Source organism: Symphalangus syndactylus, chromosome 21, assembly GCF_028878055.3.
Source record: "Symphalangus syndactylus isolate Jambi chromosome 21, NHGRI_mSymSyn1-v2.1_pri, whole genome shotgun sequence".
Lineage (NCBI taxonomy): Eukaryota > Metazoa > Chordata > Mammalia > Primates > Hylobatidae > Symphalangus > Symphalangus syndactylus.
In genome coordinates this window covers 59,097,319-59,169,407 of record NC_072443.2, presented here as the reverse complement: position 1 = coordinate 59,169,407, position 72,089 = coordinate 59,097,319, and the positions used below count along the sequence as shown (strand labels likewise).

Sequence of the window (72,089 nt, the reverse complement as noted above, 5' to 3'; positions counted from 1 at the left end):
GTAGGCGGCTTCAGCGCCCCTCTACAGAAATCAGCATGGGGCACTCCTTCTCTGAGCAGAGGCCTGGGTTCTTCTCTGGGAGGGGAGCCCGGGTTCTGATAACCAGACTTCAGCTTCTCAGTGCCTGGAGCCTCATCTTGGCAAATTCCCAGCACATTTGAACTCCAGACCAGCCTTGGCATGACCAGTGTTATCAAAAAGTCTTTTCCATTGAAAGTAACAGGAAACCCAACTAAACTGGCATAAGCACTATGAAGATTTATTGGCTCAAAAAACTATACTGGTCAGGCTGGTCTGGTAGGGCTGGCCTCACACCAGGGTTCAAATGACATCATCGGGACTATGCTTCCACCTCTCCAGTCTATCTTCAGCTGGCTTGGCTTCATTTAGCCCCAGGCTCTTCCAAGGCTCCTAACCTCTGCCAGCAGCTTAAGGCTTTCAACTGGGCTGCTGCACCTCCCACCCAACCTTTTCCCAGATCGAAGCTTGGGTGGAAAGAGGGCCCCTGCCTCTCTCCCACCAATCCCAGAAAAGTCCCACTGCATTTCGCAGGCTATGGCTGGACCACAACCCCCTCCTTAAACCAATCACTGTAGCCTCCCTTCCCCATCCTGGGAAGAGGATTTGATCATTTGATTGGCCAGGTGAGGGTCATGTCTTCCAGTCCTGGAGCTGTGAGTAGAACCTCACAGAGAGCACGTGGACTGAGACAAGGAGAAAACACAAATATGGGCTTGAAACGAAAGGAAGGGTAATGGCTGCTGGGGATGGGAGACAATAACCTCTTATGTGAAGTTTATAGTTCTAAAGAAAGGCCTTGAGTAACTCAGCCAAAGAGTTCAATAATAGTCCTTGATGGAAGAATGTTTTCTATCTTCTGCCACACTGTACAAAATTCAAATACATGTAGTGAAATCACATCTTTTACAGTGAAATATTAAAGATGTACAAAATATCCTTAAACCATTGAAAATGTGAGCGCCTAAATGATGATAATGATTTTTCTACAAAATTTGCTTTCAAGATTAAAAAAAAGAATGCAATGCTATTAACACACACCTTTAAAAGAAACTGCAGCATAAAATTAGGGAAGGGAAAACAGAGATGAATTACTTAAACTATATTTATTATAAAAACCCATTTCAATAGACCACAAAGGCCGAATTCCTCTTTGGCAATGTAATTTTGCTCTGTCAAATACTTCATGAAAGTGGATCACAGGCTAGAGTCAAACAGTGCTTGGTTTTGTTGAGTATTTTAATATTTTATTGTATTTATTTATTTTTTTGAGACAGAGTGTCCCTCTGTCACCCAGGCTGGAGTGCAGTGGCACAATCTCAGCTCATTGCAACCTCCGCCTCTTGGATTCAAGAGGTTCTTATGCCTCAGCCATCCAAGTTGCTGGGATGACAGGCACACACCACCACACCTGGCTAATTTTTGTATTTTCAGTGAAGACTGGGTTTTACCGTGTTGTCCAGGCTGGTCTTGAACTCCTGGCCTCAAGAGATCCACCTGCCTTGGCCTCCCAAAGTGCTGGGATTACAGGTGTGAGCCACCACACTCAGCCTTCTTGGTTTAAAAAATAAATAATAGGCCAGGCGCGGTGGCTCACGCCTGTAATCCCAGCACTTTGGGAGGCCAAGGTGGGTGGATCCCGAGGTCAGGAGATTGAGACCATCCTGGCCAACATGGTGAAACTCCGTCTCTACTAAAAATACAAAAAAATTAGCTGGGCGTGGTGGCGCACACCTTGCAGTCCCAGCTACTTGGGAGGCTGAGGCAGGAGAATGGCTTGAACCCAGGAGGCGGAGGTTGCAGTGAGCTGAGATCGCGCCACTGCACTCCAGCCTGGTGATAGAGTGAGACTCCATCTCAAAAACAAAAAAAAATTGATATAGCAATCTCATATAATTTTTTAAGCTGGATTTTTAAGTTAAGCCAACATTTTTGTCCATCTGAAGGAATGCATCACATATATTGTTTAGAAATCAACTATCCAAGCAATTTCTAACATTAAAGAAATACTTGATTTAATCATCGTTCTGCCCCCTTAACTACTCCCTGCTAAGCATCTGAAGGCGGGAGAGGAGGTTGGAGGAAGGTCTGAGTTTTTTTAAAGCCTGAGAAACTGGGACTTCCCTGCATTTCAAAGCACAAAGGCCTATTATTCAAGGAAAGGGGCCAGGGAGGCAGAGCAATTCAATTTTGTAGGCCACCGTGTACTTCTTCCTTTCTCCTGCCAAATCAAGGCTCACACCAATCCCAAGTGGACCGCAACAGGGCAGCCTTCTGAAAAGTGAAAGCAGTCGAGGAAAAAGAAAAAGGGGCCAGCCAGCAGCCGCGTTCTTCCGAGAGCCTGGGGAGCACTCATTATATGTGAATAGAGCCAGTGAAAAGGGCCTTTGCTCTGCAGCCTTGGAGGGGCCACCGGCTAACGTAGACTCCATTCACACTCCCATTGTAAATTCCATCTGTGTGCTATCACTTCCTGACCCAGAAACAGGGAAATGTTTCGGCCATAAATTTCCCTAGGAGCTGGCCTGGCTACAAAATCATTCCCTGTGAAGTTCACCGGCTCCATGAAGATTTGGTAAAGGTTTTTAAGATCATGTTTGCCTGCAATTCCTTCTCATTTACTAAAGGGTCTTCTCCCCATCTCACTGTTTTCCTTCCAGAAACTAGATCCTCAATGAAACTGGGATAGCTATGCCGAAAGCTCTGGGTAAAATCAGAAGCTCTCTGCTGTCTTCATAGTAAAAGCTTGAAATGTGTGGCTGGCCCAAGGCCAAAGCTGGTCAAGTGTCAATCAGTAAGTTGGCTATTTAAATCTAAGAATAAGTCTGAGAAACTGAGAGTGTAAGAAGACAAAACAGAAGTGATGTAGAAGGGAGGTTCACAAACTCTAGTATGCATCAGAAAGACCTGAGAGACTTTCCAATTCAGTCACTCCAGGACAAGGCCTGAGAATGTGCATTTCTAACAAGTGCCCTCTGATGCTGATGCTGCTGGTCCAGGGACCACACTTGAAAACCACTGATATAGGGAGTGACTCTATCAGGCCTCACACATCAAGCAAGACACTGGACATATTCAAAGGCTCAACAACATCTGGATTCAGACTCAGCAAACATATTGTGGTACCCACCTATGGATACAGGCTACATGCTTTCTACAGGTGCTGGTTATGGTTCTCAATCTACTGCACAGTTGTACAAAAAATATAATATTTCAATTTCATTTTTAGCCCCTATCCGACCAGAGTGGCAAATACATAACCTCAGCTAATTTGAAATCTTCTTCCCACTTTCAGGGAATGCCTCCAGGTTCTGGGTGTTTATGGAGAATCATGGGAGGGAGAGGGGTGCATTCTGGTCCTTGCTGTTGTCTATCCATGCAGTTGTCTGTTGAAATTGTCAGACAATTTCATCACCTTGTCTGGCCCATAGGCACCAGTCCTCACTCATCACCACTGATATGTCCCCCATCTCCAGCCCAGCACCCTTTCTGGGCCACACTGGGAACCCAGAATCTACTGGCTTACTACCCAGCCATGTCCTTTCTGCTCCCCAGGGCTCCGCCCAGAAAGCAGGGCACAGGGCCCCTCTCTCTGGGGCTGGCTGTGTATCTGCTTTCATCACACCTCCTCTTTCCTCCTTCCCCCTGCTACCTACCCCCTTTCTCTGTCCAGAGCAGTGGAATCTTTGCTAGTCTGAGGGAGACTCTCTCTCTTCAACTCCCTTGCCCTCACTTATTTTGGCCACGTGCAGGTGCCCTCAATAGTCCCCTGAAGACTTAAAGCTTTTGAAAATCAAGCCAGGGCCAGGTGCCGTGGCTCATACCTGTAATCCCAGCACTTTGAGAGGCTGAAGCAGAGGATCACTTGAGCCCAGGACTTTAAGACAAGCCTCAGTAACATAGCAAGACCCCATCTGTACCAAAAAAAAAAAAAATTAAATAGCCAGGCATAGCAGCATGTGCCTGTAGTCATAGCTACTTGGGAGGCTGTGATGGGAGGATCGCTTGAGCCTGGGAGGTCGAGGCTGCAGTGAGCTGTGATCACACACCTGCACTCCAGCCTGGGCGACAGACTGAGACCCCATCTCAAGAAAAAAAAGAAAGAAAGAAAATCAAAGGCAGGAAGATCCTATTTTGTTTTTTCTGATCTGCCATTTTCTTCCCTGAGTCAATAAGCACAGAATGGCTTGCCTGCTTGAGGGGACAAAACTGAATAAAGGGAGATGCTTAGAAGGGGACAAAATACATTCATCTGAAATACATACACACACATATTAGTATTATAGAATTATCTTGCAATGCCTGCATTCTCCTGTTTAATCTTCAAGGCAATCCTGTGAAGTAGATGTCATTCACTCCATTTTACAAATAAGAAAACGGGCTCAGAGAGATTAAAAAGCCTTGCCTAAAGTCACATAATGCCAAACCCAGCGATGCTGGTTCTGAATTCAAGGCTCATTCCTTTGTACCTCAGCTTGTCCTCCAAAAGCGAAAGGGACAGAGGGAGGCCTGTCAGTGCAGAAGGTATGACCCAGAATACTCATCAGGGAATGTATGTTAGGAAATCATTTGGGCCAAGAGATACTATTAATTCAAGATGTGGACACAAGGCATAGAAATCAGTCCTCAACTGACAACTGCACAGCAGACGACAGCAAGGGCCAGAATGGGTGGTAACAGGCAGAGGAAAAAAAACCAAGAGACAGGATTCAAGGAAAGTAAAAGTTAACAGGTATGTAAACACCAGGGACTAAGAAGTCAAGAGGCTCAAAGTCAAGGTCGCAGGTCAAGGAGTAATCATTTCCTGACTAAGAGAGACAAGTAAGGAGTGCAGAAAATTAACTCCAAAACCAAAGCGATCTGAATCCCTCAAATTCTCACCAGACTAGGAGTCAGGAATCCAAGGAGTTATGGAAGTAAATCAAAGTATCAGCAGTCAAGAGCTAGACCTTATACTAGAAAGGGTGTGTTTGCCCTTTAGTTCTCCTCCTGGGGGAGAGACTCAGAGTGTCTGCGGTTGAGCAGGAACATGACTGTGAGAGTGAGGAGTGCGAAGCCAGGACAGGCTCAGGGGAGCAGGGAGCGGAGAAAGCTCCGAGTCAAAAGTGTGTCACCATGCACAGGGAACATCTTTTGTTTTTGTCTAGCAGCCTTCTTCTGAGAACAAAGCCGGTCTCATCCTTTTGAGGAACAAATTCCCCCAACCTAGTTCATGCCAACTGGCTGGGTCTGGATTCCCTGTCACAGGGATTGGCTCAGGGGTGAGTGTGTGACCCAATGCAGGCTAATCAGTGCCAATCTTGGTGCTTTCCTGGAGCTATGGAAAAAGAGGAGACATGGCCCTCTGGGCTTGTTAACCTGGTAGGTAAACAGAGCTGGCATGTCCATCGGGACCGTCTCCCAGGTAGAGCTTCCCCGAGAATAAAGCCAACAGAGAAGGAAGTAGGGCTAAAATATAGAGGAAAACTGATATGGTTTGGATCTGTGTTCCCCACCAAATCTCATGTCAAACTGCAGTACCCAATGTTGGAGGTGGGGCCTGGTGGGAGGTGGTTGGATCATGGAGGTGGATTTCTCATGAATGGTTTAACACCATCCCCTTGGTGCTGTTCTTGTGATAGTGAGTAAGTTATTGTGAGATCTGGCTGTTTAAAAGTGTGCAGCACCTCCCCCACCTCTCTCTCTTGCTCCTGCTCCTGCCACGTGAGACGACTCGCTCCCCCTTTGCTTTCCGCCACGATTAGAAGCTTCCTGAGGTCTCCTCAGAAGCAGAAGCTGCTATGCTTCCTGTACAGCCTGCAGAACCACAAGCCAATTAAACCTCTTTTCTTTACAAATTACAGTCTTAGGTATTTCTTTATAGCAGTGCAAGAACAGACTAATACAGAGACCGAGAGCGAGAGACTGCATCCTAAGAACACTCCTTGAGGCCCTGGATCCAGTCATGACAAATTGATCACCTTGAACTTCTCAGTAAAGTAAACCAATAAATTCCCTTTTTGAGTATCTGTCACTTTCTGAAAGAGACCTTGCTAATGCACTATACACAAAAATTTACTCTGAATAATGAAAATATGTTCACATTATATATATATAGTGTGTATATATAGAGAGTATATGTAATATATACATTTTTTAAAGTAGAATCTAATTACTGCCCTTTGAAAATGAGCCAGACTTAGTGACTTACTTCTAAAACATAGAATGTGGTGGAAGTAATGCTTTGTTACTTCCACTTGCCTCTCACTCTCTTGAGATGCTAGCTTTTGGAACCAAGGTGTCATATGACAAGGAAGCCCAAGTCACATGGAGAAAACACATGTGGGTGTTCAGACAGTAGCCCCAGCTAGCCCTCAGCCAACAGTCAGAATCAGCCACCAGACAAGAGAGTGGACAAGCCTTCAGAGAACTTCAGCCCCAGCCTTCAAGTCTTCCAGTGAACATAACCCCAGGCATGGTGGAAGAGGGGTGGCCATTCTGCTCGGCTGTCTGAATTCCTGACCCATAGAAATCATGAGTGATCATAAGTGATTTTACTATTTTTAAGCCACTGTGTTTTGAGGTAGTTTGTTATATAGCAATAGGTAACTAATACAAGGACAAAACAGCGAATGGTAATTAGCTCAAGTGCTAACTCTGACCAACCGATAATTGTCTGGAGAAGGTTGCATCAGGGTTGAGTGAAAAAGAGAAGATGAAATTCAGTTAATGATGTCTGCCATGAGCATAGAAGTGGGAAGTGACAGCAGTTGGGTTTGTCATTTGTTGGCGCTGGTCTACAACCAACCACAAACCCAGATAAAAATGTTCAAAGATACTATGCAGCCATGAAAAAGAATCAGATCATGTCTTTTGTGGGAACACGGATGGAGCTGGCGGCCATTATCCTCAGCAAACTTACACAGGAACAGAAAACCCAATACCGCACATTCTCACTTATAAGTGGGAGCTAAATGAGGAGACCACATGGACACACAGAGGGGAACAACACCCACTGGGGCCTATCAGAGGGTGGAGGGCGGGAGGAGGGAGAAGATCAGAAAAAATAACTTTTGGGTACTAGGCTTAGTACCTAGGTGACAAAATAATCTGCACAACAAACCTCCGTAACACAAGCTTATCTATGTAACAAACCTGCACGCATACCCCTGAATCTGAAATAAAACTTAAAAAATAATAATAATAATAATAAATGTTTAAAGAAGGAAAGGAAGAAAAAGGCAGGTAAATAGGGTAGGAGAGGAAGCACTGATCTTGGAGATAAGATACCAGAGTTCAAATCTTAGCTACTTACCAGCTATGGAAACTTAGGCTACTCATTTAGCCTCTCTGGGCCTCAGTTTCCTCAGCTGTAAAATCATAGATTGTGTTGTGAGTTCAATTAAATGAGATAATGATACCAATGTCTGGCAGTAGGCACTCAACAAAGGGGAGTGTGGTGGGAGTTGTGGGCGAACCTCAGCAAGCTTTGGGTACGTGAGATGGATTTGAGGTGGATTGGACTTTCCAAGTGCATTAAGTGGCAGCACACAAGGCCTTCCCAAAGTGGGTTCCATGAAAGACTAGGTCTGTAGGATGTTAATAGCATGTTCTATGAAACCCTGGTGATGTGGGATCTTAATACAGGGGTCCCCAACCCCTGGGCCGTGGACTGGTACCGGTCCCCGTGGCCTATTAGGAACAGGGCTGCGCAGCAGGAGGTGAGTGGTGGGCAAGGGAGCATTACCACCTGAGCTCCACCTCCTGTCGCATCGGCATAGCATTAGATTCTCACAGGACTGTGAACCCTATTGTGAACTGCACATGCAAGGGATGTAGGTTGCATGCTCCTTATGAGAATCCAATGCCTGATGATCTGGGGTAGAACAGCTTCATCCTGAGACCATCCCCCCGTCACCCCCCACTGTCCATGGAAAAATTGTCTTCCACAAAACCAGTCCCTGGTACCAAAAAGGTTGGGGACTGCCGTCTTAATAGATTAAAACAAGTAAAAAATTGTTTGTTTACATACACTTACCATACGGCCCAGCAATCCCATTCCTCAAAAAAGTGAAAATTTAAGTTCACACAAACACCTGTACGTGAATGTTTCTAGCAGCTCTATTCATACTCACCAAAGCCTAGAAATATCCTTCAATAGGATAAGCAAATTTTGGTATATTCACACTATGGAATATGACTCAGCAACAAAAAAGACCTAACTATTCATACATATAACACAGATATGTCCCAGAGGCATTCCCTGAGTGAAAAAAGACGGTTACAAAGGCTACATAGTGTATGATTCCATCTATGTGTCCAAAATATGACATTCTTGGAAAAAAAGAAAACTACTGTGGTGGAAAACAGATTTACAGTTGCCAGAGGTGGACAGGGAGGGGTGCTGACTATAAAAGGACAGCACAGGGAGTTTTGGGGTGGGATGAAACTGATCTGTATCTTGACTGTGGTGATGATTACATGAATCTATGTATGTGTGCAATTTTACGGAACTATATACCAAAAAAGCTAATTTTACTGTGTATTGTTTTTCAAAATAAAATTAAAGGAAGACTTCACTTAAATTTGGAAAATACTGTGTTAAAGTGAAACAAGATTCTTCATCCTAGGACATATCAGAGCCTTGAATATACCAATTGGTATCTGTGATTCTCAAAGACTGGCAGGGAATATGCAGCGTTTCTCTAATTTATTTGACAAGCAACTCTTCTTTCTCAGAACCTCTCAAAGGCCTAGAGTTTTCTAAACTCACTCTGGAAGATTCAGGTCTAGTAGCAGGTATGAGCTGGTGTCTTGATCTCTGGGATCCAAGGAAAACTAAAATGGTAGGCTGTGAATCAGATACTACTTAACAATGCAGTCTCTGTGCCCTAAACAAATCCTGGGATGAGAAGGTACAGATAATAAAAAGTAATGACCAGTTCTGGTTTTCTTCTTTATTAAATTTTATAAATAATATATCTAACTATAAATACACACAAATGTCTCTCTCCCTGTATCTAACACACACACACACACACACACACACTTATTCATATATGCATACGCACTGAAAAAAGGTTTAAATTATGATAAAAGAAAAACTTCAGCGGAATTAAATTTAAAAGAGTTTGAGCAATGAACAATTTGCGAATTGGGCAGCCCCCAGAATCACAGCAGATTCACAGAGACTCCAGGGGTGCCTCATGGTCAGAATAAATTTATAGACAAAAAAGTTAAAGTGACATACAGGAATCGGAAGTGAGGTACTGAAACAGTGAGATTGGTTACAGCTCAGAGTTTGCCTTATTTGAATGGAGTTTGAACATTCAGCAGTCTATGAGTGGTTGAAGTATGGTCACTGGGATTGGCCAATACTCAGCTATTGTTACAGGTGCATACTGCTAAGTTAGGTTTTTAATTTTGTCTGACTATTAAGCTAGGTTACAGTTCATCCACAAGGACTCAAACATAGAAATACAGAGTCCTTCTAAGGCCATATTTAGTTTGCTTTAACAATCCCCCCTTTTGGTCATTTTCTCAATTTTGAGAGATTGACCAAAACCTCATTAATTGATACTACTATCACTATTGTAAATGTACTTATACGGTTTTGAAACCCACTAGGAAACAGAAGAGCAGTGGGTTTTCCAAGGAAAGAATAAAGACTGAGTAGAAGGTAACTCCCTATACTGGAACATCCTGTTTACAGGACAAAAACAAAACCTGATCTGTTCTAGGATCTATGTTTCTTTAAAGCCTTAGTTTGATTATGTCACATTTAGCATGAGTGATTCCATTTTAGTTTGGTTTGGTTTGTCGGGGCCTAGTGCATGAGCTCAGTGCAAAATAATGGCCTCTCATAATTTTGTTTAAAAAAATTCCCCCTTTTGGGCCGGGTGCAGTGGCTCACACCTGTAATCTCCAGCACTTTGGGAGGCCAAGGTGGGCAGATCACGAGGTCAGGAGACCGAGACCATCCTGGCTAACACGGTGAAACTCCGTGTCTACTAAAAATACAAAAAATTAACCGGGCGAGGTGGCAGGTGCCTGTAGTCCCAGCTACTTGGGAGGCTGAGGCAGGAGAATGGCATGAACCCAGGAGGCAGAGCTTGCATCGGGCCAAGATCGCGCTACTGCACTCCAGCCTGGGCGACAGAGCCAGACTCCATCTCAAAAAAAAAAAAAAAAAATTCCCCCTTTTTGGCCAGGTTCTCACCTAGGTGAGAATGTAAAAAAAAACTTAGGGCCTTAGCACCACTCTCAGTTACCATCATTTTGGGTTTCCGGTCCCAGCATGTCATTCATAGGGTACAATGTCCTCATGGTCACGCATTTCTTTCAGCTTTTGTCATTCCAGTTGAAGAGAGACTACTTGACATTCTAGAGATGGCTGCATGCAAACATTTAAAACCTTTTAGAGAACAGAGAGCACTAAGGAGGCTATTATTATGACTATCAGGAGGATAATACCAAGAGTTTGGAGTATGCTCCTTACCCAGGGTCCCCAAAAACCAAACCACATAAAGTTAAATAGATTAAAGAATGAGCTAGATAAAGAGTCTACTCACTTGACTGAGTGGTCTTTTCATTAATCCCATAAAACTGAATTTTTATAATCTACATTTGATGTATTTCTCCATAGGCCACAAGTGTCAGCAGCTACACAGGTACTTTTCTGTTTAGCCAATTCTATTATTTAGCATAACTTTCACATAAGAATTTAAAGTCTGTTATGTATGATGGCCTTTAAAGTGGAATTTGCTGTAGAGCCTATTATGAAGGAGACATTTCTAATTATTGCCTCTTTCATTCTAAATCCTGGGAAAAGGGCCTAACAAATGATGTACTTCTAGAAGAGTGAAGGCCTCCTGGCAATATTCTCTTTAATCCATGATGTGGGTTAAGAGGTGCTTTGACTGATTATGAGGCAACGTATGTACCACTGTTTCTCACCTATATTAGGCCTTCATCTTTTATCTATTAAAGTATAAAGTTATTCATGTATAAGGCTGGCTGCAAAATCATTCACAAATAAAACTATACCCTATAAGTGTACATAATAGACCCCTTTTTCATTTCTATTGTTCATAGAGGCATAAACAAAGAAAAAATATTCAAGGATAAGAATCTCATGATAGTAGAAGTCTTGATCTGTTCTTGTGGGGAAAAGCTGTTCACAACAAGGATGCCATCTCCTTCTGGGGAGAAACTTTTCTGGTTAGTTTTACCTTAAGGGTTCCAATAGGTGTACAGTTCCAGGAGTGTGGAGGGACCTTTCTCAGCTGTGAGATTATGAACCCAAGGTTCAAGGCTCCAAAGTTTTGCTGTGGTGTGGATGGCAAGGACAGTCTTTCTCTGATGTTCTCAGAAGATCCAATCTTTGGGTTCTAGATTATGAAGGGATTATTATCAGTGAACCATAAAAAAGCTTTCTTTACCTGGTGAAAATACACTATAGCATAATAATCTACTGTTATAACATCAGCCCTCTTGCATGGGAAAGCTTTTATACAACCAGAAAACATGCATTGAAAATGACAATTGAATGAAATCCCGTTATAAATGTGTAAATGGACCATCAGGTACTCAAACGTACCTAAAGTTTTGACTGTCTTCCCAGGTATATGGAACCAAACATTGGTTTTAAACTATTTCCACAATGTATAAGTCACTACATCAATATATTCAGTTTGGATTATTTTATCTTTTCCATGGTGAGTCATGGAATGCAGAACCTTTAATAACAAAAGCTTTAAGGACTTGGGAAGGACAAGGTGGCCATCCTGGTTCTTCATGAGTCCATGCTTAACATTGAACTTATGTCCTCTTGAATGCCAGTTGTTTCTCCAATTTAGGTGCACAGCAGTGATAACTACTGAGTTATCACAGGTAATTTGACTTAAGACCATGGAGTTCATTTAAATTGTATATTTAAACAATTTTAGTATTGGCTGGTTTAGCATGATAATCTAGAGCTTGATTTTGAAAAATCTGTTAAATACTGAAGGTTCAAAACATTGGATATTACAAAATAGAATCTCAGGTTACCATAAGTCATTCATTTAGCCAAAAAGATAACTCAAAAAATTTCTAAAGGAAGAAACATTAGTCTGATACAGAGGAGACTCAGCTCTCCAAACAAGACCCAATAAAGATAGCATGAGGCCAACTGACTCTGTCTCCTTTCGTTCCCTTCCCCCCTTTTTCTTTTGTAGTTTACTTAAAAGGTAAACAAAAACCTTTCATTATCATTTAATATTACATAAAAATCATTTTTAAAAGAGAAAACCAAATTTTACGTTTCCATTAGTGTATTTTTAATGTTAAAGCTAGTTTTTAATAACATTTTATAATCTATTCAGTTTTAATTAGTTTGACCATAAGGTAAGATTTTTATAAACCTCTTATAACCCTTTACAATTTTTTTCTCCGAGTAGAACAATGTTCTAAGAAAACTCTGTTGTACTTTTATTCCAATGTGCAATTTATGGAAAAAACTGAATAACACCATTTTAACTTTAGCCAACATGTTCACACACAGAATCTCTTACAATTAATGTTTTATAAACCTTCCACAACTTGTTCAAATCTTTAGCTTTATTCTATTTAACAATCCTTTAACCCTCTAACCTAGGCAAACATTTACATTTCCACACCTTCTTATAATCCCTTACAAAAAACACATTTCATTCTCCTTACACACCTTGCATGTAAACCTATTTTTTCAGTAGTCTCAATTACATATTACAATGTTAACTCTTAGGAACTTTTACTTTTGGTGAAAATCTTGGTAAGTAAAGGATTTTAATTATGCACTAGGTGTGAAGCCTAGGACCCAGACAGAAATGCAGATAAGGTCTGACTCTTTCCAGCATCTAACTCCACATGTCCCAGGCCTTACCTAGCTGTAAAGCAGGAAAGCTGTACAGTTAAATGTCATAGTAGCATTTTATGAAGCATTTAGGAGGCCTAATCACCTTTCAATTGTATATTTCTGGCATAAATTCCATTTCATAAATTCTTTCACAACTTACACAGACCATGTATGACATGTTTAGACTTTCTGACTTGCCCTAAATTCAAACAACCAGTCATTTTACTTCAGGACAGGAATTTACCATACAACATCCTTTTTATATAAGATCTCTTTTCTTTATAACTTTCTTTGCATAGTGAGGGGGTATGGTTAATTCCATATATCCCCAGACCTTATTTAGAATTTAAGGTCTCCAAAATAAATCGAACAGTTTTCAAAAGTCAAAGCAGTTTATGACCTTAAAGCTTTTAAAAAACCTAATATCTGACCTGCATAATTTAGATAAAATGTCTTTATTTTATCAATAATCTTTAAAGCTGTTTTTATTTCCCAAAAGTTACTAAAGTTACGTGAACTAAAGGCATTACAGTTTTTATTTTGCTTTCAAAATACTTGATTTAAGCACTTACGTTTAAGCCAGTTAATTAGAGCTCTTTTATATAAACATTACACACAACACATATATAATTACACAGACAGACAGAAGAAGATTACTACAGTAGTTGTAAGATTTTTCATTTGCCACATTTTAAGTTTCTTAATTGGTTATTGGCTTTATGGTGGAGTCCTTGGAAGAGCAGGACCAGGAAAGGGGTCTGTAGTGCCTCCTGTTTTTCCCAAGGAGTCCAGGCTGTTGGAGCTTGAATATCCACTTTTAATTAAGCTGACTTTTAACCATAGCACTCTTTAATAAAGTCCTGTTAAAACTTCTTATTATCCAATTTTAGCCAGGCCAAACGGCTGATATTTCTCGCTTCTGAACTTTACCAAAGGTAACCTCCCAGGTGCTCAGAGACAGGAAAATTTAAAATAGTTGCTCAGAGAAAGGAAAATTTAAAATAGTCTGTGGAAGAGAAGAGAATAGACAAGGTCATGCAGATGTTAAACCAGAAAGGACTTACTTCCCAACCAGGGACTCCAACCCCAACCACCAGTGTGAAAGGGCAGAACCTTAGCTACTGAGCTACAGCATGCGGTAGTCTCCACTGCTCTTCCAGAAGGAATCTAGAGTAGTTAATTTTGAACTTGCAAAGGCTTTTAACTACTCAAGATAATTTGTAGAGCTAGCTATGACATAAACCCTAAAATTCCTGTTCTCTGGAAGGCGGAGACCAAGAGAAAGTACTGCCACATGCTTACAAGGTCAAGCTCCCAAGGACATAAAACAAGATGGAGACCCCATCCAGTTTTTTTGTTTGTTTCAGGGACCTGCAGCAAAGTTTGTTATGGACCAGCTTGTTGGGCCATCTTGAGCATGAGCTTATGGGGTCCTAAGCCCACATTTTATCCTAAGGTACTCCACGACACAGAAAAATGAATTCATAGCACAAAATACATCAGCTTAAGACTAGCCTCAGAATTCTTTTTCACATAATCAAAACTTTACAGAGGAGAAAAACAGTGATTTTTACCATTCATTCAACCATTCGCACAGAGAGAGAGAAGCCAGAAATCGGACTGGTAAGAAATTCTTACTCTTTTGCCGGCATGCCAGGCTTCTGGGTTCCCTTTCCCTGAGGGGCCCCAGTGACCCAGCTTGCTGTACCATCACACTGGGGGGCCAAGCTGCATCATAAAGGAAAATGATCTTTTTTTGTTCTGTCCATAGCAACATACGTGTGATAAAACACAGACATTAGCTACTCTGCTTAGCACCCAATATCAAACCAGCAAGGCTTAAATTTGCCCTCAGAGGGGCCCCTCATCTTTAATTCAACCTCCGACTAGAAATTTCAACACATGGTGTCTGGGTAAGATGGTCACCCTGAATAACAGAAAAGATAGGAAAGGAAAAGAAGAAAAGAGCAAGTATTGCCTATGGCAGGGTGCGGAAAGTGAAGAGCAAGACCCATTCATTTCAGCAACACTGAAAAGTTCAGGTGGCCACTTGTTAGCAGCAAAGGGATCTTTTCCAGCAGTCCCATCAGCTCTCAAGTTTCCCCTTTTTTGGGTGGGAGGAAAAAGCTCCCCATGTCCCACGATCCTGTACATGCCTAATCCTGTCACCCACAGCCATCAGCAAAGAGTGCAAGGCAGATTATTCCAAAGAGAAGAGCTGTTGACATCCCACAGTACCAAACCCGTTCTTAGCCAAAAGGGACTTTACCAAGAGCCCTCATTTTTAAATGTACTTCAATGCATTATTGTTCATTTGGAATGTTCCACTGCAAGTTATCTTTAGTAAGATTTTGCCATTTCTATAAGACTTCGCTGCCTCCCAGGCCTAATGCATAAGCCAGAAGGAACTCAGTTTTCCAGAAACTAAGGATCCCATTTCTACGTAATATATTGACTTTACTCAGGTTTTCCTGAATAACTTGGCCAGTGATTTTTCCTACCTAAGTGTGCAAGAAAAATGAAACAAAGAGGCAGAACACAATAATCCCTGTGAATTTCCAAAAGCCATATTTTATAACCCCTGCAATATTACTGCTTACTACCAGTTCCTTTACGACCCAGTCAGATATGAGAGTCCTCTAACTGGATCCAAGCCAGTTAATTCCCAGATCAAATCCGTTCCTGGACCCAGTCCAGTTTCTGTTGTGACTCCAAACCCAGTTTGGATCAGAAATTTGCTCAAAGAAACTTGGAGAGCTTAAAACACAAATCTGTGGGGCTCCAAAATCCGAGAGGGAGCTTAGCACCCACGATCCCCAGCCACTCTGAGAGATCAATGGACACAAATGGGTCCTGCAGGTACCTTGTGTGTTCACTCAGTGCTCCTGCGGGTCACTAGAAGCTCCACTTCGGATCCCACTTCTGACATCATCTGATAAAAGAAAAACTTCAGTCAAATTAAACTTAAAGGAGTTTAATTGAGCAATGAATGATTTGTGAATTAGGCAGCCCCCAGAATCACAGCAGACTCACAGAGACTCCACAGGTAGCTTGTGGTCAGAAGAAATTTATAGACAAAAAAGGTAAAGTGACGTACAGGAATCAGAAGTGAGGTACAGAAACCGTGAGATTGATTACAGCTCAGCATTTGCCTTATTTGAATGGAGTTTGAAGATTCAGCAGTCAATGAGTGGTTAAATTATGGCTGCTGGGATTGGCCAACACTCAGCTATTATTACAGGTGCATACTACTAAGTTACGTTTTCAATTTTGTCTGACTATTAAACTAGGCTACAGTTCATCCAAAAGGACTCAAATATGGAAGTACAGAGTCCTTCTCAGACCATATTTAGTTTGCTTTAACAACTATAAACAGATTTCACCAAAAGATTGATAGTAACTAAATCTGGGCAATAAGATATTGAGTAACTTGAAATTAGCTTTTTTTCTCTTTTTGCTTTTTCCATATTTTCCAATTTTTCTGCAAAGAATGTGGATTGCTTATAAAACAAACACACACAAATAGCTAAGAATTTAAAATAAGAAAATTTAAAAGTAAAATTAGCTATCATTCCTTTGAATACCTACCATGTGCCAGGAACTGCAAAGCGCTTTCCACACATTCTCTCTCTCATTTAATCCTCACAATTTATGTAAGAGGCACTATTATTATTCCTACTTTAAAGATGAAGAGATGAAGCTTGGGGCCATATGATGCAGACTGACTTTGGAATGCAATTATATATGCATGCATGCACAGAACCAGCTATCTTCATAAATACTAGACTCAGCTGAGCTGGCTGGCTCAGATGGCAACTATGTGAGACTCAAAACCCAGATATGACCACCCACCCCAGCCCCATATGTCCTAATAATTCTCTCCTAGATAACTAGCCATATGGTAGACTAAAAAGACTTGGCCACAAGGTTTTGGAGCTCCTTCTTTCAAGAGGTATATTCCCCATTCCTCAAATCTGAGTTGGCCTTGAGACTTGCTTTGACTGACTGACAGAATACGGCAGAAATGACATTGCATAAGTTGCAGAGGACTTGCAGATTTCACTCTCATATTCTCAGAACCTCCGTCCAAGACCACCATGGTGTGAACAAGCACAAAATGAAATACCACATGGAGAGAGGCCTAGACATTCCTGTTATACCAAATGAACCCAGCCTCCAGCCAACAACCTTCCAAATGAATGAACCCATATAAGTGAGCCCAGACAAAATTAGCAGAAAAACTACCCAGAAAACCCATAAAATAGTGAAAAGTAATATACTGTTGTTAATTAAGCCACTAAGTTGTGGGATTATTTGTTATACAGCAATAGCTAACTGATACAATTTGAATTTACAAAGTGAAAGAAGATCTCAAGTCATTGAGGTGCCTATGCTGGGCCAACCTATGAAGACATATTAAAGTTATTCAATGTGGCACAAGCCCTTTCATTGAGGTTATTATTATTATTATTATTATTATTTTGAGATGGAGTCTCACTCTGTCACACAGGCTGGAGTGCAGTGGTGCCATCTTGGCTCACTGCAAACTCGCCCCCCAGGTTCAAACAGTTTTCATGCCTCAGCCTCCGAGTAGCTGGGATTACAGGTGTGCACCACCACACCCAACTAATTTTTGTATTTTTAGTAGGGACGGGGTTTCACCATGTTGGCCAGGCTGATCTTGAACTCCCAACCTCAAGTGATCCACCTGCCTTGGCCTTCCAAAGTGCTGGGGTTACAGGCATGAGCCACCGCACCCAGCCCCAGTGAGGTTATCTTGTATCTCCTCTCCTAGTACACAGATCAAGCCCAAATTCCATGGTCAGAGAGTGATTACAGGTCTCACACTCCCTTCCAAATAGACCAAAGGTTTCTTCTTTTCAAAACACAACTATGTGCAACTGAACAGATACTGATGAGACAGTGCAGAAGATTATGCAAAAAAAAGAATGTCAAGAGAGTTTTTTTCTATATAAAAGCAAGGAATTGTTTGCATAGGAAAACGTGTGCTGAAACCAATTAATTTTTTTCCTTTGCTTTTAAAAACACATTAGGATTTTCTTCCAAGCTTTACTGACTCATGAAACATATTAACTGTGGCAGGCTGAGTTTCAATTAAAGACAGAAGGCAAGGGTCATTTACCTACAACTAAATGCTTCTTCAATAATAATAGACTCGTGAGCAAACGGAACTTGCTGCAAGGAGAATATGACAATTTGTTCCCATAGCTGTCATTTTTATTCAGACTCAAGTGGCTCCACACTAGAAAATCACATTAGCTCAAAGCATGATATGGAACCCACTATACCAAGAGATGTTTCTTGCATACAGGTAATTCCTTATCAACATTCGCAACCACAATGGCAGGGGGAAAAAAATACGCTAGCTTCTTGACAGAATGACTTAGCATATTTTAGTTTTATAAAAACCAGAATATTATCACAGATTAATCAAATTATTAAATTAAAATTACAGTCTACTTTTTAAAGCTTGTTATTACTCTTTGAAAGGAAGAACGCAAACAATAATAAAGCCATCAGACTCCCTGGTATAAAGCTGTGTAACTTGTTAAAAGCAACTACACCCAAAAAATACTGTAGTGGTGTTTAGGGTTGGATGACAAGAATTCTTTTCAAGAGAAAGTATCTCACAGGAAAAATAATTCAGATAGTATCTTAGGGCTCCTTCACAGCAGGTCACTTTGCATTCCCTACTCCCTTTTAAATGCTATCAACATTACACCCTCTCAGCCTTTCCTTCCTCTCCATTTCTCATATTTCTTGGTCTGTTCCCTTTGTTGATTTCAATCACTTGGCCCCTTCTAATTCCTCCTTGCCTTGAACCTTACTCCTCTCCTTTCTGCCTTACCTGATACACAAAAAGCAAAACTGCTCCTCACATAACAGTCCTGCATTTCTCCGGTGGTGGCACAAAGAAACAATTATTTCTTCAGACAGGGTTGGGTTACCCAGCAATTTCCCATGTCTTTCTTTTCTCAAAGATATCTGTCTTTCCCTTTCTTTCTGTCTCCCACTCTCTCTCCCTCTCTCTCTCTCTCTCTCTCTCTCTCAAGCATCTGATCTGCGATAAAAGAATGAGGGTACAATTTGGTAGACTAAATCATAAGCAATTTTTAAACATTTCCCTAGAGTGATACTAGACATAACTTCTAACATATATAAGTGAAAATTAAATTCAAATCAACAATTACTGAGTGTCTCCCACCTGCTATGCCTCATGCTGGGAATAGAGGTCAACATAAGACTTGGGCTCTGCCATCAAGAAGAAAACATGGCAGAAATAGTAAAGAAATGCAAGGAATAGCAATCACCTCACAAACATCCCTTTAGCATCACCAACTGAAAAGAAATTTTCAGGATACTGAGCCTCTGTTTCCTCATATTTTAATATTTTAATATTAATATTAATATCATTTAACATGATATTAACAATAATACTTCACAGGATGATTGCTGTAAGAGTCAAACTAGAATGTGTGTGTGAATGTTGATTTATTTTGTTTTTGCAACATCCTGTGAATCTATATTTCAAAATAAAGTTTTTTTTAAAAAATTTAAACAAGAATGTGATTGAACGTATCTTGCAACTGTGTAATTCAATTTCAATTCTATTCAATCATCATTTATTCAGCCAGGTCCTGTGCTAGAGAGATTGGAAATAAACAGGAAATCCATGATTCCTGAAACTAGAGCACCCAAGGGCTGAGGCAGTAGAGAGACACATGAAAAATATAATACAATGTGATATGTGTTGTACTAGATATACAGAAAATGTATCCAATCTTAGATAAGAGATTAACTAATCCAATCAGGGTATGGAGGAAGGGAAAGAAGGAAAGAAACATCAAGGGATACTATGGAAACAGAGTGGGTAATAACGTGAGTAATCATCTCTCATTAAGGCCCTTTATGTACTAGTCACTATATTAGGCACTTTGCAGATAATATTCTCATAAACAAAGACAAGATGGAGGGTCCCCCTTCTTGAAAACATCCCACTCCATTCGCTTACAGAGTTTGGCCTTGGCGACTGCCAGGTCTAATGGCCTCAGGAGACTGACAGTCAACTACTCAAATGGAAAGAAAAAAACACTGAACCAGAAGTGAAAAGTGATAGGATGAGAAATCGTGCTCTGCTACTATGTGGCTCTAGGAATGTCCCTTAGCTCTCTGGTTCTTAGATTCCTCATCTGCAAAATGGAGATTTAATACCAGCTGACCATGCAAGGTTGTTGGGATAATGGGTGTGGAAAAGGCTTTGAAATCTGTCAAGTGTCTTCAGGGTAAGAGCCAGGCTGGAAATGTACCTGCCTACAGGGGCCAGGGAGGTAACAAAATTGAGCAAAGCAGGCCTGTGGGAACTCTGCCAATTGTATCAGTTAGCTATTCTTGCATAACAAATCATCCCACAACTTAGTGGCTTACATTAACAATGTATAATTACTTTTCACTATTTTGTGGGTTTTCTCAGCAGTTTTTCTGCTGGTTTTGCCTGGGCTCACTCATATGGTTCCATTGATTCGAAAGATTGCCTGGGGGCTGGGCTCATTTGGGATAGCAGGGCTGCTGCTACTTGTTGCTAATGTTGAATGTTGCCATGTAGGAAATTGGGCTCCTTGTTGCCAGCCTATTTTTCTTGAAAAGTCAAAAGATTTGTACGTGTAAGTGAATTTATATGTGTGTATAAATCTTTGAATTTGAAATATTAACTAATTTTTTAAATGGAAAACATCATGTGACTCTACAAAACATATCTATGGACTAGAAGATTTGGGGCTTGGGCCATGAATTAGTAACCTCCAAGTAATGTTTCCAGCCGGTCCTTACTTTTCTGTCCATTCTATTAGGTTTTCCTCAATCACAGGGAGCCATATCAGGCTCATCTGGGCTCTCTTCCTTAGCCCTGGTCCTTTTGGACAGTAGTTCTCAAAGTGAGGTTCCCCACACCAGTAGCATCAGCATCACCTCTGAATTTCTTAGAAATGCACATTATTGAGCCCCATCCCAGATCTACTGATTCTTATACTCTGTGGATGAAACTCAGGTATCAGGAAGACTTCACACTGGTTCTCAACCCTAGCTATGCACTGGAATCACCTGCAGAACTTTATAAAATATCAATGCCAAGGTACCAGCCACAGAGATTAAGATTTAAATGGTCTGGGATGCAGCCTGGACTTTAGGATTTTTCTTCGTTTTCTTATTATTTTTTTTTTCTAGTCAGTCTCTTGCTTATCCAGCCTTTAGAATTTTTAAATGACTCTAATTTGCAGCCATGGGACTTCACTTGGACCTTGAAACTAGGGGAAAAAAGAAGCTGGTTGAGACTCTACCTATCTCTGGGGAAAAACACTGGGGAATTAGAACATTAGGAAATAAACTCACTTTTTTCTCTATTCATTTGTAATGGAGGCTTCCCCCAGGTCTTCCTTCCTTGAACTTCAAATATACCAGTATTTTGGTCATCCCCACAAAGCACAGTGCACAGGAATGAATGCAATTCAATGCTTTTCAGAACTTATCTTTTGGAAGCCCTCTCCCCCTCCCCCTCTTCTCTCTCCCTCTCCCTCTCGAGTCTCGTTCTGTAACCCAGACTATAGTTCAGTGGTGTGATCATAGCTCACTGTAACCTCGACCTCCTGGGGGGAAGGATCCTCCTTCCTCAGTCTCCTGAGTAGCTGGGACTATATGCACACACCACTGTGCCTGATTAAATTTTTATTTTTTGTAGAGATGGGGTCTTCCTATATTGCACAGGCTGGTCTCAAACTCCTGGCCTCAAGTCATCATCCCACCTCAGACTCTCAAGTTGTTGGGATTACAGGCATGAGACACCATGCCTGGTTGAACTTTATTTTCTAATTTTAAAGAAATGTTGTTGGGAGAGGGAAGGAGAAAAAGAAAGCAGGATGGGTAGAATGTGAATATGTAAGAAAAGGGAGGGCCACATTCTGAACAAAAGAAACAACTTAAGCAAAGGGTGGAGGTGAGTTCTGCAAGGGGTATTTAGAGAATGAGGAGACCATCTTACCTGGGGCAGAAGATATGTGTTGAGAAATGGAAGTAAATAAACTCAGATAGGTGGAATAAGAGTCTTACCTTAAACAGCCTTGAAGAAGACAACAGATAATATGTTAGAGTCCTCCAGAGAAACAGAACCAATAAGATGGAGATATATCTATACATGAATGGGCTCATGTAATTATAGAGGCTGACAATTTCTCTCTCTCTCTTTTATTTTTTAATATAGATGGAGTCTCACTATGTTGCCTAGGCTGGTCTTGAACTCCTGGGCTCAAGCGATCCTCCCACCTTTCACTCCCAAGGTAGCTAGGATTACAGGCATGAGTCTGGCTGGCTGATAATTTCTAAGATCTGCAAGGTAAACTGGCAAGCTGGAGACCCAGGTGAGCCCTTGCAAAAAGGCAGGAAAAAGCTGATGTCCCAGTTCAAAGTCAGTCAGGCAGGCAAAGTTACTCTTAGCCTTTGTGTTCTACTCAGGCCTTCAACTGGTTTTATGAGGCCCACCCACATGAAAAGAGCAATATGCTTTACTCAGTCTACCAATTTAAATGCTAATGTCATCTGAAAAATACCTTCACAAAAACACCCAGAATAATGTTTGACCAAATATCTGAGTAACCATGGCCTAGTCAATTTGACACATAAAATTTATCATCACAGGGAATATGGACTTATATCTGTGGACTAGCATTTCCCAAATGCTATGATTCAAATGTCCCCTCCAAAAGTCATGTTGAAATTTAATTGCCATTTTGATGAGATTAAGAGGTAGGATGATAAACAGATGATTAGAGAATCCCTCATGAAGAGATTAATGCTGTTACTACTGGATTGGGTTCCTGATAAAAAGGATAAGTTTGGCCCAATTTTCTCTCTGTGTCTTGCATGCTTGCTTACCATTCCCCCTTCTGCCATGGGATAATGCAACAGGAAGGCCCTCACCAGATGCCAGTGCCATGCTCTTGGACTTTCCAGCCTCAAGAACTGTTGAGTCAAATAAATTTCATTTATTTACAAGTTACCCAGTTTGTGGTATTCTGTTACAGCAACCCAAAATAGACTAAGACACAAAGTGTAGTTTATGAAGACCTAGGCCAATTAAATACTCCACCAAAAGAGGCTCTGTGAAAATACATGTCTTGGAAAACAATGCATACTAAGGCATATTAACACATCAAAGTTATGAATCATCCTGCAGGAAAGAAATGGTTTATAACTTTGTCAATTCTGGCATTTGATTACAATGCCAGTTTTTACTTAACACCTATTAATCTCCCATGGAACTAAAGTTTCACATAACATACTTTGGGAAAAGCTACTCTAAGCCGGTAGAAGATAACATGGATTTGGAATGTGGAAAGGGGCATGAAAACAGGATTTTAGTAAGATAAATTTGAAGTCATGTGCAGTGATATTAAAGTGGAAAGAGCCTAGAAGCTAGAACCCTGCTAGGAAGCTACTTTAGCAATCCAGGTCTGAAGTGATAGAGGCTTGCATTTGGGTGGGAATGGGGCAGAAAAGGAAGATAATGAGCCATTTTATGGAAAGTGCTTGCATATATAGATTCTAAATAAAAAAAGAGTAGTAGAAAACTCCAAAGTTTGGAGCTTGGTAGGTGAAAGACTAAATAGCCACCAAAGGAAAGGCTGGTTCAGGGGCAAAATGTGATGTGTTCAGTTATTGATATGTTCAGTTTAGAATCACGGTAGAAAAGGTCTGTAAGAAATATCTAGCCATTTTTGGAATTATGAGGCTTGTGTGAAGGATGTCAAAATTATAGATCAATTTGGAAATCACCAGCATTGGGATGGAAACTAAGTCATAAGATTAAACTCTTACTCTCCTTCCCATTTCCCTCAGCCAGACCAATCCCTTCTCTTTGCAAGTGGCTTCATTTTCAGGGGCATGCTTCCCCAATCAGCCTCAGGTCCTCTTGATAAGCCTCACAAAGAAGCACTTTTAATTATAGTCATTCCTGAACGCAGCTCTGCTCTGTATAGTGGCAACCATGCACCATCAGCAGGAAGTTTACGAAAATAAGCCCTGGAAGGAGTTCCTTAGATATACAAGGAAAATTAACTTTGCAATGTTACCACATTTACAGAACACAAGTCAACTGTAGACAGAAATATTCTGCTCTCATTACATGTCAAACCAATGGCACATACCCTCTACTGCAGAACCTCAATATTATATAATCCCAAAGCTGAAGGTATCCATACACAGTAGGTTTCAGACAAATTTCATAAGCTAAAAAACATGCATTCTTCTGGAAGCTGGTACTTATGAAAATATGTTTGTGCATTGTCAATCAATTCTGCAAGGACTTGCAAAGAGTCTTTGTGTACTCAGCCTTGAAATGACCCATGGTCTTTTCCCTTCTCCTCCACACTGGACCTCTGGAGTTGCACAGTCCCATATTTGAATCCTGTCAGCCCTATGGGCCATATGATTACGATTCTGAACAGGTTACTTAACTGCCCTGGGCCTTGGTTTTCTCACCTACAAAAATGTGATAAAAATATCTTATTCATTTGTTTATGCATTCATACATGCATTCATTCAGCAAATACTTTTCAGCTCCCACTTACGACTATACCAAGTCTTGAGCACTCTCACAGTGGCAAAAGAAGCAGGCATGGTCCCTAAAGGCAGGGAGCTTAAATCTTACTGGGTTTTTAAAAAAATCAAATGATATATGCAGATTACAAGGTACAGTGGTTCATGCATAAAAGGGACTCAATAAACACCAGTTCCTTTCTTTCCTATAGATCAGAGGACACAAACTCAAGTGCCTATGGTGGCCAACATAAACATGTGCAGCAGTGGCAACGTGATATGTGACTGTGGCAATGTGATATGTGACTGTGGCAATGTGATATGGAGAGCTCATGACTTCATTAAAGGGTAGAGACCCAGTCAGCATCGACTGATTGTTTCCAGAAGGGGATGCAGATTAAGTGTTCTCTCAGTTTTTAAAGAGAAGCAGGAAATATCCCTATATTTAAATGTTGACAACTAATTTCAAACCCTGGGTGGGCCAAATAAAATACATCTAACCTAGGGGCTGCCAGTTTGCAACCTCTATACAAGCTAACCCCAAGAAGGCAAGGCACTCAGATAACTCCCAGTTTTCAGTACTCTCTGGGGCATGATGCAGGAAGACTAATGGACCCTCAAGTAAAATCCTTATTTCACTCCAGCTTGGTCTCAATCAATCAGTATAACTCTCTTCATGCTCTGCTGAAACAGGAACCTGGAGTGACAGGATCATTATCAGCAGAGGAAAGAAAAATCTCACCATGGGTCATCAGCTTGCATTATAGAAATGAATATAAGGGCTAGACAGGAGGAAACAATGAAAAGGGACCCCAACAGAGAGGAGTGAAGCACAAGCAGTCCAGGCACCAAATTGTGCTGATCGGATTTAAAGGTATCTACCACAGGGACAATCACAAATACACCAGGAAGATTCTGCCAGCACTTTCAGGTGATATTTTCTAGGGTGATATTCACTACTTTTACTGCTTCCTTTGTCTCTGACTCATTCTTTCCAGTTCAATCTATTTTGTTTATAGATTTAATATCTGGCACTATTCCTCCAAAGAGCTCATGATTTCCCTCTGTGCTCTCTTCCCCCTCCTGCTTCAGAGCAGGCCAGATGGAAAACCAAATAATAAACAGTGACAGATGTAAAAAGATTTGTATTACTTTGGTTTAAGGCCCCAAATGAAGGTGGTCCAATAGACTACCAGAATGGAGCTGCCTCATCCCTTCCAGAAAAGTCTAAGCATTATTAACTCTGACATTCACCTGGCTTTATAAACCCCAGTAATTATAATTGTGCTAGAGACTCGCATGCCCTCCTTTAATGTGTTTCTCTTGTTCAGCCATAGAAGGGTAACTGAGGATTCCATGAGTCAGAGATGACCCTGATAGACCTGAGTCATCCCAGAAGTCCATCATATGCTCTGGGAAAACCAACATCCAGTAGTTTTTTTACTGGCTGGGAAGATCTAGAAACAATAAAATGAGTACCCAGCCCCATTTCTTGATGTGTACAAGAGCCCTGTGGAAGAGATGTTGGACTCTGCCCACAATTGAGATATACAACCCTGTATGATGGACTGGGAGTTCCTTTAAAAAAAAAGGCTGGACTATTAGAAGAGACAATGGGGCCACTAAAAGAAAATCACCATGAATGAAGGAGTCTGGCATCCTGGGCTGCTATAACGAAATGCCATAGACTAAGTAACTTAAGCAACACAAATTTATTTTCTCATAATTCTAGAGGCTGGAAGTCCAAGATCAAGGAGCCAGTATGGTTGGGTTTTGGTGAGGGCCTTCTTCCTGGCTTGCAGAAAGTGTCCTCACATAGCAGATTGAGACAGAAAGAGAGAATGGGAATCTTCCTCTTATAAAGCCAGAGTCCTATGTGATTAGGACACCACCCTTAATGCCTCATATAACCCTAATTACTTCCTAAACACCCTCGCTCCAGACAGTCACATAGCAGGTTAGGGCTTCAGCATATTAATTTGAGGAGGGGAGGGGAACACAATTCAGTCCATAGCAGTGGGCTAGAGAGAGCAGCACGATGTGGACATTGAAGGCTCCTAGAACAGTTGCCTGATTATCCCCCAATCCAGTAGGATTTTCTTCCCTACCCTCCATACTCAAGTGCTCCTTTGCTCTGGGAAAGAGAAGCTTAAAGCACGAAGAAGAGAATGTGTCCCTAGGGCTCAAGAGCTCAGCTATAGGAGCCTCCCCTGAAATAAATACCCAGGAGAAGGAAAATATTTCCCAGCTGCTTACAGCTGTGGAAGAATACTGGAGATCGGTATTCTGGGGGGAAAGTGTTGAGAGAAGAGGTCGGCAGCAACACAGGCTGTGCTGTGGTCCCTACCTGAGCAGGGTGCAGGTCAGCACCCAAAGGAGGCTGGCAGACAACTTGGTCAACAACTTGGGCCACTGATTGCTACGTTTGTTTGTTTGTTTGCGTTATAGAGATGGGGTTTCACCATGTTGGCCAGGCTGGTCTTGAACTCCTGACCTCAAGCAATCCACCCACCTCGGCCTCCCAAAGTGTTGAGATTATAGGTGTGAGCCACCGCACTGGGACTGGGCCACTGATTTCTAGACTGATTAGGCTTTCTGGTAGACATGGATTGAAGTATGGCTGTAAATGTCACATTTGTCTTCACTAGTGGGTAAGGCCAAGAGACATTTGTGCTACCGGCATTCTCCTAACACCCTACAGATCACTGACTCATAGAATCATCTTATCCCAAACTGCTTGAGGATCTAGATACAGGCTTTACTAACACTTTGCTAACAACAGTAACTTTTGCCGAAGTTTCAATTAAAAGTCAAATAGGAAAACTAAAAATCAGGCCGGGGTGATGGCTCACACCTGAAATCCCAGCACTTCGGGAGGCCAAGGCAGGCGAATCACCTGAGGCCAGGAGTTGGAGAACAGTCTGGCCAACATGGCAAAACCCCATCTCTACTAAAAATACAAAAATTACCTGGGCATGATGGCGCATGCCTATAGTCCCAGCTAATCGGGAGGCTGAGGCAGAAGAATCGCTTGAACCCGGGAGGCAGAGGTTGCAGTGAGCTGAGATTGCGCCACTATACTCCAACCTGGGAGACAAAGCGAGACTCCATCTCAAAAAAAAAAAAAAAGGAAAGCAAAATATCATTTTGATTGTATTTCATGAGAATGAAAATGATGTTCATGGGAATCTGAGCTTGGTGGTACTCTACATATATGGCTGCAAATAGCCTGTACCTTGCCAAATGTCACAGGAACTTTTCAGTACTTATATTTCTTGACTTCTCTGGCAGCTGCTATTGTTTTTTTTTTTTTTTTTTTTTTTTGAGACGGAGTCTCGCTCTGTCGCCCAGGCTGGAGTGCAGTGGCGCAATCTCGGCTCACTGCAAGCTCAGCTTCCCGGGTTCATGCCATTCTCCTGCCTCAGCCTCTCTGAGTAGCTGGGACTACAGGCGCCCGCCACCACGCCCGGCTAATTTTTTGTATTTTTAGTAGAGACGGGGTTTCACCATGGTCTCGATCTCCTGACCTCGTGATCCGCCCGCCTCGGCCTCCCAAAGTGCTGGGATTACAAGCGTGAGCCACCGCGCCCGGCCTGGCAGCTGCTATTGTTGACAATTTCTTCCCTGAAATTCTCTCTTCCTTTGACTTCTTCCTCTGGTCTCTCTGACCATCTTGTATACCATGGGTGGGCCTGATGCCAGTGAAGAGGCAGTAAGAAAAGAAAACACAACATGTGCCTATGGCACAGCAAGGAATAAAGTGGCTTCAGTGCCTTTACTTAGACTCTTGAGGGCTTTCCCCATCTGAAAAACAGTGAATTGAAGTTCAGATTTGAGAAAGGCTTCACTGACCCTTGAACTTTGGTTACAACTCCATGAGGAGGCAGAAGAACCTCCAGAGTGTACTCATTCGCTTTTATTATTCTCATTTCCTGTGCCTGTTCCACTGATTACTTGCAGGTTTCACAGAAAGCTGAAATGAAAGCCACATCGAACTTGTCCAACTGGTCATTCTTGCCAGGCTTTCAACCCAGACTAGCCCATTCTGGGCTGTCCGGGCCCACCACACCTCTTCGATCTTCTCACTGGACTCCTTGTCCCCCGGCATCCCCTGCTCAGCTCTTAGTACATCTCCCACAAGCCCTTCAAACTGCACATATGCAAAATTAAATTTGTCTTCTTCCACAGTCTGATCCTCCTCTCATATTCTCCTTTTTGCTCAACTGTCTGTCCATTAACGTAGCTAAACAAACTAGAAAGCCAAAACCCCAAGTTTCTTCAAATGCATATTTGAAGATACTTTAAGGATATGGAAGAATCATGCCGGGTCTTTGAAAGACCAATTTTATTATTGACTTGAAGGTGTGGTATGTGTTTATAGTCCTCATAGGGCTGTTGAATATGTCTTAAATCAGCTTTTCCTTCTCCATCCACACCATGACCTTGGTTCTTACTTACATTGCCTTTTTCCCGAACTACTACAACAATCTCTCATCTAGTCTCTCTCATTCACATTCTCATAAATGCTGCCAAAGTAATCTTTTCTGTTTCAAGTATTTGTAAATACTTTTTTCTTTTTTATAGAAGTCATATATGTTTATTGTAGACATTTCAGAAAAATCCTTGATAGTACAAAAAGACAATTACTAGTAGCATTGTATTATATATACTTCTAGCCATTTTCTATGAATAGGCATACATCTTTATATAAAAAAAATTATATTATGCATATTCTTATACGCTCTACTTTTTTTTAATTTTTTGAGACAGGGTCACCCAGGCTAGAGTGCAGAGACACAATAATAGCTCTGTCACCCAGGCTAGAGTGCAGAGACACAATAATAGCTCACTGCAGCCTTGACCTCCCAGTCTCAAGCTATCCTCCGACCTCAGCATCCCGAGGAGCGGGACTACAGGTGCACAGTACCATGCCCAGCTAATTTTTATATTTTTTGTAGGGACAGGGTTTTGCCACGTTGCCCAGGCTGGCCTCGAACTTCTAATCTGCCTAAAGTTCTGGGATTACAGGCATGAGCCACCACACACAGCCTGCCCTACTTTTAAAAATTATAATTAAGAATTAGTCTTGGGAACAATTTTTCTATATCAGTAACACTCATTATCATTTTTATAATGAAAACAGCCCGGGCACGGTGTCTCATGCTTGTAATCCCAGCACTTCGGGAGGCCAAGACGGGCAGATCACCTGAGGTCAGGAGTTGGAGACCAGCCTGGCCAATATGGTGAAAGCCGATCTCTACTAAAAATACAAAAATTGGTTGGGCACGGTGGCTCACGCCTGTAATCCCAGAACTTTGGGAGGCCGAGGCGGGCGGATCACCTGAGGTCAGGAGTTGGAGATCAGCCTGGCCAACATGGTGAAAACCCGTCTCTACTAAAAATACAAAAATTAGCCCGGCGTTGTGGTGGGTGCCTGTAATTCCAGCTCCTCAGGAGGCTGAGGCAGGAGAATCGCTTGAACCTGGGAGGCAGAGGTTGCAGTGAGCTGAGATCGCACCACTGCACTCCAGCCTGGGCGACAGAGCGAGACTCCACCTCAAAAAAAAAAAAAAAAAGCCAATGAGGATACATATTTAAGACTCTAAACCTGTTGCCAAATACTCTCCCAGAAAGGTCTTATCCAATATTTCTACCAGTAGAATGATCATTTTAATGTACAAGCCAGATTGTGACTCAAAGACGTGGAAAACAGTTGCAGGTTCAAGAACAGAAAAGCAGGCCAGGCATGATGGCTCACACATGTAATCTCAGCAATTCGGGAGGCCCAGGCAGGAAAATTGCTTGAGGCCAGGAGTTCGAGACCAGCCTGGACAAAATAGGGAGACACCTGTCCCAGCGAAAATAAAAATAAAAATAAATAGCCAGGGGTAGTAGTCCCAGCTACTCTGGAGGCTGAAGTGAGGGGACTGCTTGAGCCCATCAGGAAGTGAAGGCTACAGTGAGCCATAAACGCACCACTGAACTCCAACCTGGGTGACAGAGCAAGACGACATCTCAAAAAAAAGAAAAAAGAAAAAAGAGGCCAGGTGCGGTGGCTAACACTTATAATCCTAGCACTTTGGGAGGCTGAGGAAGGTGGATCACTTGAGGCCAGGAGTTTAAAACCAGCCATAGCCAACATGGTGAAACCCTGTCTCTACTAAAAATACAAAAAAAAATTAGCTGGGCGTGGTGGCAGGCACCTGTAATCCCAGCTACTTGGGAGGCTGAGGCAGGAGAATCGCTTGAACACAGGAGATGGAGGTTGCAGTAAGCCAAGATTGCGCCACTGCACCCCAGCCTGGGTGACAGAGCAAGACTCCATCTCAAAAAAAAAAAAAAAAAAGAAAGAAAGAAAGAAAAAAGAAAGAGAGAGAACAGAAGAGCAGAGAAGGCCCAGAAACAAGACTGTCATAGTCATCTAGGCCATAGTGCCTCTAAGCGCAGTATGGCCCATTAGTCTTCTGGATGAACCAAGAAGAGATTTTTAAATCCAAGTTCTTTAATTCTTACAGCAAATGCCAGCCCAAGGACTTTCATTTTTACATATGACTAAGTCCTTAATAGCTTCCTTTGTTCATTATTAACGGTAATTAAAATTTTATATTCACAAAAAAAGCGCAGTAGTGCCAAGTATTGAAAACTTTGCTCTTCACAGAAAGTTTGGCAATGATGCAAATTTCTTGCTGCACATGTGAAAACATAGGTTGCCGGAGTTCCCACAATTTTCAAAGATTTTTTTTCAGTATGTTAAAGTGTAATGTTGTTTTTCTATTTTTAATTTTTTTTATTTTTTGTATTTTTTAGAGATTGGGTCTTGCTCTGTCACCCAGGCTGAAGTGCAGTGGTGAAATCATAGCTCACTGCACCTTGAACTCCTGGGCTCAAGTGATCCTCCAACTCAGCCTCCCAAGTAGCTAGGACTATAGGCACTTGCCAGCATGCCAGACTTGTTTTTCTATTTTTAATCATTTTGTTCATTAAACATGCTATGATGAAGCCATTTTTGGTTGTTATTTTGTTCCTCTTTCATTTTTTATTTCACCAAATTATTCCCCCACCAGAAGTGAAATGAATTTAGGATAGGTGTATCTTGGAGTCTTTTGACCCAATTAAGTGAGCATGTTCAAGAACTGATGGTCTAGATGCCTCCAAATCTCCCCACCCTGAGTCTATGTTTGTTTCCTAGATTTACTATATTGGCTATCTCCTAAGGAGAGCTGGTAAGTTACTGACTATAAGATGATCAGATGTTTGAAGGGAGGAACAACAACAGAGCAACTAAAAGCAATTTTTTCTTTTCTTTTTTTTTGAGACAAAGTCTCGCTCTTCTCCTGCGAGGCTAAAGTGCAATGGCGCGATCCTGGCTCACTGCAACCTCCGCCTCCTGGGTTCAAGCGATTCTTCTGCCTCAGCCTCCCGAGTAGCTGGGATTACAGGCGCCTGCCACCACACCTGGCTAATTTTTGTATTTTTAGTTGAGATGGGCTTTTACCATGTTGGCCAGGCTAGTCTTGAACTCCTTACCTCAGGTGATCCGCCCGCCTCACCCTCCCAAAGTGCTGGGATTATAGGCGTGAGCCACCACGCCCAGCCAACTGAAAGCAATTTTGAGGAAAGACGACAGGGAGGCTCAAAGACTCACTTCCCTCCCAACTCTGTTGCTTTTTTTGTTTCTTTGTTTTTGAGACAGGGTACTGCTCTGCTGCCCAGGCAGGAGTGCAGTGGCGTGATCACGGCTCACCGCAGCCTCAATCTTTCGGATTTAGGCGAGATTCAGCCCCCAAAGTTGCTGGGACCACAGGCATGCACCACCATGCCTGGCTGGTGAGTAGGCATACATCTATGTATACTTTTTTAAATGATAATTTTTTTTTAATTTGTAGAGACAGGGCCAACTCTCAGTTTTTGAAACACTGGTCTTACATTACAGAAGAATATATGCAGGACTCTGCTAAATATTAGTAGGGCTACAAGGTCTGAGCTACCGATGAGCCTAATCTAAGCATAAACAAGGCTGTGTTGAGAACTGCATTAACACTGTTCTGTGCTCGGCCCAAGCTACTCAGCCACTGACCTGCAGATTCATACTCTTTATTAAAATATGAAAGACTAGCAGAAAAGAGGAGACAGATCTTCCTATATAAGTTACTATCCAAGGAAATGGAGACATCTGTACAATTGATTCTGGTGACAGGTTCAAAGCTTATTTTCCCATCTAGCCCTAGGAAGTCATACTTTTAAAATGTATGGGATTTACCTTGACAAACAAAGCTTATAAAAGGATGTGGAAATCTGATTTCCACTAGCCCAATTTGCACTTCAACAGGGATTCTGTAATGTTACCAGCCTAAGAAAGAACTGATCTACTGAGTAATACATTTCCATTCCCTTATGGAGGAAGAGGAGAAAATTGGCTAAATCAGTACAACTTGATTTTGCTCACATTTCTACTGCCAAGAGTAGCATGGTTACTCACCAACAGGCACTAGAAACACCCACACATTCACAGACATGTACTGCCAGGCATTTGTTAGGCTACAACCTAATGAGCTTGCCATTTTCAATTATCTAGGCTCCTCATTATTCAGTAGCACCAAAATTGGGTTCACCGCAACAGTAGAATTTTATGTGCAGTACTAAGTCAGCTATGAATCACAAATAGTTACATTTCATCCAAGACAAAGCTCCAAAACCTTTTCTCTGCACATTCTCTGTGGTAGGTGAAATGACATCTATGAGAGTCCCTGGCAGACCACAGTAAGGGTAGCAGAGAATATGCAATGACTAAGGAAGAGAGAAAAGAAGAAAGGGACAAAGAGTGAAAAGAAGAGTGGAAAGAAAAGGGAGAAAGACTAAAAGTAATCAAACATTTAAAAAGACAAATGTGCCTCCGGAATCCGCGAACCCCAGTCGGAGACGCATCCCCAGCCCGCCGCCATGGCTGCCTACAAATTGGTGCTGATCCAGCATGGCAAGAGCGTGTGGAATCTGGAGAACCGCTTCAGCAGCTGACCTGAGCCCAGCAGGTCATGAGTAGGTGAAGTGTGGCAGGCAGGTGCTGTGAGAAGCCAGCTGAGTTTGACATCTGCTTCACCTCAGTGCAGAAGAGAGTGATCCAGACTCTCTGGACAGTGCTAGATGCCATTCATCAGACGTGGCTGCCAGTAGTGAGGACTGGTGCCTCAATGAGAGGCACTATGGGGGTCTGACCGGTCTCAATAAAGCAGAAACTGCTGCAAAGCATGGTGAGGCCCAGCTGAAGATCTGGAGGCACTCCTATGATGTCCCACCACCTCTAATGGAGCCCAACCATCCTTTCTACAACAACATCAGTAAGGATCACAGGTTTGCACACCTCACTGAAGATCAGCTACCCTCCTGTGAGAGTCTGAAGGACACTATTGCCAGGGCTCTGCCCTTTTGGAATGAAGAAACAGTTCCCCAGATCAAGGAGGGGAAACAGGTGCTAATTGCAGCCCATGGCAACAGCCCCCGGGGCATTGTCAAGCATCTGGAGAGCCTCTCTGAAGAGGTTATCATGGAGCTGAACCTGCCCACTGGCATTCCCATTGTCTATGAATTGGAGAAGAACTTGAAACCCATCAAGCCCATACAGTTCCTGCGGGATGAAGAGACCATGCATAAAGCCATGGAAGCTGTAGCTGCCCAGGGCAAGGCCAAGAAGTAAAGGCCAGCGGGCAGGCTACTGTCCCCAGGAGCACCCTCCCTGCCCATCGCGTCCCTCTGCCCCTCCCTCCTGCACATGTCACACTGACCACATCTGTAGGCACCTTGAGCTGTAGCTGCAGATGGGCACCAGTGGCTCCCATTTTCATTTTAGCCATTTTGTCTCCTGCACCCACTCCCTTCACACAATCTAGTCAGAACAGCACTTCTAGGGCACAGCTTCTCAGCCCAAGCTGTGGAAAAGCCCCTCTTGTCCAAGAGAGTTTAAAGGTAGTGACCTGGGTTTTTACAAGTGCTTTGTTCACTAAGGACTTGTGGGGAGGAACCATGCTAAGCTATGACCAATGAAGCAAGACAGCCTGTTAAGCCACTGCCTGGGGGCTCTAGTCATTCCAGTAGAAGATGAATATAACCTCTATGGTGATGTGACAACTGTTTCTTCCCTGACTCCAGAGAAGCTAGCTCTAGAAGGTTGGGATCAATCCTGAATTTAGTTTATGTGTTACATTTATTTTATTTTTTAAAAAAGGTATAGTATATATAAACAATACAAAACAATAACCCTTCTGGGATTTCTCGTGGCAGTTGAAACAGTCCCACATGTGGTCATCAGAAAATAAGCCATTCCTCATACCAATATGGGATAAGCTCCTTGACCTCTGAGGGTTAGAATTCTGCTGTGTGTTTTGGAATCCCTCCCCCACCTTGTTTCGTGACAATGAAATGCCTCTTGGTCCTGTCCAAGTGTGTCTTTCTCTGACTGATTTCTGAATCATGTTCTAGTTGCTTGGCCCTGACACATGGGTCCAGTGTTCATTTGAGTATAACAGTACTAAATCCTTTTTCCTGATCTGTATAATAAAGGAGTGATCTGCAAAAAAAAAAGACAAATGTGAATAATTTCATTTATTACAGCACTGAGTTGCCACAGGTTATATTTATTGAGTGCCATCTACTCCATGTCAGACACTGTCCTAAGTGCTTTACGTGCATAATTTAACTCAGTCAACACATATTCGCTGCACACCTGTGTGTGCCAGGTACTTTTCTAAGCAAAGAATATTTTTGTAGAGAACAAAACAGATGAAAATCTCCTTCTTGGAGCTTACATTTCAGTAGGGAAGGTCTTCTTTAATCATCACAACAAGGAAAAGAAATAGGAAAGGCAAGGAGAGAGGGAAAGGATATGTATGGACAGAAAAAGAGAATTTAGGGAGGGGAATACAAAGGAGAAGGTTAGAGTAAAGCATCATCTTCAGGGCTTTGAGATGCTAGATGAAATGGGTAAATCCCTGTCCACGCCTCAGACTCTTCAACATAATGGCTAGGAGGGTCCCAGTACAATGGATTTAGTGAAAAGTCTGAGTTGTAACTATGTTTGAAGAAATATGCTTCCACATTATTTCAGATGTAGACGGTAATTTGAGGTGCTAACAAAGTCTTTCTGAATAGACTTTCTAAATAGTCTTTCTGTTTTAATAAAGAGATCAGACACATTTGTAATAAGCAGTGTTCACTTGCACATGTAACTCTTGTTTCTTCCAGCTATTCTGGTGAAAGGGAAAAAAAATCAATGGCCTAAGAAATGATGAGCCAGCTAGCTGGCTGAATTTCTCACCAGCACCAACCATAACATTACTAGATACCATTAACTGAGAACTTATTATTTGCTACATAACAAACTACCCCAAAACTTAGTAGTTTACCACAGTGATTTATTATTTCTTGTCATCCTGGGGGTTGGCAGGTGAGTTCTGGGCTCACCTAGGCTTGCTCATGTGACTGTAGTCAGATGGTGGGCTCTGCTAGGATGCTGGCTCCCTCATGCCTCTTTTTCCATGTGGTCTTTCAACATGCAAGAGTTTAGGCTGAGCTTCTTTACATAGAGGCAAGAGCAGTCCAAGAGAGGAAAAAAGGAAGCTCTTGCAACCTAGACTTGGAATTAGCCAGTGACACATCTGCCACATTCTAGGGGGTCAAAGTAAATCATAAACCCAGCCCAGATTCCACCTCTTGTAGAAAGCAATAGTGGTACTTACAACCATGAGAAGAATGGTTGAAAAACCTCTGTAGGCAATCTACTCCATTTGCCATGTGCCAGAAATTTTACCTTATCTCAGTGAAACTTCCCAGCAATTTATGAGATAGTCACCATTGTATCCCTATTTTCCAGTCAAAGAAAATGTTCCCGAAAGGCTAAATATCCTTTTGCAAGTTGGTGGAAGATCTAGGACCAATCTTAATCACCTTAGAGTTCCAATTCACAAGCATCCCTCAATATGAACGTCAGTAGAGTTAGAGGGATTGAACCCCACATTCCCTCCTCCCTGAGGGAAGAAGAAGAGCCTAGTACAGTCATGTGCTGCGTAACAAAGTTTTAGTGAATGCATGGACCGCATATACAAAAGTGGCCCCATAAGATTATAATACTCTATTTTTCCTGTACTTTTTCTATGTTTAGATACACGTATACTTACCATTGTGTTACAATTGCCTACAGTATCCAGTACAGTAACATACTGTCAGGTTTGTAGCCTAGGAGCAATAGGCTATATCAAACAGCCTAGGTGTTGTCAAATTATACCCCCAGTTAAGAGACAAAATGGATTCCCTGTGGCTCAAGAGTAAAAACAGACCCAAGGGGCCATGGAAGGGTGAGTGAGCAGTCAAGCTCTTTGTGTCCTTAGAGAAAGTTGCAAAACCTGTTTTTCTGCAACCAAGTCAAAAAAGAGTTCCTGGAAACATCGGCAGCTGGGAATTCCCCAGTTGACCACCACAAGACCACCTCCTGCCAACCGATGACCTGGAACCAGCCAATTAAGAGAGACTGGTGATTTGGGGCTTTAAGGCCATCTAATCGACACTCTGTTTCTGACTCCCCTGCTCACCCTCCCCTGCCCTGCAGTTTTTGCCTTTATAATCTCTAACTTTCCACCCTACTTGGAGCCCACTTCTGTTTTACACCTGAAGCTGCATTTCCCCAATCTGCAGATTGTTTTTTACAGAAAATAAAACTCTCCCTTTTTCCTCCCCAGATGTTATGGACATTTTTTTTTTTTTTGAGATGGAGTCTTACTCTGTCACCCAGGCTGAAGTACGGTGCCACGATCTCAGCTCACTGCTGCCTCCACCTCCCAGCTTCAAGTGATTCTCCTGCCTCAGCCTCCTGAGTTGCTGGGATTACAGGCATGCACCACTATGCCTGGCTAATTTTTGTAGTATTAGTAGAGATAGGGATTCACCATGTTGACCAGGCTGGTCTCAAACTCCTGACCTCAGGTGATCCACCCACCTCGGCCTTCCAAAGTGCTGGGATTACTGGTGTGAGCCACCATGCCTGGCCTCATGGTCTTTTGTTAACAGTGTGTAGCTAGCTATGGGTTCACACAATGACAAAATCACCTAATAGCACATTTCTCAGAACATATCCCCTTCTTTTAGCAATGCATGTCTGTAGTTAAGAGCTCTGCAGCTGGGGTCAGGCCACCTTGGTGTGCGTTTGAATCTTGGCTCTAAGTCTCATCAACTCCATGACTTCAGCCAGTTAGTTAGCCTCAATTTCATCACCTGTATAACACGGCTAATAAGAATACCTACCCCCATAGACTATTATGTGATATACAGGTAAAACTCTGCCTCAACTGAGTATGTGCTCTGTAAATGCTGATTTCTGTTGTTGTTCCCTGAGTGTCCTGATTGGTTTACCCCGAATCAAGCAGTACTACAGTCCCAAGGCCACAGTCTCTAGGGCTGTTGCTGATGCTGAACCTATGTAGCTTTATCATCATTGTCCCTGCTGATCTCGCTGGTGATTCTGCTTTGCCTTTGGCCCCATGTTGCTGCTGCAGTGACCACTGCTGAGGGATCCTGTCCCTTTCTTTGCTCATTTGTTGCACTTCCTGCTTCCTGCAGCTGCCCCTTTGTGCAGGAGACCTGATGGCTATCCGTGTTTACCTACAACATTCTCCCTTGTCAGTGCTCTTTTCGTTCCTCTGATTTCACAAAGGGAGGAGGGAATGGAAGTTTCCCAGATTCAGGACATTCGCCGTATTTGACTCTTATACTAACTCAGTTTGTGTTTTCTGTGCTTTGCAAGAGCAGTGTTTCAGCAAGAGGAACCACTAGGTGGCAGGGGTGCTGCACTCCCCAGCTCATGACCTTCTTCCAGTAATCTCGGTTATAAGGATACAGTTCCTTTCCAAACGAATGAGCTGCTTTTAAATCAACTTACTTATCAATATGAAATTCAAGGAGAAGAATAAATTTCATATACATTCTCTTAAAAATTTATTGTGATGGCACTAAGTCCACCAGCAAGCTCTCACAGAGGTTATGCTACTAAAGCAGTTTCATAGCCTTTGGCTTGAAAGGGCACGGGAAAAGTAAATAAGCCTCTGCTTGCTTAGGGCACAGTCAAAGCTGATTGTATTTCCCTCTAGTTCCTAACACCTGACAGGACAAAGGTCCTGCGGGTTAAAGATTCATGGACTCCTAGGCTATTATTTCATTAATAAGATTATATTAATAGATACAGCTCTTATTTCCCAAAGAGGTCCCAAAAGGTTTTCTTGGGGGAGATGGAATTTCAGTAGCATACTGAATGAAAAGCAGGTGTAGGGGCATCCTTCTTTCAATTACATCCCCACAGGAATCCAACTGGCCAAGTGGGATCTTCTTTTAACAAAATAGATTGGGGAGTACAAGGAAGAGAGGAGAGGTAAAGGCCAGGAGTGCTAATGAAACCCTTGTCTCACAGTGCGGGGGATCAAGAGATGCTGTATATAACTGACAGAACAAGAAGATGTTTAATACTAATATATCCCTTACACTTACAAAGGTAAATTTAATGTAGAGGAACAAACTACATTGGGTTGTAGCTATAATGGCAGAAGGAGGAAGGGGGAGACAGGATGGTGGTAATGTTAATAGGCTAAACTTCAAGTACCATAACAAAGTCCACAGATAATAGCAAAAATTGAAAAAGCAAGAAATGGCACTACAAACGTGTCTTTTAGAGCCATGAAGGTAATCACCATAGAAATGAAAAGCAGAAATGGCTAACAGTCCTTGCCTCTCTCTGCAAGAGAGGAAAGAGGTGGGCAAGGGAGTGGCTGTACTATCTGACTTTCTACCCAGAACCTTGTTTAACTTTAAGAATAGGCAAGGAGGCCGGGCGCGGTGGCTCACGCTTGTAATCCCAACACTTTGGGAGGCCGAGGCGGGTGGATCACGAGGTCAGGAGATCGAGACCATCCTGGCTAACACGGTGAAACTCCATCTTACTAAAAATACAAAAAATCAGGCCGGGCGTGGTGGCTCACGCCTGTAATCCCAGCACTTTGGGAGGCTGAAGCGGGCCGACCATGAAGTTAGGAGATTGAGACCATCCTGGCTAACACAGTAAAACCTGGTCTCTACTAAAAAATACAAAAAAATTAGCCAGGCATGGTGGCAGGTGCCTGTAGTCCCAGCTACTGAGGACGCTGAGGCAGAAGAATGGCATGAACCCGGGAGGCAGAGCTTGCAGTGAGCCGAGATTGCACCACTGCACTCCAGCCTGGGTGACAGTGTGAGACTCCATCTCAAAAAAAAAAAAAAAAGAATAGGCAAGGATAGGAAGATATTAAGGTAAAACAGATATCTAGGTTCGTGGGAACAAGCACCACTGAGTTCCTCATTTGTGTCACTATATCTGATATGAATCATCACACTTAATCATATGCTTGTTTACTCTTTAGTTTAATATAACCACTACTTCCAGTTAGAAAGAAATGAGTGGCTTCAATTTCCACATGTAATGTTACCTGTCTCAAACTGGCATTTTCTAGCAAGATCCATTTTAGTCAATATTTTCCAAGGAGGTCATCCGGTTCTTTCTGATATAAACTAACATACCATTTTTCTTTGTAATAAACCAGAACCATAAAGAGCACATGTGCCCACTTGTACTTACTTTGTGACAGTTTAGCCTCATTCTTGGCCATGTATCTGTCAGCAGGACATGGTTACTCTAAACCAGCAAATCTGCTAAGTCTGACCCTCAAATTTCCTCTCCTTTCTTTTCGAACCCAAATCTAATACACCAGCAATGACAACCCATCCTTCAAAACACCCCAGAATTTGACAGTTCTCACCACACCCACCTCTAATATCCTAGTTTGAGCTATCATCATCTCTCACTTGGACCAATGAAATTGCCTAGTAACTGCTTCCATTCCTGCTCCCTAACATTGTCCAGGCAGCAGCCAGAGTGATTGTTTGTTTGTTTTGGTAAGGCATGGTGATAATTTGTGAAACACTGACTTGTATGATGTATCCATCCCATCTCTCTTCTACCTCTATCCCGCTCACTCCTCTGCAGCCTCACTGGCCATCTGGCTCTTCCTAGGCCCTGATGAGTACGCTGAGGCCTTCTGCCTGGAATGCTCCCCTCCTGGCTATCTAAATAGCTTGCTCTGTTGTTTCATTCAGGGTCTACTTTGTCACCTTATCAAAGAGGTTTTACCTGACCACCTGACATACAATGGACATATTCCTCCACCTCTTCAGCACTGTCCACCAACCACCTTGCTTAATTTTTCTCCATATTCCTTATTACCACAGAAATGTGATGTATTTATTTTCTGTATTATCTGCTTCTTCCATTACAACACAAGTAATTTATAAAGTAAAGACATTTATTTCTCACATTTCTGGACGCTGGAAAGTCCAATGTCAAGATGCTGGCATCTGGTGAGGGCCTTCTTGCTATGTCACCCCACAGCAGAAGGTAGAAGGGAAAGAGAACACACATGAGAGGGAGAAGGGAGCGAAACTCATCCTTTTATCTGGAATCCACTCCTTCAATAATTAACCTACTTCCATGATAACAGCATTAATTCATTCATCTAGGCAGAGCCCTCATGATCTAATCACAGCTTAAAGATCCCACTTCTCAACACTGTTCCATTGGGAATAAGTTTCAAACACATGAACTTTGGTGGGACACATTCAAACCACAGTAACATACTACTTGTGAACAACATGTGCTAGAGAGATATTTCCTGAACTGTGAGACCTGTTTATGGGACTTTTTTTTTTTTTTGAGACAAGATCTCACTGTCACCCAGGCTGGAATACCATGGCACGATCTTGGCTCACTGCAGCCTCCACCTCCCAGGTTCAAGCAACCCTCCCACCTCACCCTCCTAAGTAGCTGGGACCACAGGTATGCACTATCATGGCCAGCTAATTTTTTTTTTTTTTTTTTTTTTTGAGACAGAGTCCCGCTCTATTGCCCAGGCTGGAGTGCAGTGGCACGAACTGGGCTCACTGCAAGCTGCCTCCCAGGTTCACGCCATTCTCCTGCCTCAGCCTCCTGCATAGCTGGGACTACAGGCACCTGCCACCACGTCCGGCTAATTTTTTTGTATTTTTAGTAGAGATGGGGTTTCACCGAGTTAGCCAGGATGGTCTCGATCTCCGGACCTCGTGATCCACCTGCCTCAGCCTCCCAAAGTGCTGGGATTACAGGCGTGAGCCATCACGCTCGGCCAATTTTTGTATTTTTTGTAGAGATTAGGTTTTGCCATGTTGCCCAGGTTGGTCTCAAACTCCTGAGCTCAAGCAACTCACTTGCCTCAGCCTCCTAAAGTGCTGGGATTACAGCCATGAGCAACTGTGTCCAGCCTGGGACATGATTTTAGATAGTACAAAGATAAGCATTAAATAACACCGAATCAGGTCAAGAGAATATTTTCTTTTTGATGATTTAATCTCTCTCATTATGTCAAGAAAATCTCATTATTGCTAGTTTGTCTCTAATATTTGTAATTTATATTTTTTATATTATTTTATTTTTGGGGGTGGGTGTGGTGGCTCATGTCTGTAATCCCAGCACTTTGCAAGGCCAAGGCAGGCAGATCACTTGAGCTCAGGAGTCCAAGACCAGCGTGGGCAACATGGCAAAACCCCATCTCTACTAAAAATACAAAAATTAGCCAAGCATGGTGGTGTCAGCCAGAGGCTGAGGTGGGAGAGTCGCTTGAGCCTGGGAGCCAGAGGCTGCAGTGAGCTGAGATCGCACCACTGCACTCCAGCCTGGGCAACAGAGTGAGACCTCATCTCAAAATATATATACATATATTTTTTTATTGATAATGGGATCTCACTATGCTTTCTGTCTCTATATATTTGCCTATTCTGGGTATTTCATGTAAATGAAATCACGTAGGTATGTATGTGGTCCTTCGTGTCTGGCGTCTTAGCATAATATTTCAAAAGTCCATCCATATTGTAGCATGCATCTCATGGTCTTAAACTCCTAGGCTCAAGTGATCCTCCCACTTCTGCCTCCCAATTAGCTGGGATTACAGGCACACACCACCATACCTGGCTTGATAATTTATCCCTAAGGAATAGAGAATGTTACTTTTCTGGGGAGTATGTAAAAGAAAAAAAAAAGAGTATAAAATGGGCCTTACATTAGAGCCTAAGAGCCTTTGCAAGGAACAGAGTCTGACCAGAATTTAATAACTTTGCTTTGTTTTCATTGTATTTATTCTTTTTTTTTTTTTTTTTTTTTTTTTTTTGAGACGGAGTCTCGCTCTGTCACCCAGGCTGGAGTGCAGTGGCGCAATCTCGGCTCACTGCAAGCTCCGCCTCCCGGGTTCACGCCATTCTCCTGCCTCAGCCTCTCTGAGTAGCTGGGACTACAGGCGCCCGCCACCACGCCCGGCTAATTTTTTGTATTTTTAGTAGAGACGAGGTTTCACCGTGGTCTCGATCTCCTGACCTCGTGATCCACCCGCCTCGGCCTCCCAACGTGCTGGGATTACAAGCGTGAGCCACCGCGCCCGGCCTCATTGTATTTATTCTTAAGGATACTATTTATTTTAATTATTTGCCTGGTAATGTGTTAATCACATGTAAGTCTCCCAATAAGTCTAGGAGGGAAATGATGAGTTACCCATAAGACCAAAGTTTCCTTTTTCCTTTATAGAAGTTCACATAACACAAAATTCCCCATTTGAATTTTTTTTTTTTTTTTTTTTGAGATGGAGTCTTACTCTGTCTCCCAGACTGGAGTGCAGTGGCACAATCCTGGCTCACTGCAACCTCTGCTTCCCAAGTTCAAATGATTCTCCTGCCTCAGCCACTCGAGTAGCTGGGATTAGAGGTGCACACCACCACGCCCAGCTAGTTTTTGTGTTTTTAGTAGAGATGGGCTTTCACCATGTTGGCCAGGCTGGTCTCAAACTCTGAAATATTTTAAACTGTAAAATTCAGTGTTTCTTAGTATATTCATAACAATGTGTGACCGTCTTTACTACCTAATTCCAGGACATTATCATCACTTCCATAAGACACTCTATCCCCCTTAGCTATCACCTGCCAATCCCTCTATTTCCCCCAGCCCTAAGCAACCATTAACCTGCTTTCTGTATCTATATATTTACCTATTTTGAGTATTTCATATGAATAAAATAATGTATGCCTGTATAACATATGGTCTTTTGTGTCTGCCATCTCAGCATAATGTTTCAAAAGTCCATCCATATTGCAGAATATAACTGTACTTTGGAAAAACTCTCAAACCACGCTTCTCCTCTGCTCTCACACCAACACAAAAACAGTCAAGACTTCTGGGACCCCAAAATATGTGGGGATTTCTCATCAGCCAGCAGGCAAGCAATCAGTCCTGCAGCGGACACCAGCTGTGTGTTCTCCAATTCAATTTCAACACTATCTACCTAGACATAATGTCAGATCCTACAGGTTAAGGGTTCAGTCTCCAAGACTGCCCCCACCTCAGATATCAGTTGCAAGTTTGGGTCTCCAGAACTTCTGACCAACAGGCTTTAAGTTGGGGTTTCCATGACCCCCTCTTTGGGTTCAATTGATTTGCTGGAGCGGCTCACAGAACCCAGTGTAACACTTATATTTTCTGGTTTATTACAAAAGATATTACAAAGGATACAGATGAAGAGATGCATAGGGCAAGGGATAGGGGAAAGGACGCCCATCAGAGTGAACTCTGAAGGTTCACTGAAAAATCTACTCACAATAAGGCAGATTAATAAAAGAAGAGGTATACAAATTTATTAAACCATGTACACAGGGAGAATCACAGAGTGATTGCCCAATATCCCAATGGGGTTCAGAAGCTTATATACCATCCTGAGGTCACAGAAAGAACACGGACTTGGATCCTGGCAAAACAGATTATGGTGGGAGGATATAAATTCTATTTAGGGGCAATAAATGGTTACTAGGGAGAATGATTGGATGGGGAACAGAAATTAATTCGTTAATAGTTCTCTTTGGAACTTAAATGATCCTCAGGGACAGTCATGATCTTATAAAAGGGTCCGTTCAGGTACATTCTTGGTCTTCTTTCCTGTAATGGATAATGAGACAAGGAGGGGAGCAACTGTTCTCCTTGGAGGATCCATACTATCTTTATGTAGATAGGGAAAAAGTCTCTTCCAACTTGATACCTTAGAGTTTTTAACTCAAAATCCTCATTATACCAGGGAGCCATATTTTGGGATGAAACTCCCCATGCTCCCTCTGGCCTTTCATGAAGACTTCATTAGTTGCTCATGATTGAAGCATGGACAACCATATCAAAAAGTGATTGGACAAAAAATGTATGCTCTAAACCCAGCAAGGTCTGCCTATTCAGATGCCTCTTGGCCTCTCTGTGCAGCATTCCTTCGTCCAGGGTATGGGGTAGGACCCTCTCTGGAATGGGTGCCTTATGACCACAATCAGATTAGAGTCTTGCCAAGTAGGCAGGTGAAAGGAGGGCAAGAGAAGGTCAGAGAAAGAGATTCTGTTTACTGCAAAATGGGCTAGGAAAGTTATGAGCTAGGAACTGTGGATGAAAACCAATGTATCATATCACAGTATTCCATTCCTTTTTATGACCAAGTAATATTCTACTGTATAGATATAACACACTTGTTTGTCTATTCATTAGCTGATGAACATTTGGGTTGTTTCTACTTTTCGACTAAATCAATAGGGCCGCTAGGCACATTTGTGTACAAGTTGTTGTTTTTGTTGTTTAGAGATGGGAACTCTCTCTGTTGCACAGGCTGGAGTACAGTGGTGCAATCATAGTTCACTGCAGACTCGAACTCCTGGGCCCAAGCAATCCTCCCATGTCAGCCTCTTCAGTGCCTGGTACCACAGGTGAGTGCCACCACACCCAGCTACTTTCTAAATTTTTTGTAGAGACAGGTCTCCCTATGTTGTCCAGGCTGGTCTCGAACTCTTGGGCTCAAGCAATCTTCCCGCCTCTGCCTCCCAAATTGCTAGAATTACAGGCATGAGCCAGCATGCCCAGTTTGTGTACAAGTTTTTGTTTGAACACCTGTTTTCAGTCTTCTTGGGTATAAAGCCATTACAGATATTCCTTGACTTACAGTGTGATTATATCCCAATAAACCCACCGTATGCAGAAAATATTTTAAGTTAAAAATGCATTATAACCCATAAGCCCATTGTAAAGTCAAAAAATTGTAAGTCAAACCATCCTAAGTCAGAAAGCATCTGTGGTGGAATTGGTGAGTAATATGTTCTATGTTTAATTTTTTGACGAAAGGCTAAATTGTTTTCCAATGGACATGTATTAGTCCATTTTCACACTGCTGATAGAGACATACCCAAGACTGGGCAATTTGGAAAAGAAAGAGGTTTAATGGACTTACAGTTCCATGTGGCTAGGGAGGTCTCACAATCATGGTGGAAGGTGAAAGGCACTTCTTACATGGTGGCGGCAAGAGAGAGAATGGGAGAAGCGAAAGCGGAAACCTCTTATCAAACCATCAGATCTTGTGAGACTTATTCACTACCACAAGAACAGTATGCAGGGAATCACCCCCGTGATTCAATCATCTCCCACTGGGTCCCTCCCACAATATGTGGGAATTATGGGAGTATAATTCAAGATGAAATTTAGGTGGGGTCACAGAGCTAAAACATACCAGGGCATATATCATTTTGTATTTTCATCAGCAATGCATAAGTGCTCCATTGCCCCATATACTCATTAGAACTTGGAACTGTTGATTTTTTGTTTTTTACTTTTATTCATTTTGATGAGTATCCCATTCTGATTAATTTGCTATTCCCTAATGACTACTGATGTTCAGCTTCTTTTCATGTGCTTATTGGCCATTTGTCTATCTTTTGGAGAAATATCTATTCAAGCCCTTTACATATTTTTCATTTTATTTTTGAGACAAGGTCTCACTCTGTCACCTGGGCTGGAGTGCAGTGGTGTGATCATAACTCATTACAGCCTCAACCTCCCCAGCTCAAGCTATTCTCCTGTCTCAGCCTCCCGAGTAGCTGGGACTACAGGTGAGTGCCACCATGCCTAGCTAATTTTTGTTATTTTTTTATAGCGACAGAGTTTTGCCATGTTGCCAGAGCTAGTCTCAAACTCCTGAGCTCAAGCGATCCACTCACCTCAGCCTCCCAAAATGCTGGGAATACAGGTATGAGCCACTACTCCCAGCCCCTTTGCACATTTATAAGTTGTGTTTTTTTGGTTTTGCTTTGTTTTAAATTCGGTTTATCTTTTTGTTGTTGGGTTAAGTTTCCTTTTACAATAAGTTAACTTTTGTCAACTGAAAAATAAAAATAAAATTCTATGTCCCCCAACTGACTGAACAGGCCCTCTCTTGGCCAAGGAGACCCTAGAAAAAACTTGGAAGCTGAGTTCCTACTCATGACAGGATGGGAAGTCGGACACACCTCTTTATAACCCCGCCCTCTATAATCGCCATTAGATTTTCTTTCCTAAGAGTTAAACAGAAACCAGCCCTTTTGAAAGATTCACTCCACCAGCCTGATGCTGATCCTCCCATTTGCAGTTTCAATAAAACTGACTAGCATTCCTTCCTGATAAAGAGATCACCCACCATCCAGGGAGTGGTTCTGGCCAGTCTACAGAAGACATGCAGTGAGGGTTTTCACGTCCCCTGCTTCACCTTTTGAAGTCAAGCAGTAAAAAACTCTACCTTTGGATCATGCTAAGGCCACCGTTTTTAAAACATGGGATCCATAGAGAGGCATGAAGCTCAACTGTACATGCACAAGTTGCTCCTTTCATAAATATTCGTGACCCCTCTTACAGTTTATTTAACATGTATATTTGGCCACTGTGTTTAGCATAAATCCCTGTCTTATTCTTCCAACCCTGGAAGTGCCTGTTTTTGGCTTCTGACTGAAAGCTAGGCTTCCCAGTCTGTCAAAATGGCTACCATGCAGGTTCAACCTTTTTTTTTTTTTTTTTCTGAGATGATGTCTTACTCCCGGACTGGAGTGCAGTGGCACAATCTTGGCTCCCTGCAACCTCTGCCTCCTGGGTTCAAGCAACTCTCCTGCTTCATCTTCCCAAGTAGCTAGGACTACAGGTGCAGGCCACCACATCCAGCTAACTTTTGTATTTTTAGTAGACGGAGTTTCACCATGTTGGCCAGGCTGGCCTCAAACTCCTGACCTCAAGTGATCCACCCGCCTCAGCCTCCCAAAATGCTGGGATTACAGGTGTGAGCCACTGTGCCTGGCCAGGTTCAACGCTTTATGAGAAATAAAGTTCATCTGATTGATTTGATTGGGCACAGTGGCTCATGCCTGTAATCCCAGCACTTTAGGAGGGGGGCTAGACAGAAGAATCACTTGAGCCCAGATGTTCGAGACCAGCTTAGGCAACATAGTGAGCCCCACTATTTCTATTTTTTTTTAAACTAAAGAAAAATATTAAGTAAACAGTGCTAAAATAGTGATGGCAATACAGAAATCAGGAACTAGTGGCATGACATTTTGGGAAAGATATTTAAACAGAAATCAGCCTCTGCCACTTCATAGGTGCTAGGACAAAAGAGACTTGTTCCAAATGACATGACGCATGTGAAGCGCTTACCCACTGCTCGGCAAGGGGAAGCACTCTCTAAACGTTAGCAAATACCATGGTAGGGCACAAGGCCCCCGACTCTCCGCCTTCAGCTTGCTGAAGATCCTCAAAACCAACAGCACACAGCTTCCAGCGCATGCTCCTTTCCTCACGACCTTGTGCGAGAACTCGCCGCCAGCGCGGAGCCACCGTGACTCGTAGCCCGACTTCCGTTTCCGGGGGCGGCTTCCGGCGGCGTGACCTGACCGCAAGAGGCCAATGGAGTGCGCGAGCTGAAAGAGTCTTCGCTGGCGGCCGGTAACTGGCGGCGGTTGGGAACGGCCGAGTGTGGCTCTTCTGGTGTTTCAGCTTGGGGAGAGAGAGGCGGGCCTCCTCTTGCAGTTGAGGCCGGCGCCGGACCGGACTTCAGCCGGGTCTCGTGGCGGAGCCCATCTTGCTCTCTCTCCCAGGCCTTTACCCACTCCCTAGGATTCCCGGGGCCCTGTCGGTGGGAGTTGGGAGACGTGAGTTCCCTTCCATTCTGCGCGTCTCATTGGCTCTCTGACCTTGTGCGGAACGCGTCCTTTAGCTGACCTCAGCTGCCTTTTTTAGAAGATGTAGATTGTATTCGCAGTGACTGTCAGCTTTTTAACGGCGGGAACTGACGTAGTGTTAAACACTGTCGTGTATCGCTGGCATAGCACAAGGACATTATAGGTATTCTGTAATCAATATAAGTTATTTTGAGTCACAGACCTTTTGAAAATCTCGTGTAAGCTATGGCCCCTCCACCTCTCTAATACTTCCCCCGGCCCCCGCCCCAAGCACACACAAAAGCTTATGCATAGGAAATTTGTTTTACTATTTCGGATTACTTCCAAGATCTCTCTCCTGATGCCCATCTATGGATCCCAGAGCCTGGCAAGTAGTAGGCGTTTGAATATTTGTAATCATTAGGTAGTAAGTGTACAGTTAGCCATTTTTATTTTTTTATTTTTATTTTTATTTTTTTTTTTGAGACAGGGCCTCACTGTGTCGCCCAGGCTGGAGTGCAGTCCTCCCACCTCAGCCTCCCAAGTAGCTGTACTCCAGGCGCCCACCACCACGCCCAGCTATTTTTTGTATTTTTGGCAGAGATGAGATTTTGCCATCTTACGCAGATTGGTCTCGAACTCTTGGCCTCAAGCGATCTACTCGCCTCAGCCCCCCCAAGGGCTGGGGTTACAGGCAGGAGCCAGTGTGCCCAGCCCAATTAATCATTTTTAAATGCATGAAATGCTATTTCACTGGAGAGAAGAAGATAGCCTTAATAGGCTATCTTATTAATATTAAACTTATTAATATAAGTTTTAATTATTGGCTTAGCCATGTACTACTCTCACTTGTCTCCTAACAACTCTAGGAAAGAGGTATTACTTAATTCTCACTTGTCTCCTAACAACTCTAGGAAAGAGGTATTACTAATTACTTAATTACATTTGAAGGTTTGGGAGAATTAATTTGCCATAAGTCATTCAACCTATGATGGTGGAGGCAAGAATTCAAACCTGTATCTGTCTGAAACTCCAAAAGCCCCATATTATTATTATTATTATTATTTATTTTATTTATTTATTTTTTTGAGACAAAGTCTTGTTCTATGACGCAGGCTGGAATGCAGTGGCGCAATTTCAGCTCACTGCAATCTCCGCCTCCTGGATTCAAGCAATTCTCCTCCCTCAGCCTCCCAAGTAGCTGGGATTACAGGCTCCCACCACCACGCCTGGCTAATGTTTGTATTTTTGTAGAGATGGGGTTTCACCATGTGGGCCAGGCTGGTCTTGAACTCCTGTCCTCAGGCGATCTGCCCGCCTCGGCCTCCCAAAGTGCTGGGATTACAGGTGTGAGCCACCACGCCCAGCCAAGCCCTATATTCTTAACTAACCATGTTCTTAACATCTAGATGCAGAAATGGATTTGAATGTGATCTGTAGTTTCTAATGTAGTTATGAAATGGCTTTTGTCAACATGGGTTACCCCAAAGCAAACACTGCATGCTATGGAAATACTTCTTGTCTCTTTTTCTCCCATGATATCTGTATTGCTTCTTTAATAATAACATCATGTTTTACAGCCTGCACTCTGTGCCCATGTTTATTCAACCCTTTTTACTTTGGTGACTGTTTATCAGCTGTGTTGCCTTGTTCTTCCTGCCCTCCAGAGCCCATGTTTTTAATTATAACTGAAATATGAGATGACAATATTTGGGCTTTATTTCTTTTTCTTTTAAAGGACAGTACTGCTTTTAAAGAGACAGTGTTAGGGATCTCGGAAGCACAGCCAACATGTGTGACATTGAAGAAGCCACTAACCACCTCCTAGATGTGAACCTTCATGAGAACCAGAAGTCTGTACAAGTGACAGAAAGTGACCTCAGAAGTGCATCTGAGCTTCTAGTCACTATTGGAGCCACTGTACCTACTGGCTTTGAGCAAACAGCTGCAGATGAAGTGAGAGAGAAACTTGGGTCATCATGCAAAATCAGCAGAGACCGTGGCAAGATATATTTTGTCATTTCAGTGGAAAGTCTGGCACAGGTTTGAATGAAGCAATATTTAAAATAGTTTTCTAAGTTGATCATTTTATGGTTACTTTTCATTTTATAGACCCTTCTGGAATCCTTTCTGATTTTCATTGCTGTGCCCCAAATCAGGTGATTTTAAAGTTACTGCATTTTCTATCGAGTACTGATTTGTAATTTTGACTGTAGTTTCAGTATCCCTTAGGACCAGAAGTGTTTCAGATTTTTGGAGAGGGGCAGGGGGAGTTTTGGAATATTTGCATTATACTTGCCAGTTGAGCATTTCTTTTTTTTTTCTTTTTCTTTGAGACAGAGTCTTGCTCTGTCACCAGGCTGGAGTGCAGTGGCGTGATCGCGGCTCACTGCAACCTCCGCCTCCCAGGTTCAAGCGATTCTCCTGCCTCAGCCTCCCGAGTAGCTGGGACTACAGGCATCCACCACCGCATCTGGCTAATTTTTGTATATTTAGTAGAAACGGGGTTTCACCATCCTGGCCAGGCTGGTCTCGAACTCCTGACCCCGTGATCCACCTGCCTTGAACTCCCAAAGTGCTGGGATTACAGGCCCGAGCCACTGCACCCAGCCTGCCAGTTGAGCATTTCTAATCTGAAAATCCAAAATGCTGCACTGAGCATTTCCTTTGAGCATTGTGTTGGGGCTCAAAAGGTTTCAGATTTTTAGATGTGGGCTGCTCAACCTGTAGTAGGATTGCTACATTTTTAGAGGTGATCTAGTATTTCTTGAGGATTGAATTCACCAGAAAGAATACTGTTCAACTTAAGAAATTCTCTAAGTATCTCAGTATTTACTTCAGCATCCAGCAGATGTTTAACCTTTGGTGATGAATCATAAAAGAGATTTTCCTTTTAATGTGCATCAAAAATTCTTGCTCAGAAGTAATTAGGACTCACTCAAGGTAAAAAGTGAAGGTCAGAAAACTGCAATCTCACTATCATAAAGCTGATATATCTCATTACCACATAAGCAGTGAGAGGGCAAGGATTGTTGTCTATTTTTTTTTTCCAGCAATATATCCCACGCTCTTAGTGTCTGGCATATAGTAGGTACCCAGAAAATATCTGTGGGATGAATTGGTAAGCAAATGTTTTCCATCCACTATTTTAGCCAATACCCTCAGCAGCTTTGTGAAGATAGACACTATTATTATCCTCATTAATCATTAGGCTTAGGACACATAAATAATTTCCCCAGGGCCACTCAGCTAGTAATCACAGAACTGGAGCTCAAATCCCCGGCTTTTAACCATTGCAGCATACAGTGTACCATAGAAAGTCATCGAGGAAATATGATAGAGCCCACCTGAGTGGCTTCACCTTTCTCTTCTCCCACAAAAGACGTGTTGCCCACAAAACACTTCATGCTTCTCTCTTTCCATCTGCCGTTTTTCTCCTTCTCTAGGGGAAAGCTGATTGATAACCAAAGAGATGAGAAACTAGGGAGATGGGACACTTTAAAAATACAAAATATAGTTAGTAGCTGCTTTAAAACTATCATTCCTAATTTTTTAAATACTTAATTGTTGATAGCTTGTGCTGTTCAAAAGCTTTCTCAGAAATGTGTTTCTTTTTTTTCCACCCAGGTTCATTGTCTGAGATCAGTTGATAACTTATTTGTGGTGGTTCAGGAGTTTCAAGATTACCAGTTCAAACAAACAAAGGTGAGCTATCCTAAACATGGTGGCTGATTTTTGGCTGTCTTCCACAAAGAGATTATTTCCACTTTTCATAATCTGTGAAAATTTAGCATTGCTGTGGCCTTTGTAATAGAGAATACTGGGAGGCTTTTACAGTAAAATCTAGAGTTTTGCTGACAGTCTATCCCAAAAGATGTTTTTTAAAAATTAGTATTGAAAACCATTAAAGTTTATAAGAAAGAAGAAAACACATTGTTTTACTTATAAAAGATATAAACCTTAGATTTGCTTTGCTTTTACATATATTTAGTTCCAAAATAGAATTGCTTCCAGAACATGAACCAAAGAACAAGTGACAGTTTGTGTCTTCTACAAATAACACTTCCTTGCCATCCTGCTTTTGCTCTGCTTTCTTCTCTTTCTTCATTTTTTGAAATAAAGCCAAAGTAATATCTAAATACTCCTTCAGTTGTTAGGACAACAGCTTTGTCTCCAATATGTATTTAGCGTCTGAATCCTAAATATTCAGTTGCTGCCTAAGCTGAAGGTTGAAAATAGATTGCAGCAAGGCTTTAGGTTTTTTCCACACTGCTTTTTGGTTGGGTTTCTAGAGTTAACCGCTTAAAAACATTTTTCTATCAGTTTTACGTATCTTAGAAATAATCTTTTTAAAAACAACTGTGATACGCTACCTAATTGTCTAACTTTTATTTATTGGCAAGCATGTTGATTTCCAAAACTGGTTATTCAAACACCAGTCAAAGTTGTATGAACCCCTAGCCTAGAAAAAAATAAGACCAGGCCGGGCGCGGTGGCTCAAGCCTGTAATCCCAGCACTTTGGGAGGCCGAGGCGGGCAGATCACGAGGTCAGGAGATCGAGACCATCCTGGCTAACACAGTGAAACCCCATCTCTACTAAAAATACAAAAAATTAGCCGGACGTGTTGGCGGGCGCCTGTAGTCCCAGCTACTCGGGAGGCTGAGGCAGGAGAATGGCATGAACCCGGGAGGCGGAGCTTGCAGTGAGCCGAGATTGCGCCATTGCACTCCCGCCTGGGAGACAGAGCAAGACTCCGTCTCAAAAAAAAAAAAAAAAAAAGAAAAAAATAAGACCAGACCTAAAAGAAGTCAGACTTAAGAGCCTGTTGTGGTGGCTCACGCCTGTAATCTCAGCACTTTGGGAGGCCGAGGCAGGCAGATCACGAGGTCAGGAGATAGAGACCATCCTGGCTAACACAGTAAAACCCCATCTCTACTAAAAATATAAAAAATTAGCTGGGCGTGGTGGTGGGCGCCTATAGTCCCAGCTACTCGGGATGCTGAGGCAGGAGAATGTCGTGAACCCAGGAGGCGGAGCTTGCAGTGAGCAGAGATCACGCCACTGCACTCAGCCTGGGCGACAGAGTGAGACTCCCATCTCAAAAAAAAAAAAAAAAGTCAGACTGAAAATAGATAAAAATTGTATTAAGTAAAAATCTAACTTTTAGAAAAGCTTAAAGCATTCTAATGAGTTCTCTTAAGTATTCAGATGATAATCATGAATTTATTAGTCCCCACCTCCCTCTTTTAAAAAATATTGAGATGGGGTCTCACTGTGTTGCCCAAGCTGTTCTCAAACTTCTGGGCTCAAGTGATCTTCCCACTTAAGCCTCCCAAAGTGCTGGGATTACAGGTGTGAGCCATTGCACCTGGCACCCATTCCCCACCTCCACCCCCGCATTTTTTTTTTTTTTTTTTTTTTTTTTTGAGACAGTCTTGCTCTTTTGCCTAGGCTAGAGTGCAGTGGCACAATCTCAGCTCACTACAACCTCTGCCACCCGGTTTCAAGCAATTCTCCTGCCTCAGCCTCCCGAGTAGCTGGGACTATAGGCGTATGCCACCATGCCTGGCTAATTTTTGTATTTTTAGTAGAGACGGGGTTTCAGCATCTTGGCCAGGCTGGTCTTGAACGCCTGACCTCGTGATTCACCTGTCTTGGCCTCTCAAAGTGCTGGGATTACAGGCATAAGCCACCGCGCCTGGCCTCCATCTGCCTTTTTAAAAGTATGAACAAATCTGTGATTTATATGGGTTTTTAAAAACTAGTTAATACATGTATTTGGAGCAAACTTGTAAAGACTGAACGGACACAGAGTGAAAAGTAAGTCTTTGTTCCTATATCCCCATACTATGCAGATCCCTCCCTGGAGGCAACAACTATTACCAATTTCCTGGGTATTCTTCTGGAGATATTTTACGAATAAATGTATTTTATTTACACAAATGAAAGCATAGCATATATGCTTTTCTGTGCTATGCTTTTTTTTCATATACAAGTTGAGTATCCCTTATCTGAAATACTTGGGACCAGAAATGTTTTGGATTTTTGTTTGTTTTTTGAAATATTCTGGGTTGGGCGTGGTGGCTCACACCTGTAATCCCAGCACTTTGGGAAGCCAAGGTAGGTGGATCATGAGGTCAGGAGTTTGAGAGCAGCATGGCCAAGGTGGTGAAACACCATCTCTACTAAAAATACAAAAATTAGCCGGGTGCAGTGGCAGGCTCCTGTAATTCCAGCTACTCTGGAGGCTGAGGCAGGAGAATCACTTGAACCCGGGAGGTAGAAGTTGCAGTGAGCCGAGATCACGCCACTGCACTCTAGTCTGGGCAACAGAGCAAGACCCCATCTCAAAAAAAAAAAAGAAATACTCTGAGGATGGAACCTATGTATAAGCCCAAGATTCATTTGTTTCATATATACGTTATACGTATAGCTTGAGGGTAATTTTATATGATTTTTAAAATAGTTTATACATGAAACAAAGTTTGTGCACACTGAACCATCAGAAAGCAAAGGTGTCACTATCTCAGCTACCTGTGTGGCATCATGTTGGCACTTCAAAAAAATTTTAGCTTTTGGATTTTGGACTTTGAGATTAGGAATGTTCAACCTATATGTTGGAGATCCTGGCAGTATCATTGCTGGAATTGGCTGCGTATACTCCATTGTTTGGCTGTATCATAATTTAACCAGTCCCATTTTAGGGCGTGAGGGTTTTTCACATTCTTTTGCTATTACAGTGGTGCAACAAATACACTATGTAAATTCTTGTACATATTCAAACTGAGTGTCATCTTTGTGTTTATCCCATTGATACTTATTGATAATGACAACTATTTAGTCTTAGTTTTGTCATGCTTATACTTTTTGCTTTTTCTTAATTTGAAAAATCTTTACATTATATCTTTACTTTTTTCATGTGCCTGTGTTTTCTAATAGTTTGGAAGGTTTGTGTATGTGTGTTCTAGCTGTTACCTTTGTAACTACAGTTCAATATTATCTACCTTATCTACCATATATACACAGTATTTTTTGAATCCCTCCTAAAAGCAATGATGGAATTGGCATATTTATACTTTTTTCCCTTTATTTTTCAGTTATTTTTCTTAGTGTTCACCCTTAAACCTTTAAATATACTTACATTTTATTTATGAGCTTTAACTTCTATCCTTTGACCTCTGGGTATAAGAGATGAGGGTATCAGTATGCCCAATTTACATGCCAGTTTGTAACATTTACCTTCTGCTTTATAATCATGATCCCTACATTTGTTTTCATTTTAGTGACATAACTAAATAGATTATAGGCACATTATTTGTCCTTTTGTTATAATTTGTATCTGTTGAATGGCATGAGTTCAGAAATGTTTGTCTTTCACCTTTATATTTGGCTGATAGTTTGGGTATAAAATTTGGAGTTAGGCTTTCTTTCCTTAAGAATATTGTAGTCAGTGTTCATTCTCTTTTGTAAAAGATTTATTATTTGAGACAGGATCTTGCTCTGTTATGTAAGCTGGAGTGCAGTGGCGTGATCATAGCTTATTGGAGCCTTGACCTCCCAGGCTTAAGCAGTCCTCCCATCTCAGCTTCCTGAGTAGCTGGGACTGCAGGCACGTGCCACCATGCCCAGTTAATTTTTGTATTTTTTTGTAGAGACAGAATTTTGCCATGTTGCCCAGTCTGGCCCCAAACTCCTGAGTTCAAGCGATCCACCTGCTTCAGCTTCCTAAAGTGCTGGAATTACAGGCATGAGCCACCATATCCAGCCCAGACTTTTTTTCTTGTCATTATTTCCCAAACAATACAGTATAACAACTATTTCCATAGCATTTACATTGTATTATCAGGTATCATAGGTAAGATAGAGATGATTTAAGGTACTCTTGAGAGGATGTGTGTAGGTCATGTGCAGACACTATACCATTTTATATGAGGGACTTTTGAGCATCTTTGGGTTTTGGTGTCTTTGGCGGTCCTGGAACCAGTGTCCTCCATGGATACCAACTGTCTGTAAGCAAAATAGAGGTTTATTTGTTTGATTATAGTGGTAAGAAATGAATGAATTTCTTTCTCTGTCCTTTACAGGAAGAAGTTCTAAAGGATTTTGAAGACTTGGCTGGAAAACTCCTGTGGTCAAACCCCTTAAAAGTGTGGAAAATTAACGCCAGTTTTAAAAAGAAAAAAGCAAAGCGCAAAAAGATAAATCAGAATTCAAGTAAAGAGAAGATTAATAATGGACAAGAAGTCAAAATCGATCAGAGAAATGTTAAAAAAGAGTTCACTAGCCATGCTTTCGATTCTCATATCTTAGATTATTATGAAAATCCAGCCATCAAAGAGGACGTATCAACGTTAGTAGGTGATGATTTGGCATCTTGCAAAGATGAGACTGATGAAAGCTCAAAAGAAGAAACTGAGCCTCAAGTGCTGAAGTTTAGAGTCACATGCAACAGGGCAGGAGAGAAACATTGCTTTACCTCAAATGAGGCTGCAAGAGATTTTGGGGGTGCTGTTCAAGATTATTTTAAGTGGAAGGCTGACATGACCAACTTTGATGTGGAGGTAGGTATAGGCTCTGACTGTGGTGATTGAAGAATGCTGTCACAGATTTGTAGAATTTTCAGACTAACCCAATGTTATGCACAATTAAGTTGAGGAAATAGTAGGGTGTGGTTAAGAAGAGCATAGGCTATGGAGACAGATTTAGATCCAAATTTTGACTCCACAACTGTCTAACTTTGGACTAGGTAGTCTCTGAGCCTCTGTTTCAAATGGAGCCAATAATATTATGTACCTTTAAGGTTATCCTGAAGGATAAATGAGGTACATTTAAAATATTTGGTGCAATACCTTGCATACACTAAGTGCTCCATAGATGGAAGCTATCAAGGTTGAGTTGTCTGTTTTCTTTTTCTTTGTTGAGACAGAGTCTTGCTCTGTCACCCAGGCTAGAGTGCAGTGGTACGATCTCAGCTCACTGCAGCCTCCACCTTCCTGGTTCAAATGATTGTTGTGCTCAGCCTCCCAAGTAGCTGGGGCTACAGGCACATGCCACCACACCTGGCTAATTTTTGTATTTTTTAGTAGACTTGGGGTTTCACCCTGTTGGCCAGGCTGGTCTCAAACTCCTGTAGTGATCTGCCTGTCTTGGCCTCCCAAAGTGCTGGGATTATAGTCGCACCTGGCCTGATTTCTAATAGAGTACTCTTTTACTATATTGTGTGGACTTTCATATTATAAAATTCAACCAGAATTAAAATAGTTATTTTGTTTTTGTGTGTCTTGGTTGCAGAGCTTTGCTACTGAAAAAATAAAATAAGGCTGGGCGCAGTGGCTCATGCCTGTAATCCCAGCACTTTGGGAGGCCGAGGAAGGTGGATCACTCGAGGTCAGGAATTTGAGACCAGCATGGCCAACATGGTGAAACCCTGTCTCTACTAAAAATACAAAAATTGGCCCAGTGTGGTGGCACACTCCTGTGGTCCCAGCTACTGGGGAGGCTGAGGCAGGAGAATCACTTGAACCAGGGAGGTAGACGTTGCAATGAGCCAAGATCATGCCACTGCACTCCAGCGTGGGTGACAGAGCAAGACTCCGTCTCCAAAAAAAAAAAAAAGTCCATTTTTTAAACAAAACAAACCCTGACCACCTCAAATCAGGACATCATTGCTAATACTCATCCTAGAGTCAGCTCTCCTCTTTCTTAAATTCTGCTAGATTTCCAAAGCGAGGTACCTCATTTTAGTATATTTACTTTCCTTGGTCTTAATCCTCTTTTATCTAGGTGATTGACATGTGAACCATAGGAACTAAAGTCTTTAAGTCTCTGACGGCTTAAAACATCTCTAGCAGCTGATACATTTACCAAAGAGCCAATTTCTGTTGCTTTTGGGACACTTGAATCTGGGGCAAGTCACTGATTCTTTCTAACTTTTTTGTGCATGTCAAATCAGGAGTCTAATTCCCCATTCCTTTTTTTCCTCATATACTGCCATGAAAATGAATAGGTGGCTCACACCTGTAATTCCAGTACTTTGGGAGGCCTTGGCAGGCAGATCGCTTGAGCCTGAGAATTCGAGACCAGCCTGGGCAAAATAGTGAGACCCTGTCTCTACTAAAAATAAAATAAATTTTTTTAAAAATAAAATGAATAGGTTAACTAGAACAGTGATGTCTAAAAGTTAGCAAGGTGATTCAGAGGACAGTTTCTGCAGCCGTGCTGCATTGGTTTAAATCCCAGAGGAGGCTGGGTGTGGTGACACACACCTGTAATCCCAGCACTTTGGGAGGTCGAGATTGGAGGATTGCTTAAGGCCAGGAGTTCAAGACCAGCCTAGGCGACATAGGGAGACCCTGTCTCTACAAAAAAAAAAAAAAAAAAAAATTAGCTGAGTATGATGACACACGCCTGTAGTCCCAGGTACTTGGGAGGCTGAAGTAAGAGATTGCTTGAGCCAGGAAGTCCAGGCCACAGTGATCTGTGATCATGCCACTGCACTCCATCCTGGGCGACAGAGTGAGACCCTGTCTCAAAAAAAAGGGAATTCCTGAGGAGCTGTCTTTGTGCCTCAGTATCCTCATTTATAAGGGGAATAATACCTAGCTTAGGGGATGTGAATATGAGATGAGGCCATGTATGTAAAATGTGTAGAACAGTGCTTTGCATTAGGAAGTGCTGTATGAGTATCAGCTGTGCTTCTGCTGTGGTTAAGCTCAGGAAGTCTTTCGGTGAAGGATTGGGGAACATTTTAGTTTAGTTTAGTTCACTTTTGAGACAGGATCTTGCCGTATCACCCAGACTGGAGTGCAGTGGTGCAATCGTGGCTCACTAAAGCCTTGACCTCCCAGGCTCAAGCAGTCCTCCCACCTCAGCCTCCCGAGTAGCTGGGACTATGGGCCTGTGCAACCACACTCAGTGTAATAAGACTTTTCATTTGAGACTTTACCAATTTTTAAAACATTTTTGTTGAGATATACTTTGCACCCCTTAAGTACACAAATCTTAAGTGTACACTTCAGTAAGTTTTTACTTATATACACGATGTGTAAACAGCATCCAGATAAAGATACAAAGTATTTCCAATACCTCGGGCTCCCCTTGCCCTTTCCCAGTCAGTACCCACTCAAGGCAATCACTAATCTGACTGCTACCACCAAAAATTAGTTTTGCCAATTTTTGAACTTCATATAAATGAAATCATATAGTATATAGTTTTTTTCGTTCATTTTAACATCTATTATTTTCTTTTAATTCACTATGTTTATTGGCTACAACCAGATTTCACCCCAATTTTTATAACACAAACATATTTTGAAGACTTAGAGGTTTTTTAATATGTATTTTTTAAATGTCTTAACTTTTTAGACAGTTCTGGGCTGTGGTGCGCTATGCCGATCAGGTGTCTGCACTAAGTTTGGCATCAATATGGTGACCTCCCAGGAGTGGGGGACCAACAGGTTGCCTAAGGAGGGGTGAACCGGCCCAGGTCAGAAAAGTCTTACTACTAAGTGCAGTTTGAACAATCCTAAAACTATTTTGTCTTGTTCACTTTACTATAGGTTCTTTTGAACATCCATGATAATGAAGTCATTGTGGGCATTGCATTGACTGAAGAGAGTCTCCACCGAAGAAATATAACACATTTTGGACCTACAACTCTTAGATCAACTCTTGCCTATGGGATGCTCAGGTAAGAAGATGAGTTTGCCATCCAGCTTAAAGTGGCACCTTGGTTTGAATATTCCCTTCAAACCTGATTTGTGTGTGTGTGTGTTTGAGGTACTGTGTTGGAATGTAGTGGATAAAGAATAGAATGGAAAGCTAATGATTTATTTCTTTCCCTTCTATCCAGTATTGACTCCTTGTGATCTGAAAATACTGCTTAATAGGTGGCTCGGTTTTCTTTATTTCTTTTTTTGAGACAAAGTCTCACTCTGTCGCCCAGGCTGGAGTGCAGTGACGAGATCTCAGCTCACTGTAACCTCTGCCTCCTGGGTTCAAGCAATTCTCCTGTCTCAGCCGAGTAGCTGGGATTACAGGTGCCTGCCACCATGCCCAGATAATTTTTGTATTTTTTTAATAGAGACGACATTTCACTATGTTGGCGAGGCTGGTCTGAAATACCTGACCTCAGGTAATCCACCCGCCTCGGCCTCCCAAAGTGCTGGGATTACAGGTGTGAGCCACCACGCCCAGTTTTCTTGATTTTAAATTGAGAGTAATAGTTTTCACCTGCCTCTTGAATGCGGTTACCACGTTTCTGTTTAGCAAGGATATGTGTGTTGGGAGATAGAGCAAATTTTGCTGTTTCATTTCTGTGCAGTGAAAAAGATGAAAGCAGAGATTTTTATGTGTATAATGTGTAAATGAACAGAAAGAGCTTTTACTTATATTTTTAAGCTTTATACTCACAGCAACTCAGGAATCATCCTAGAATTTTTTACTTTTCAGAGTACACGACCTATCTTTCCTTCTCCTTTGCCCTTCTCTCTTTTATTGGGTGCTTCTTTTCACCACTTGAAAATGTTTATTTTCTCTAAAGCTTCTGTTTTCCAGATGGCAAAATGGATTTGATATGAGACTTAAAGGATTATTAGTGAGGATTAAATGCTGAAGCATATGCAAAATACCTATTATATACAGTGCCTGGTATGTCCTGGTAGTTAAGTCCAGTCATGCATCACTTAATGACAGGGATACATTCTGAAAAATGTGTCATCACACAATTTCATCATTATGCGAACCTCATGGAGTGTACTTATACAAATCTAGATGGTGTAGCCTACTACACACCTGGGCTATGTGGTATCTCCTATTGCTCCTAGGCTACAAACCTGTACTGCATGTTATTGTACTGAATATTGTAGTCAGTTGTAACGCAGTGGTATTTGTGTATTTAAACATAGAAAGGGTAGGGAAAAATAATGGTATTATAATTACTGCATTCATACATTTGGTCCACCATTGATTGGAAGGTTGTCATACAATGCATGACTGTATTTCTTCTCTTCCAATCTCTTTTTTTTTTTTTTTTTTGAGACAGAGTCTCGCTCTATCACCCAGGCTGGAGTGCAGTGGTGCGATCTCGGCTCACTGCAAGATCCGCCTCCCGGGTTCACACCATTCTCCTGCCTCAGCCTCTCTGAGTAGCTGGGACTACAGGTGCCCACTACCATGCCCGGCTAATTTTTTTTTTTTTTTGTATTTTTAGTAGAGACGGGATTTCACTGTGGTCTCGATCTCCTGACCTCGTGATCCGCCCGCCTCGGCCTCCCAAAGTGCTGGGATTACAAGCGTGAGCCACCGCGCCCAGCCCTTCTCTTCCAATCTCTTATCTTCCTAACATATTAATTCAATGACAATAATAGAAAATTGGGCCCATTTGATAAAGGAAAATCTTCTAGTCTTCGTTAATTTAACAAATATGCATTATCTACTGCAAGGCATATGGTAGAAACCAGGGATACAGAGAGGGTGTTATTTTGGGTGCAAATTTAAAATCTAAGTAATCAAGTTTAGGATAAAAAAGTGATAATTGTGCCAGAGGGGTTTATTGGAAAGATAAAGAGAAATCTTGGGGATTCTACAGAAAAACTGAATGTTGGTTCTCAAGAAGGGTAGGAACCACATCTTGGAAAACCACCAGAAATGTAGGCAGCCATTTTTATCTCCCCTTAGAGCCTGTGGACTCTTGTCTCTTCTCATCTACATGCTTTCTCATCTAAATTTATGTATTTCCAATTCCAAACGACCAACCCACACTGCCTAGGGCTTTTAGCTCTTTGTTCCAAATTCCTGGAAGAGAGGATCTGATTGACATTGTTTTGGTCAGATATTCACCCCTGACCATCAGGAATGGCTTGGAGTACAGGGTGCTTACCCCCTCAAGAGGGTTGTCAAGGATTCTGTTGCCATATGTTGAGGAGTAGGAACAAGGAGATAGAGCAGGACCAATGTTACAATAAGAACCCACTATTAACCCCGAAGAATCTGTCTTGTGAGGGACATAAGTAGTTATCATACATGCGATAAGTCCCACACCAACACATGAAAAGATTAGAAGAACAAGAGAAGGGAAGAAACCTACTGACCTGTTTCAGGGTGGGATGCTTCATAAAGAGGATAACAGTTAAGCCACTAACAGTAATGCCTCTAATCTTGAATCTGTTACCTACTGGTTTTGTGTCCCTGGGCAGGTAACTTCATGTTTCCTTGCATCAGCTTACCTTTAAAATGAGAATAATGATAATTATCTAACAGGGTCCTTACTGAGGATTCCGTGAGATAATGCATGGAAAGAGCTTAAGTCCATGCCCAGCAAATACTAAGTGCTCAAAGTAAAGCGTTTTTTTCCTTTTTTTATTACCTAGTCCCACAGAGCAATTTTTTTATATCAAGATTATCTTTAAATTCAAAAGGAAAGGAATACTGAATGTCCCATTGCCAGTAACCTTATATTGGTGCATGTTTGACTTGAGACATTTTTCAGTCTTTTTAATGTAATACAGGTTTCTGTTGAAAACAACACTGTTGTCTAAAAGTATGCATGAGCTTGTGTGTGTGTGTGTATACGTGTGTACTTTAAGATGTCTGCAAACTAAATTTCACCTGAGAGTGAAATGGGATTTTGGAAGATAGTCAAAGGAAATTTAGTTATAATGATTTTTTTCCCAAGTAATAGAATATACAGTCAACGTATCATTACAAATTTATTATTTATTTATTTATTTTTAAGACGGAGTCTTGCTCTGTCACTCAGGCTGGATCTTACATGATCTTGGCTCACTGCAATCCACGCCTTCTCGGTTCAAGCAATTCTCGAGTCTCAGCCTTCATACTAGCTGGGTTTACAGGCACCCACCACCATGCCCAGCTAATTTTTTGTATTTTTAGTGGAGACAGGGTTTCGCCATGTTGGCCAGGCTGGTCTTGAATTCCTGACCTCAAGTGATCCACCCATCTCAGCCTCCCAAAGTGCTGGGATTACAGGCGTGAGTCACCGTGTGCGGCCACAAATTGATTTCTAAAATATGTGTAGATTGGTGTTCCTTCAGGCTAGTGTGATAGGTCCTCAATCTTAAAGCTTCAGGAATCATCAGTATAGAAGCCTCAGCTTTTGAGTGCGTCTTCACGTAGGCTGTTTTCTTTTCTCTAGGCTCTGTGATCCTCTGCCTTATGATATAATAGTCGACCCAATGTGTGGAACTGGGGCAATACCAATAGAGGTAATCATATTTCTTTAGCTTTTAGATAAGAGTGATACATCCAGAATATTCTAGACCTAATGGGCAAATTAGACATAATGAAATCTCCATGGTTGGATCAGTGGACCCAAGAGTTTTAAAATAATTAACGATAGAAAAGTTGGAACTTTTTTGTAAAGAATGTAACTACTTATTTCAAAGAGCCATGTGCCACTGTACTAGATACATTGTTAGTGACATCTATTCACTAGATTACAGAGGAAGCTGAGAATTACAAACTGCTGATGAGTCCTCTTTGTGTAACAGACAAGCTGGTAGACTTGAATGGGAAAAGATAATTGAAGGCATAAGCATAAACTTGAGGAAGGCAATTTTCTTCTCTGTAATCCACTTAAGTTCCTAGAGGCAATAAGTATAGTTGTAAAAAGGGGAAACTTATGAACATTACTTGGATTTTTTAGGAAGTCTAACAAGCTTAATACCAAATGCTCCTAAATAGTTTTCAAAATTACCATGATATTGAGAGGACTCATAAAAATTGTGTAAAGCAAAGCAAGAAATGGAAAGGCATTTTCTAAATGGAGAATATTTCACAGTAGATTCCCCTTGAATAATCAGTATCATCTATATGTTTTTAAACAATTTAGAAGAGGGAGCTCCCAGTAAAATCACTGAAGTTTGTGTGAAACATAGTAGTTCTTCTGTATAGTATACTGACAGCCAATTTGAATAACCTGCAGGGAGACACAGCAGATTATATGATTGGGTAGAAACTGGACAGATGAGCAAGTTCAAAGCAAGCCTACAAGGGGAGAAATAATCCAAACTGTAATTAGAAAATGATATCTGTGTTCTGGGAGTTAAAATCCAAGACTGAAATCATAGAAGTCTACATGTGACTGTGTTCCGTGAGAGCTAGAGAAATTACTGTGGTGTAAAGAGACTGCACAGTAAAAACCCAGTCCTTCTTGTGGCCAAGAAGCATTCTGGGAACAAAGCAGAGTGTTTTTTTCTAGTATGAAATCATGATATGTGTATGAAATAGCAGGTAAGGTCACCGCATGTCAAGAAATACACAACAGAGCTCCGCGTAAAAATAAAGGCCGAAAAAAATTAAAACATGAGGTTTGAGCCATTTCCATGTAAGAGTAGACATGCAGATGTCAATGTAGAAAACCCTAAGCTGATATATGATCAAAATGAATAAAATTATGAAGAAATTGACAAGGTATATATAAAGATTTGTCCACCAAAGTATAAAATACTTGATCTAGAATACTTTTTTTTTTTAATTTAGAAGTGTTATACTATAAAACCCAATTCTTTCCAATGCTGAAAATCTGAATAGGTTTAGGAGAAAAAAAAAAGAATATTTGGGAATCGGAATCACTAAGAGTCTTCCTCAAACTCTAGGTCCCCTCTACATCCCCACCCACCCAAAATTCTGGGATACTTCAACTTCCCTTTTGTTTGACGTCATCGTAGGATTGTAGACAGGAGTATGTTATCACCCTCAAGTGTCTGGGCAAAAGAAAAACTTAACGAAGCACTGCACTCATGGATGAGAAGTATGTTACTGTTCACAAAGGAACACAAAGGTGTTTGGTACTCACCCCTAAGCAGAGGCAGACCTTTCCCAGCTTTCATGTCAGAAACCTTCTGTTATTCTGCATAGAACATTGTTCAGGCCTAGGGTCACATGTCACCTCATTCCACAAATGATATGTGACAGCTTGGTATTTATGTTCTGCTGACAGGTTTTTTATAATTACAAAATCCTTCCAGTGATATGGTGGTTACCATTCAAAAGCCTATCATACAAAGGAAATTGCATTTTACTATTATTTTTTTTGACCTGGGGTCTTGCTCTGTCAGCCAGGCTGGAGTGCAGTGATGTGATCTCAGCTCCCTGCAACCTCTGCCTCCCTGGCTTAAGCCATTCTCCCACCGCAGCCTCTCAAGTAGCTGAGACTCACGTGCACACCACCACACCCAGCTGATTTTTGTGTTTTTGTAGAGATGGGCTTTCACCATATTCTCAGGCTGGTCTTGAACTCCTGGGCTCAAGAAATCCTCCTGCCTCAGCTTCCCAAATTGCTGGGATTTCAGGTGTGAGCCACCATGCCCAGCTGGAAATAGCATTTTATTTTGCAATTCTCAAATATATTAGATTATGTAAACTCCCACAACCACAAATTTCAAATATTTTCAAACTGCATTAACTTAGAATTTATTTAGTGTGCCAGACACTGCTGGATGAGCAAGTGAATAAAATACTAGACCTCAGAGAGCTCCCAGGTTAGTTGGGAGGCATAAAGGGGAAGAAATAATTAACCTTAGAACAAGTGCACTGGCAGAGGTACGTACATACAAAGTGCTTTTGGGAGGGGCACATGAGACTGCTTGGAGAGTTAAGGTTGATATTGAAAGGGCATGAGGTTTGAGCTGGGTCTTAAGAGATGGGTAGAGGTTCAGCAAGCAGAGAAAGAATAAGAGGGCATTTTCAGCCAGGGAAATAGCACAGTTGACAACATGCAATGTTTTGCCACTCTAGAAAAGCACTGGATTGTCTTTGTTTGTTGACAATTTAATCATATTTTACAGTTTGCTACTTTTGTTTTAACATACACTCTTATCTTTTAGGGGGCTACTGAATGGTCTGACTGTTTCCATATTGCTGGTGATAATAATCCACTGGCTGTGAATAGAGCAGCAAATAACATTGCATCTTTATTGACCAAGAGCCAAATTAAAGAAGGGTAAAAATTTAAAAGATTTCTTAGCATCTTTTAGAGTTAGAGAATCACTTTTTATATAGACTTTATGAATTAAAACTCCCAGTGCATTGTGACATCGTTGTAACCAAAATGAATACACTATGAGACTCCATTTACATTTTTAAAGTTTATTGAAAATAATTTACATTTTAAAAACATTATTTTAGCTATAATTTCCCCACCATATGCAATTTTTCATTTCTGTCTTATTCATATGTCTTTTCCCCCACATATTGGAAGAATATTCTATTGACTCAATTTCACAAAATTTTAAACAGTATATTTTTACATAGGCTTCTTTTTTGCTTTGGGTACAGGGTCTCATTTTGTCACCCAGGCTGGAGTGCAGTGGCATGATCATAGCTCACTGTAGCCTCAACCTACTGGGCTCAAGCAATCCTCCTGCCTTGGCCTCCCTAGTAGCTAGGAATACAGGCATGTGCCACCATGCCCAGCTAATTTTTTAAATTCTTCATAGAGATGGGGATCTTGCTGTTTTGTCCAGGCTGGTGTCGAACTCCTGGCCTCAAGAGATCCTCCCGCTTCAGCCTTCCAAACTGCTGGGATTAGAGACATGAGTCACCACACCCGGACCATAGTCTTTTAAAGTCACTACATAAATTCCATCGTATAGAAATACTGCAGTTTATATAGCCTCTCCTCTATTTTATTACTAAGTTATTGGTTATATATTTCATTGTCTAATTTTTTAGGACAGTGCTTCTCAAACATTAATGTACATGTGAATAACCTGGGAGTACTGTTAACACAGATCTGACTCAGTAGTTTAGGATGGGACCTAAGAGTCTGCATTTTCCAGGAAACTCCGGGACAATGCTGATGCTGCTGGTCTATGGATCAACATTAAATCCTTTTACGTGTATTAAGACAAGTAGTTGGAAGGCTTCAATTTTCTTAAATACGGATTTGTTTTATTGTGATGAATTAATTTTGAATGGTTGTTTCATATTTATTGAGGGTTTTTATGAGCCTAGTATATGGCCAGTCTTTTTTTTTTTTTTATTAAAACTGATAAACATTTAAACAAACTTTTTTTTCTAGCTTCTGAATATTTTATCTTGTTTGTACCTACACTGTCTGTTCAACCTGTCCTTTTTTTTTTTTTTTTTTTTTTTTTGAGACGGAGTCTCCCTCTGTCGCCCAGGCTGGAGTGCAGTGGCTTGATCTTGGCTCACTGCAAGCTCCGCCCCCCGGGTTCATGCCATTCTCCTGCCTCAGCCTCCCAAGTAGCTGGGACTACAGGCACCCACCACCATCCCCAGCTTTTTTTTTTTTGTATTTTTAGTAGAGACGGGTTTTCACCATGTTAGCCAGAATGGTCTCAATCTCCTGACCTCATGATCTGCGCACCTCGGCCTCCCAAAGTGCTGGGATTACAGGCGTGAGCCACTGTGCCCGGCCTCAACCTGTACATTTCTATCCATTTTACTTTGGTTTTTAATATTTTTCGCCTTTTGTGCAGTTATTGGTATGCGGTTATAATACATATTTTATATGTACTTTAAAAAATTATGTAGTGTTTGCTTTTATTGTATTTTTTTCTTAAATTCTTCATTAAATGTCAATTAAATCCTTAATTTCTGCTGATAACCTTTGACTTACCTTCAGTTCTTAGCCTGTGCGTTATTTTGTTTCTTAAACCAGTTGCTTTGCCTTAATGGGGAGGATTTAAATCCTTTGTATTTATTATTATTCATTCTGTCTTCTGTCATCTATATTTTTTATCTTTTTTCTTAGTCTTGTTTTATATAGCATGGCACATATATTTCCTTTTGGTTTTTCATCTTGAAACAATTACATATATATTTGCCAATTTTACTATCTGTTTTTCTTTTAGGCCTCCTGTTATTACTAGTTTTACAAACTTTATTCTTCAGATATGTCACCCCATAATCTTTTCTTTAGTGTTTTTTTTTCCAGTGTATGTTTTATCAGCAACTTAAATTTTTGTATCATCGGTTATGTAATTTACTGCTTCAGCATTGTTTTTAAAGTTGTCTTTTGCAGTTCTCTGCATGACAATCATGTTTTCAGTTTGTTTCCCTTTTTTCTGAGACAGGGTCTTGCTCTGTCACCCAGGCTGGAGTACAGCAGCACAATCCTAGCTCACTGCATCTTCTGACTCCTGGGCTCAAGTGATCCTCCCACCTCAGCCTCCTGAGTAGCTGGGACTATAGGTGTGTGCCATCATGCAGTGCTAAATTATAAAAAAGTATTTTAGAGACAAGGTCTCACAGTGTTGCTCAGCTGGTCTCAAATTCCTGGACTCCAGTGATCCTCCCACCTCAGCCCCTGAAAGTGCTGATTATAGGCACGAGCCACCATGCCCAGCCTGACCTTCTATTTTTTACCTTTGTGCCACTTCTTAAATTTCGAATAGGTTGATATTATCACTGATATCCTTAGCATTTTATATTTTGCTGTAGCAGTCTCTTTTCGGAAACAAAAATTGTAACAATTTTATGCTTCACAATATGTTGAAGCACCTTTCCTTTGTCCCCACAGCAAACCATCCTGGGGCTTGCCCATAGATGCTGTTCAGTGGGATATCTGCAATCTGCCATTGAGAACTGGCTCTGTGGATATTATTGTAACAGATTTGCCATTTGGAAAAAGGTGAGAATTGGTTGGCTTTTTTTTTAATGAATTTTACTTTCACTTGTTATACTAGTACCTGCTTGTCTTCTAAATATGTCATTATTTTCCTTGTGTTTATTCTAAGTCAGGAAAAAAATCTTGAATTGTGGCAGGCTTAGCAGAGCTATTTTTCACTTAACAACATGATGGATTCACCCATTATGTTTCTTCTGAGAACTCAGGAATGTATTAACTACATTTTGAATCCTGACCGTCATAGGAGGTTCATTTTTAAATTACCTGTAATTCACTTTCTAGCCCATTCTTGAATTATATATCTTACACAAAAAGGTGGTAGAAGACTTGGTTCTGATTCTGTTTCTCAGCATAAATGATTCTTTTTTTTTTTTTTTTTTTTTTTTTTGAGACAGAGCCCTGCTCTGTTGCCCAGGCTGGAGTGCAGTGGTACGATCTCGGCTCACTGTAACCTCTGCCTCCCGGGTTCAAGGGATTCTCCTGCCTCACCCTCCTGAGTAGCTCAGATTACAGGCACGTGCCATCATGCTGAGCTAATTTTTGTATTTTTAGTAAAGACGGGTTTTCACCATGTTGGCCAGGCTGGTCTCAAACTCCTGACTTCAGGTGATCTGCCCACCTCAGCCTCCCAAACTGCTGGGATTACAGGCATGAGCCACCAAAACACCCGGCCTAAATGATTTCTAATCACTTGTTTGGTTTATATAGTTTGACTGCTTATTATATATACTAAGAGGATAAGTCATATAACTAACACAGTTGTCCAAAAAAAATTTTTTTGATTCAGAATTCTAAGCAGTTTACTAACTCAGCTTATTTCATTGACATGTAATGGCAAAGGTCTGGTTTCTAAAACTACAGCTATTTTTCATGCCTCAGGATGCATGAAACTGTTTTTGTTTCATGTAGTCCTTCTATTTTGTATCTTTTGCAACAGTGTTTGACTCATGAGACCTTCTATTATAGGATGGGATCCAAGAAGAGAAACTGGAACCTTTATCCAGCTTGCCTACGGGAGATGAGCCGTGTCTGCACACCTACCACAGGCCGAGCTGTGCTACTTACTCAAGACACAAAATGCTTTACCAAGGTGCTATACACATTAGCTCAAAATTGCAGCCTGTGGCAACTTTGGGATCTTTTTGAGATTTGGGGATGTTTGTTTGGATAAGATTTGTTTTCTCTTCCCCTGAGGTTTCTTATCTGGCAGTTAAGAATCTTGGTTGATGTAAAAGTAGATTGTCAACCTAATTGTTATGCTTTTGGTGTGTACACAGGCGTTATCTGGAATGCGACATGTATGGCGAAAGGTGGATACAGTCTGGGTGAACGTTGGTGGTCTTCGTGCTGCAGTTTATATTCTGATACGTACACCTCAAGCTTTTGTTCATCCTTCAGAACAAGATGGAGAAAGAGGAACTCTTTGGTAATGCAAAGAATGAAGATGACTAATAGTACTTGTACTTCCCACGACTGGAAATGTTAGCATAAAAGAACTTGGAGAGAAAAATAGTATTAACAAAAGTGCAGTCTGCACTCTTTAAACCTGTTTAAGGCTCTTCATCCTGGTTAGCAAAAGGTGTGAATGTAATGTGATGATAAGTTTTATGAGAGCAGGCACAGTGGCTCACAACTGTAATTCCAGCAGTTTGGGAAGCCGAAGTGTGCAGATCACCTGAGGTCAGGAGACCAGCCTGGCCAACATGGTGAAACCCCGTCTCTACTAGAAATACAAAAATTAGCCAGGTGTGGTGGCGGGCGCCTGTAATTCCCAGCTACTCAGGAGGCTGAGGCTAGAGAATCACTTGAACCCAGCAGGCGGAGGTTGCGGTGAGCCAAGATCACGCCATTGCACTCCAGCTTGTGCGACGAGCGAAACTGTCTCAAAAAGATTTTATAAGAATGCAGAGCTTTTCCTTGAAGCTCTTTTGAAGTGGTAGCTTAATTAGTATTTTGTTGAAAATACTTTAAATTAGATGTCTAGTGAAAAGCCTACTAAAGTGCTGTGAGATTGGGGTTTAGAACATTTTATTTTCAGGCTTTATGGCCTATTTTCCATTGTGTTAAGTGCAAAACTACCCTGGCCCAAAGGAAGGGCAGAGAACATAATTACATCTTAGGCCACATTTCATTGTCTTTGCAGCTTTGCTAATCCAGTTGCTCAATTTCTTTACCTCAACCTGAAGGCATGAAGCATTATTACATTTTGTGAATGGTGTTCAGCCTATAAGACGAAGTCTCACAAGACCTATAGGAAAGTTTACCATCTGCCTTAAATATTAAAATATCCATCGGTTATTCACATTAATACACAGAATGAAAATAGAGATCTAGGAATTATCCAAGGTACTGCAAAAATACTGTTAGTATAGAACATTTCTATTTGTAAATAGCACATACATTGATAGATGGGGTATGGGACCAACAAACCAAATTAAAAGAAACTGTTTTTCTTTCAGTACACTAAGGTGTGTGTTTTCAAAACCAAACACAAGCCTGTCAGAGTATTTGTTGGCTAGTTTCTTAAAAGGCCAAGAGAAAAAAACTGATGCATCTTTGGAAAACTTTTAATTTGGGAGTTATGTGAGTTGTTATTTTCTCCTGGATCACGATTCACATTTGCTTTTCTAGTTGCAACAAGTCCTTCTTGAGAGTTTTGTGGAAAATGGTGCTTCCCTGGAACAAAGAGTAGTTGAGGTTTTTTTGTGGAACTCATCATAGTATTGTTTATTTTGGAGCCTCTGGCTGCATTCAGCATAGATTTTCAGTATCCTATTAGTATTATAATAGTACTCCTCTTAATACTTTTTGATGTCTCCATTGAGAATAAAAGGACACAATACTTGTGAAAGAAGAGTTCACATTAGCAGCACAGCCAGCAATC

General features: G+C 41.7%; 1 protein-coding gene and 1 pseudogene across 9 annotated transcripts; both read left to right on the top strand.

Annotated features, from left to right (window-relative positions):
* The first annotated feature begins 33,404 nt into the window (after positions 1 to 33,404).
* Positions 33,405 to 37,289, top strand: LOC134735480 (phosphoglycerate mutase 1-like; annotated as a pseudogene).
* Positions 37,290 to 48,213: 10,924 nt separating this feature from the next.
* Positions 48,214 to 71,666, top strand: THUMPD3 (THUMP domain containing 3). 9 transcript variants are annotated; one of them, XM_055259352.2, is made up of 10 exons: positions 48,214 to 48,374; positions 50,328 to 50,632; positions 52,217 to 52,294; positions 56,676 to 57,152; positions 60,150 to 60,280; positions 63,746 to 63,815; positions 66,438 to 66,553; positions 69,098 to 69,208; positions 70,172 to 70,295; positions 70,483 to 71,666. In XM_055259352.2, exons 2-10 carry the CDS (start codon positions 50,381 to 50,383, stop codon positions 70,633 to 70,635), a joined length of 1,512 nt encoding a protein of 503 aa, XP_055115327.1. In that variant the 5' UTR covers positions 48,214 to 48,374; positions 50,328 to 50,380; the 3' UTR covers positions 70,636 to 71,666. The 9 variants fall into 9 exon arrangements, with proteins under 9 accessions (XP_055115327.1, XP_063486534.1, XP_055115325.1 ...); XM_063630464.1 differs by having other exon boundaries at positions 48,270 to 48,374; positions 69,076 to 69,208; XM_055259350.2 differs by having other exon boundaries at positions 48,289 to 48,580.
* The last annotated feature ends 423 nt before the right edge of the window (positions 71,667 to 72,089 follow it).

Excerpts from the sequence above, each read along its gene's own strand:
- THUMPD3 (XM_063630464.1), top strand. The coding sequence starts at position 50,381 with ATGTGTGACATTGAAGAAGCCACTAACCACCTCCTAGATGTGAACCTT. Across the intron at positions 52,295-56,675 it reads ACCAGTTCAAACAAACAAAG|GAAGAAGTTCTAAAGGATTT; the intron begins GTGAGCTATCCT and ends TGTCCTTTACAG. Across the intron at positions 70,296-70,482 it reads ACACAAAATGCTTTACCAAG|GCGTTATCTGGAATGCGACA; the intron begins GTGCTATACACA and ends GTGTGTACACAG.